This window comes from Mustela nivalis (assembly GCF_964662115.1).
Source record: "Mustela nivalis genome assembly, chromosome: 13".
Classification (NCBI taxonomy): Eukaryota; Metazoa; Chordata; class Mammalia; order Carnivora; family Mustelidae; genus Mustela; species Mustela nivalis.
In genome coordinates, this window is record NC_139032.1 from 66,837,344 (window position 1) to 66,909,432 (window position 72,089).

A 72,089-nucleotide genomic window follows, 5' to 3' on the forward strand; every position below is an offset into this window, starting at 1 on the left:
GAAGTAAGAGAGCAGGGTTGCAGTATTTTCCTCTGGTGTTTGGCTGGAATAGGGCAATTACTGCCATTACGTATTCTGTCTTGCTAAGCCACCCCTTTCCTATTCCTTTGGCTAAAGAGAGTAAATTTTCTTGTGCTTTTTTTGTTTGTTCCCATTGGTGTTTGGGAGTTTTAAGCTTATGTTGCACTCTGTCTGGGATTTATAAAAGGCAAAAAGAAAACTCAGGAAACTCACTGCACCTTTTATTTCCTTAGATCCCAGAGTCCCTAGTTTCTCTTTCCACTATGAGAAGAGCCTCCGCTCTTCTCCTGCTCAGGAATAGAAGGGTTTCCCTTTCTCAGGAGTCTGGAGTCTGTTCAGCCTAGCGACCTGAGAAGGGGGGGGGGCACATCCTGCCGGAAGGGCCCCTTGGGAGGGGTATAACTGGGGTCCTGGACTTTCTTGTATGAGTCATAGTTGTTGAGCCCCTCTGGAGGAGGCGGCTGCTTCTTCATCTGCTGCTCTTTCCGCCTCTGCTCCTGGCGAAGGAGCTCCTGCATCTCCAGCATCACCCTGGCGTTCCTCTCTGTCTTTCAGAGTCTTCTTTTTTTTTATTATTTTCAGCATAACAGTATTCATTATTTTTGCACCACACCCAGTGCTCCATGCAATCCGTGCCCTCTATATTACCCACCACCTGGTACCCCAACCTCCCAGGCCCCACCACTTCAAACTCCTCAGATTGTTTTTCAGAGTCCATAGTCTCTCATGATTCATCACCCCTTCCAATTTCCCTCAACTCCCTTCTCCTCTCCATCTCCCCTTGTCCTCCATGCTATTTGTTATGCTCCACAAATAAGTGAAACTATATGATAATTGACTCTCTCTGCTTGTCTTATTTCACTCAGCACATAATCTCTTCCAGTCCCATCCATGTTGATACAAAAGTTGGGTATTCATCCTTTCTGATGGATGCATAATACTCCATAGTGTATATGGAACACATCTTCCTTATCCATCGTCTGTTGAAGGGCATCTTGGTTCTTTCCACAGTTTGGCGACTATGGCCATTGCTGCTATAAATATTGGGGTACAGATGGCCCTTCTTTTCACTACATCTGTATCTTTGGGGTAAATACCCAGGAGTGCAATTGCAGAGTCATAGGGAAGCTCTATTTTTAATTTCTTGAGGAATCTCCACACTGTTTTCCAAAGTAGCTGCACCAACTTGCATTTCCACCAACAGTGGAAGAGGGTTCCCCTGTCTCCACATCCCCTCCAACACATGTTGTTTCATGTCTTGCTAATTTTGGCCATTCTAACTGGTGTAAGGTGGTATCTCAATGTGGTTTTAATTTGAATCTCCCTGATGGCTAGTGATGATGAACATTTTTCATGTGTCTAATAGCCATTTGTATGTCTTCATTGGAGAAGTGTCTGTTCATATCTTCTGCCCATTTTTTGATATGATTGTTTTTGTGTGTTGAGTTTGAGGAGTTCTTCATAGATCCTGGATATTAACCTTTTGTCTGTATGTCATTTGCAAATATCTTCTCCCATTCTGTGGGCTGCCTCTTCATTTTGTTGACTGTTTCCTTTGCTGTGCAGAAGCTTTTGATCTTGATGAAGTCCCGAAAGTTCATCTTTGCTTTTGTTTCCTTTGCCTTTGGAGACATATCTTGAAAGAAGTTGCTGTGGCTGATATCGAAGAGGTTACTGCCTATGTTCTCCTCTAGGATTCTGATGGATTCCTGTCTCACGCTGAGGTCTTTTATCCATTTCGAGTTTATCTTTGTGTACGCTGTAAGAGAATGGTCAAGTTTCATTCTTCTACATATAGCTGTCCAGTTTTCCCAGCACCATTTATTGAAGAGTCTGTCTTTTTTCCACTGTATATTTTTTCCTGTTTTGTCGAAGATTATTTGACCATAGAGTTGAGGGTCCATATCTGGACTCTCTACTCTGTTCCACTGGTCTATGTGTCTGTTTTTATGTCAGTACCATGCTGTCTTGGTGATCACAGCTTTGTAGTAAAGCTTGAAATCTGGTAACATGATGCTCCCAGTTTTATTTTTGTTTTTCAACATTTCCTTAGCGATTCGGGGTCTCTTCTGATTCCATACAAATTTTAGGATTATTTGCTCCAGCTCTTTGAAAAATACCAGTGGCATTTTTATCAGAATAGCATTAAAAGTATAGATTGCTTGACTTATGCTGAAAATAAAAAATAAATTTAAAAAAAGTATAGATTGCTCTAGGCAGTATAGACATTTTAACAATGTTTATTCTTCCGATCCAAGAGCATGGAATGTTCTGCCATCTTTTTGTGTCTTCTTCAATTTCTTTCATGAGTGTTCTATAGTTCCTCAAGTACAGTTCCTTTACCTATTTGGTTAGGTTTATTCCCAGGTATCTTACGGTTCTTGGTGCTATAGTAAATGGAATCGATTCTCTAATTTCCCTTTCTGTATTTTCATTGTTAGTGTATAAGAAAGCCACTTATTTCTGTACATTGACTTTGTATCCTGCCATGTTGCTGAATTGCTGTATGAGTTCTAGTAGTTTGGGGGTGGAGTCTTTGGGTTTTCCATATAAAGAATCATGTCATCTGTGAAGAGAGAGAGTTTGACTTCTTCATTACCAATTTGGATACCTTTTATTTCTCTTTGTTGTCTGATTGCTGTTGCTAAAACTTCTAATACTATGTTGAACTAGAGTGGTGAGAGTGGGCATCCTTGTCGTATTCCTGATCTCAACGGGAAGGCTGCAAGCTTTTTCCCATTGAGGATGATATTTGCTGTGGGTCTTTCATAGATAGATTTGATGAAGTTCAGGAATGTTCCCTCTATCCCTATACTTTGAAGCGTTTTAATTGGGAACGGATGCTGGATTTTGTCAAATGCCTTTTCTGCATCAATTGAGAGGACCATGTGGTTCTTCTCTCTTCTCTTATTAATTTGTTCTATCACATTGATTGATTTGTGAATGTTGAACCATCCTTGTAGCCCAGGGATGAATCCCACCTGGTCATGGTGGATAATCTTTTTAATGTGCTGTTGTATCCTGTTTGCTAGGATCTTGTTGAGAATCTTAGCATCCATATACATCAGTGATATTGGTCTGAAATTGTAGTTTTGATTTGTATTTCCCTGATAATTAGTGGTGTTGGGTACCTTTTCATGTTTCTGTTGGCCATCTGTACATCTTCTTTGGAAAAATATCTATTCAATTATTCTGCCCACTTTTTAGTTGAATCATTTGTAGGGTTTTTTAGTGTTCAGTTGTATAAATTCTTTATGTTTTTGGATATTAACACTTTATGAGATATATCATTTGCAAATATCTTCTCCTATTCAGTAGGCTGCCTTTTTGTTTTGTTAGTTTCCTCCACTGTGCAAAAACTTTTTAGTTTGATGTAGTCTCAATATTTTATTTTTGTTTCCTTTGGGTTAGCTATTACATTTTCAAAAATATACTCATCCCATCTCCTTGCTTCACAGATTATCTATTACAAATGATCTTGAGTCTCCTTAAAGTCACATCCATCTTGCTAATAAACATACTCTAGAGGTGGTAGTGTAATGTAAATGTGAATTAAGTTAAAATAATAAGATCTAGAATCATCATAGCATGGCCAGAGAGTCAGCTGAATTAGAGGAGGCAGTTGGGAAGCCATGGAAATAGTGTACTGGAGTTAGAGGAGGTAGTTGCAAAGGAATGTAGATAGTGTATTGGCCATTCAGATGAGGCTGGGAACCCATAGCTTTGGTTATGGCATGCCAGTGTTTTCCCACCACACCAAGGAAAAATGTACCACACTGACTTTTCCATTCTACAAAAAGAGCATCCTAAAAAGCTCTATGAGGGGAATGAGGCTTTACTCATTAAAAATAGGGAAAGAAGAAAATCTCTGATCCCAGTCTTTCTCCGTTGTCATTACTCTCAAAAGTCAAAGATAAATGGAGAATTACTGTTTCACTCTCTATTTACTTTTCATTTCCTATTTTCCATTTACAAATATTTTACCACAGTTATAATTGTCTTTAAAAATGACACAGGATAATTCAAAATACACAATTATTTTAGAAAGTAGGTTAAAAAGTCAGAACTACACTATGCTCTCAATTTTATATGCAGTACATGCAAATGAATATATTAAAATATTAATAGTTACTGCAACTGAAATTATGGATGTATTTTTCTTTCTTTGGGCTTTTCCAAGTTTTCCAGCTTTTCTGTGATAAGTATATATTCTTTATTTAATCAAAAAATTTTTAATTTATTAAAAAAATAGTTTCTTGCTTGATAGACTATACTATAATTAGGTCTTTAAGACAATATCCCTAAAGCTTTAAGAGCTGCAACTACCTTCCACACAATTTAAAGATACTCTTTAAATGTCTTCTGGGATTACAAGGTCCCTTAGAAGAAAAGAAAAAATGATTTAAATAGAGCCATGGATAGGTCCTTTGGACATTCTTAGGGCCCCAAGATTAGAGAACACATATTTATTGATACAAATTCAAGACAGAACATTTTAGTAGGGATGACAGCCTTACTTTTGGTCTGTTCCCTTGACACTAACCACAGTAATGTGAAACGGTGGTGTTCCTAACAGTGGGCCCCACAGCTCAAAAAGAAGAGAGCAAAAATTTCAGCCCGAGAAAGGGCAACCACAACGAATTTATCATCTGGACACAAAGAAAATGGTAAAATACTAGAAAAAGGAACTATAAATGGATGAATGTGCCTGTGTCTAAAACTATGTCCTTTTTTAGAAACTGAACTCTCAACAGGCAATGCTACCTACTTGTGTGGGGAGCAGGTAAGAATCCTACACTAAGAACTGAATAGAAAGCACTAAAGAGTTGTAAAGATTTGTTTCAGAAAGAGAAGGAGAACTGGAAATGATAAATCATAAATAATTTATGTTTTCTGTTTTTAAAATTTTTTCCTTCAAACTGATTTTAAACTTCCAGAAAATTTACAAAGTTGGTTCAAAGAGCTCCCTTATATATCTCACCTAACCTCGAATGTTAACATCTTACAGAACCATAGTACAAATATCAATAATAAGAAAGTAACATTGGTACATTATATTGACTATGGACTTTATTCAAATTTCACCAATTTTCCACTAATGTCTTTTCCTTTTTCAGGATCCTCCTCAGGATTCCACTTGTTATTATATACTTGTTATTTCTCCCTTATCTCTTCCATTCCAATTTATAACTGTTCCTCAATCTTTTTTTTTTTTACTACTTTGAAAAATTCCAAACAAAAAAATTAAAAAATGGGCTAAAAGAATTATTATATCAAGGAAGTATCTTGAGTACCTATGAGCATAATTTTAAACTATTCATTTCTCCTTAGGATGAAAAAGGGAAAATGTCAGCCTGAGAGACTGAATTAAATTAACACATTGTATTCTCATTCTGTGTCAAGGATTATTACATATCACAAATAATCTTCAAAACAATTCTATAAAGTAAGTACTATTATGCTAATATTACAGATGACGACACATCATGTTCAGGGAAGAAAGTGTCTTGCCCAAGATCGGTACAGTTATGAAGACCTAGAGCAGAGAGTGGACTGGGATCCTAAGTTCTCTGACTCCAAGCCAATTGTTCTTTCCTTCAAGACATGGTATTCTTTTACACAAATATATCTTGTCAGTGGTCTGGACAAAGGGATAAAGAGATTAGGGCACAGTAGACTTCCATAACACAATCTTAGAGATGGTCAAAGCCGGCAGGCTGAGTGAAGGTGAATCAATTCCAGGAGTGAGACTACCGCTCAGATAGAAGTTCCCACCGGATAAGAGCTAAACATTTTTGCTGTGTTTCCAGGAGGATAAAAAAAAAAAGAAAAAAACTGCATGTGGTTTCCACAGTGAAGGAAAACTAAGAAAAACCACAGGATAATTCTCAAAACCATGTAGAAAGAAGAGAAAAGGCCTTTGCTTTTTCTCTTTGCCTTTGTTCATTCCACCTTATCCATTTTCTTTTGAGGCACATCGGGCTTATTTATTCAGACAAGCACTGGGGATCTCCTGTGAGGGACGTTTCATATTGTGAAGAACAAAGATGCTTTATAAACAATAGGGGACACTATGTCTGGAAATAGAATTCAATACCTAGTACTAGGAATTTTCTCCTGAGGATGCTTTACAGGATAGCTGTCATATAGCCTGATATAAGAGGCCCACGGGGCAAAATATGAAATGCTGGATGTATTTATATACTTTATATACAAACTTCTGTTAATAGATACAGGTAGAAGACAGTAGAGGCACGTGACCCGTGAGTCTCAGAATTTTCTTCCCTTGCATAGGTGGTGCCCAATGGTGAAAAACAATCTAAGGACAGGGCCTTTGGGGAAGATGAATAAAGCTCAGAAAGCCAAGAAATTGAAACTTGACCTTTTTATGGACAAAGAAAAAGAAGCCAAAGTAACAGAAGTTCCTGCTATTTCCCCATGGTCTTGTGTTTCAGGCAGTTATCTCCTCTCTTTTTACTACATAATCCTATTGCTGCATCCTGGTTGCTAACCCTGGTTACACTCCAAATAATGGGCTCTGGCATCCCTTTGCAAAAAGTGGGCTGTGTCAGTATGTCTTCTCAGAGTGGATGTATTTGTAAGATTGACTGAAATCAGAATGTTAAAAGGCATTAATTATTGTATGTAATAAAGCACCAAACATCTCAAATCAATTTCCAGTCCACTGACTGTTCTTTCCCCTTCTTGGGTTTTAGAGAAAACTGAGGCTAACAAATAACTGGACCTTTTGGCTTCTTCAGTAATTTCCTAATCATTAGAAAGAATACAGAGATATCAATCTTTGCCCCAGGGTAGTTTCCTATTAAGAATTTCTTTTTTTTTTATTTCTATAATCAGAAATATAGTTTTATTAAAGAAAAATGTGAAAAATATGTAAAAGTTTAGAAAATTTTAACTACCTCAAAACCAAATCTGATAAAGAAAACCATAGTTAATATTTTTTTTAAGATTTTATTTATTTGTCAGAGAGAGAGGGAGAGAGAGCGAGCACAGGCAGACAGAATGGCAGGCAGAGGCAGAGGGAGAAGCAGGCTCCCTGCCGATCAAGGAGCCTGATGTGGGACTCGATCCCAGGACGCTGGGATCATGACCTGAGCCGAAGGCAGCTGCTTAACCAACTGAGCCACCCAGGCGTCCCCATAGTTAATATTTTGATGAGGTTTCTTTCAGCTACATGTATACAAAATGCACATATAGGATAATTTATATTGTGTGAGACTTGTTTTAATCTGACAATCTCGTATCATGAGCATTTTTCTTTGTCCTCAACTAATCTCCAAGACTGCAATTTTCTTTTTTTTTTAATTTTCTTTTTTTGTTTGTTTGAGAGAGGGAGAGAGTGTGAGCAGGGGGAGAAATAGAAGAGGAAAGAGTGGGACAGAAAGAATCTCTCCAGCAGACTTGTGCTGAGCTCGGAGTCTGACACAGGGTTCAACTCATAACCCTGATATCATGACCTGAGCAGAACCAAGAGTCAGACGCTCAACTGACTAAACCACCCAGGTGCCCAGCAAAACTGAACTTTTCAATGGTTTAACAAAAGAAGGTATGTTTTCTCACATATCATATAGTAAGTCCTTTTACCACATACCAGATTTCCAGAATCCTTTTTAAAACTTTTTTTTAAGATTTTATTTATTTATCTGAAAGAGAGAGTGAGAGAGAGAAAAAGATGATGAGCAGGGGGGGAAGAGCAGAGGGAGAAGCAGATTCCCCACTGAGCAGGAAACCAGATGTGGGACTTGATCTCAGGACCCTGGGGTAATGACCTGAGCCAAAGACAGACACTTAAAAAACTGAGCCACTCAAGCGCCCAATTTTTAGAATCCTTAAAAAGAAAAATTATGACTATCTGTTGGTTAGATATTTCAGAAAAATAATTATTAAATAGTGATGACGAGGATGATGATGATAAAAGTAATTGAGTGACTTTTAGGGAAATACAGAATTTCATCATTTAAAATCAAGTTGGTGCGTGTCTAAACTACTAAGTATTTAGAAAGAAAATTGAATTCTATCAAATGATTTTTTAATCTATCTGGATGATCATATAGGGTTTTTTATTTACCAATTTGTTTGCCATATTATACTGATCAATTTCTATAAACATATATTTTTATACTGATCAATTTCTAAATACTAATTTGAAATGCCTTGAATTTATGAAACTATTACACAGTTGGATTTTATTTTATATTTGTTTATGATTTTCATAGGTATATTTAAATGAAATTAAACCATAGTTTTATTCTGTCTTTGACACCTGGGGTATAAAAGTTATTTTAGCTGGATAAAATGACTTGAAAGCTGTTCCATAATTTTTTGGACATTAAACTCTTTATGTTGCACAGAAATTACTTGCTTCTGGGAAGTATAACCTCTTTCCTAAGTAATCTGTGTCTGGTGTCTATTTTGAAGATCAGTTTCTATCTTTATCCCAGCTGGATTTTTGATAAAACTACAGTATCTACTGTGCTAAGAGTCAAATAAATGAAAGTTTCTATGAGAGAGGTAGCACAGTTCTGTGAAACCTCTCAAAATAGGAATCCTACCCAAACTAATTCAGGAAGATTTCCTAGAAAAGGGTAATAATGGGGATGGGGACTTTCCAGTTTAAGATGAGAGCATCTACAAAAGAATAGAGAAGAATAAGAATGATGTTTAGGGTAATTGGTGAGGAGTTCAGTATGGCTATGATAGAGCATAGGAAGAATGGTCACTAGTTGCTCCAGAAGGTCTATATTACAACATTTAGGGGTGACAATCTGGTTGCAGGAGAGTCTTCTTGGAAGTACTGTATCAGACAAGTACAAAACAACTGGAGCACAGCTGAGTTTTCATATGGTATTAACCGTGTATATCATGGTAACTTATACATGGAAAGATCAATGTGAGATAGAAAAAACAAGGCAAGAGTGTTTATAATTCAACACACCTGAGGACCATGTAGTATTTTCAGAGGTAAAGAAGAGGATCTGTAATAGGTACTGTAGAGTTGTGATAGAAAGGCTGATTCTTGGGGCGCCTGGGTGGCTCAGTGGGTTAAAGCCTCTGCTGTCGGCTCAGGTCATGATCCCAGGGTTCTGGGATCGAGCCCCACATCAGGCTCTCTGCTCAGCAGGGAGCCTGCTTCCTCCTCTCTCACTCTCTGCCAGCCTCTCTGCCTACTTGTGATCTCACTCTCTGTCAAATAAATAAAATCTTTAAAAAAAAAAAAAAAGAAAGAAAGGCTGATTCTTGATCTAAACTGCCATTTATTAAATCCTGATTCTAGTTACAAGATGTTGGGGAAGATATTTAACTTCCATTTATCTGTTTGCTCCTCTGTAAAACAGGGATAATAACAGCATCTAATACTGCTATTATACAAATTACTTACCTCATAGGTTTTCAATGAATATTAAATGAGTTAATAGGATAAAGTGCTTTGACAGTGCCTTGCACAGAATTAGTTCTCAATAAATATTAGCTAGCTATTATTGGGTCAGCCATACGAACACTTATCAAAAGTCATAAAATCTTTGTTTCAGGAACTGTTATAAGCACAGTTTATATTCATTATCAAAAGGTTTCTTGCTACAAAATAAAAATAATATAGAAGACACCCAGGTGCCCAGGTAGGGGCACAGGGGTGACTCAGTTGGTTAAGTACCTGCCTTTGGCTCAGGTCATGATCCCAGGGTCCTGGGATCGAGCCCCACATCAGGCTGCCTGCTTCTCCCTCTTTCTCTGCCTGCTGCTCACCCTGCTTATGCTCTCTCTGTGTCAAATAAATAAAATATTTTTTAAAAAAGAAGAAAAAGACACAGAGATGCATTCCAACATAGCACATACAAAGATTAAGAGAAAAAATTACTTATCATTAAATACTAGTATTTTAGTATATTAATTTGCATGAAAACAATATAAAATCTGCATCAAGGATTTTGTTGAGAAAGAAAGAAGAGAATAATTACAGAATTTAGAAGAATACACGTGTTAGGAAATGTTAGGAATACAAGTGACTTATACTGACATAGGAGAAAGCCAGGTTCTAAAAAAAACTGTACTTATGTGGACCCAAGCCACTTAACCCCTGGACGCTCCTTGCATCAATCTCAAATAGTTCCAGATTAATTCTAGACTGGACCTTAAAAGAAGAATAGATATATGTCAACTTGAGACAAGAAAATATTCAGAGTCTGTCCATTAGGACCTCAAACTTTAGTGCTATCACCTTAAACACACTACATAAATTTTTATGAGTCAGTCAAGAAACTTAATAATTATAATCAATGATATAATTATACAAATATTATAATTACAGATACAGTGTTTTAACCATGTATTATAATAGACACATAAGATATTTTATGTAATTTAACACTCACAACAAATTGCCAAAATTATTTCTTTCCCACATCTTACCATGAACCAACTGAAAGTCACACACAAAGCTAAATGGCATGGTTAATTGTTCATGATGTATTATTTTAAAAATAGAACCAGCTTCCTTTTTAAAAGATTTTATTTCAGAATACTCATTAATATTTAGATTTATATGTACATTTAGAATGATGTTGTCCTTATTATTTTATTGGAGGCCTGACACTTCACAGCACAATTCTTGGGGTTATTGGTAGCTTTGCCTCTGCTACTGCATGGCCCTACAAAGTACTGAATCTCTCAGTGCTTCACTTTCATCATCAATAAAGTTAAAATTGTATCTATGCCTTTTCTGATACCCAGAGCTGAATGAAAAATCAAAATATTGCAGGTAAAAGTGATGTTTTAAACTAAATTATAATTTAAATTTCCTGAAGTCATAAACTTATCTGAACTCCACAGGTGACACAGGCACATGCAGATGGGAAATTACTCAGCAGTCACTGAATTCTTTCTGGTGGGACTTTCCAAATACCCAGAGCTCCAGCTTTTTCTGTTCGCTCTCTGCCTTATCATGTATGCGATAATCCTCCTGGGAAACAGTCTCCTCATTGTCATCAGCATACTGGATTCTCGCCTCCACACCCCCATGTACTTCTTCCTTGGGAACCTCTCATTCCTGGACATCTGCTATACATCATCATCCATTCCTCCAATGCTCATCATATTTAGGTCCAAGACAAAATCCATCTCCTTCATTGGCTGCACTCTGCAGATGGTTGCCTCCCTTGGGTTGGGCTCCACTGAGTGTGTCCTCTTGCTGTGATGGCCTATGACCAGTATGTGGCCATCTGCAACCCACTGAGGTACCCCATCATCATGAACAGAGTGCTTTATGTGCACATGGCTGCTTGGTCCTGGATCATAGGCTGTATGAATTCCTTAGTGCAAACAGCCCTGACAATGGTGTTGCCTTTCTGTGGAAATAACGTTATTGATCATCTTACCTGTGAGCTCCCTCGCCCTTCTTAAACTCATATGTTCAGATATTTCCATGAATGTGCTTATCATGACAGTGGCAAGTATTGTTTTACTGGTGATTCCTCTGCTGTTAATTTTCATCTCCTATATTTTTATCCTCTCTTCCATCCTAAGAATTAATTCTACTGAGGGGAGAAAGAAAGCTTTTTCTACCTGTTCAGCCCACCTGACTGTGGTTATCTTATTCTATATGTTTAGGACATGTGAACCCATCTGGAGAGACGTATTTTATGTAGTCCCAGATGAAGTTGCAGAGTTCAGTATAATGGAAGCGTTGTGTTTGTAAGGCCAAATGTGTAATTCTCATTCTTACAACAGAGAATTTCCATGTAAATCTTTTCATATAATATATTTGCAGCAGTCCTTCTAGTTATATGGAACTATGCCTTTTGATCTCATAGAGGTCATGATGAATGCTGTTTCTCTCTGTCTCTATGTATTGCCTTCTCTCTCTCATCTTTGCTCCCTTTTCCTTCTTTTAACCTTTCTTTCTTTGCTCTCTTCTTTATCTTCTTTCTCAGTCTCCTCCAGGTATAAATGTATATATTGTTTTAGTCTGCCCAGCATCCTTTCATCTTGTAAAAGAACACATCTTTTTATTTTAAGGAATCAGCTCTCTCCCACGCTCAGTCTATATTTGGCTGAAGTTGACCACACTCTCTGGATCAAATGATAAGCATGAAACAAAGACTGGGCAATGAAAAATGAACATCCCCTAGTTACAGTGATTTATTCAGGGTAGCATGTGACTTAAGCCATGCTAATAACACTTAATTGCCGAAATGTTGCCTGAGCATCAAAGAGTCACTCTTTTTTTCAACAGTTTCTAAGAAGTAGAACATATGTCCAGATCTTCTCCTGGCCATCTTTATCAATATATGGGGAGAGCCAGACTGAAAATGAAATCACGAAAGAGGAAGATAGAGCTGAGGGAAGAACTTAGGGTGTGCTTGATGTCATTATTAACTCCTGGTTCAAGGTGGGTCTAAAAACATTAATGTTTGGACTTTTCAGTTATGTGAGCCAATAAAGTTCCTTTAATAGATTGAATTCAGGGTCCCTGGCTGGCTCAGTGGGTTAAGCCTCAGCCTTTGGCTTAGGTCATCCCAGGAGCCCTGCATCGGCCTCTGCTCAGCAGGGAGCCTACTTCCCCCTCTTTCTCTGCCTGCCCCTCTGCCTATTTGTGATCTCTCTCTCTCTCTCTGTCAAATAAATTAATAAATAATCTTTTTTAAAAATATATTGAATTCATTTCCACTGTTTATAAACCTATAAATCCTTACTAAGGCATTCTCTTTTTCTTAGTTCCAGAGGTAGAATTTAGTGATTTGTCAGTTTCATATAACACCCACTGCTCATTACTTCAAGTGCCCTCCTTAATGCCCATCTCTCAGTTACCCCAGCCCCCCCACCTACCTCCACTCCAGGAACACTCAGTTTGTTTCCTATAGTTAAAAGTCTCTTGTGGTTTGCCTCCCTCTCTGTTTTCCTTTTATTTTATTTTTCCTTCTCTTCCCCTATGTTCATCTGTTTTGTTTCTTAAATTCCAAATATGAGTGAAAATATATGGTATTTGTCTTTCTCTGACTCACTTATTTCGCTTAGCATAATACTCCCTAGTTCCAGCCATGTCATTGCAAGTGGCAAGATCTTTCTTTTTGATGGCTAAGTGATATTCCATTGAATATATATCCCACCTCTTCTTTATCCAGTCATTTGTTGATGGACACCTAGTTTGGCTCTTGTGGATGTTGTTGCTATGAACATTGGGATGCAGATGCCTCTTTGAGCACTGTATTTGTATCTTTCAGGTAAATGCCTAGTGATGCAATTGCTGTGTCATAGGGTAACTCTCTTTTTTTAATTTTTTTTAATTTTTTTTAATTTATTTATTTGACAGAGAGAGATCACAAGTAGATAGAGAGGCAGGCAGAGAGAGAGGAAGGGAAGCAGGCTCCTTGCTGAGCAGAGAGCCCGATGAGGGGCTCGATCCCAGGACCCGGGGATCATGACCTGAGCCAAAGGCAGAGGCTTTAACCCACTGAGCCACCCAGGCGCCCCCAGGGTGATTCTATTTTTAACTTTTTTGAGGAACCTCCATACTGTTTTCCAGAGTGGCTGCACCAGTTTGCATTCGAACCAACAGAGTAAGAGGGTTCACCTTTCTCCATATCCTCGTCAACATCTGCTATTTCCTGAGTCATTAATTTTAGCCATTCTGACAAGTGCGAGGTGGTATCTCATTGTTATTTGATTTGTATTTCCCTGATGCTGGTGATGTTGAGTGTTTTCTCATGTGTCTGGTGGCCATTTGTGACAATATGGTACTGGCACAAAAACAGACACATGGATCAATGGAACAGAATAGAGAGCCCAGAAACAGACACTCAAATATATGGTCAACTCATCTTTGACAAAGCAGGGAAGAATATCCAATGGAAAAAAGACAGTCTCTTCAACTCCTAGACTCCTGGAATGAAACTGGACCACCTTCTTACACCACACACACACACACACACACACACACACACAACACACACACACAATCCCAAAATGGATGAAAGGCCTAAATGTGAGACAAGAGTCCATCAAAATCCTAGAAGAGAGGGGCTCCTGGGTAACTCGGTTAAGCACCAGCCTTTGGCTCAGGTCATGATCCCAGGGTCCTGGGATCAAGCCCCACATTGGGCTTTATGTTCAGCAGGGATTCTGCTTCTCCTTCTTCTTCTGCCTCTCGCCTTGCTTGTGTTCTCTCTCTCTCAAATAATAAATAAAATCTTTTTCTAAAAAATCCCTGAGGAGAACATAGGCAGCAACCTCTTCAACTTTGGCTGTACCAACTTCCTGCTAGATACATCTCCAAAGGCAAGAGAAACAAAAACAAAAATGAACTACTGGGACTTCGTTAAGATAAAATCTTACTCATCCTCTCCCTTTTCCTCTCCCTCACTAGCTCCGGGCTCTAACTTTTCCTCTGTATATCCCTTTTTCCTGATTCTTTAGAATACTGTTTGTGTCTCTCCCTCTCATTGTCATTTTGTGACTGTTTCCATCTCTTTCTCACTCTTGCTCTTTCATCTTCTGTCTCAAAAACTTGTCATTTTTAAGAATACTGTTGTTCCCGGGGCGCCTGGGTGGCTCAGTGGGTTAAAGCCTCTGCCTTCGGCTCAGGTCATAATCTCAGGGTCCTGGGATCAAGCCCCGCATTGGGCTCTCTGCTAGCAGGGAGCCTGCTTCCCCTCTGTCTCTGCCTGCTGCTCTGCCTACTTGTGATCTCCCTCTCTGTCAAATAAATAAATAAAATCTTTAAAAAAAAAAGAAAAGAAAAGAATACTGTTGTTCCCAAATTCACCAGCACTCAGGAGTCACTTCTTCCTTTAGTACAAATTATAAAAATATAATAATTACAATAATATAACCTTCATGCTGCATGAATACACACAATTTATCCCCCATTGCAAATATTGCTGAGGACTTTTTACATTTTCTTAGTTCTTGGTCAACTTTTCTCCAGACAGCTTTACTGTTCTTCTCTATCACTTTTCTGATTATCTTACAATTATTTTTCATTGTACTTAAGTTCTCTACAGCCCATCTCACACCCCAAAGAGTATATACAAAACACATACATTCAAGAGGTTGTCACATTTAACAGACTACTTAGCTTGAGAATAAAATAAAGTGATGCAGAAAAAAAACTCTACCTCATTACTGAATATCACTGCTCCTAGGATCTACTAGACATAATCCCTCATAAGGGCCTCTTGAAACCATGTCCCTGTTTAGCTCCTGGCTAGTCACCTTCTGCTTCCTCTACAACATTGGGCTTAACCCAATAAAAACATATGGGTAGACAACTAAAAGCACTCCTCCTTATGGTCCTTCTCAAAGGGGTGAGTCTACCCCCAAAACAGATGGGATCTTCTACTCTTATAATTACAGAAGAGAAGTTCAGGCACTTTTAAAAACAACGTGTCTTCAGGATGCCTGGATGGCTCAGTCCTCGGGGCACCTGGGTGGTTTAGTTGGCTAGACATCTAACTCTTGATTTTGGCTCAGGTCATGATCTCAGTGTTGAGATCAAGCCCCACACTGGTCTCCACACTCAGAATGGAGATTACTTGAGATTCTCTCTCCCCTTCTCCCTTTGCCCCTATCCCCACTTTTGCTCTCTAGATAAATTAATTAGTTTTTAAAATCTTAAAAAAAATGTATCCTCACTATCACACCAGTAAGTTAGAAATATTGGATCCCAGCACCTTGTAGATTTCATCTACTTCAAAAATAAAAAAACATGGGCACCTGGGTGGCTCAGTGGGTTAAGCCCCTGCCTTCGGCTCAGGCCATGATCTCAGGGTCCTGAGATCGAGTCCCGCATCGGGCTCTCTGCTCAGCAGGGAGCCTGCTTCCTCCTCTCTCTCTCTCTGCCTGCCTCTCTGCCTACTTGTGATCTCTCTCTCTCTGTCAAATAAATAAATAAATAATCTTTTTTAAAAAATAAAATAAAATAAAAAAATAAAAAAACATGTGGGATATCTGGGTGGCTCAGGTGGTTAAGCTTCTGCCTTGGGCTTAGGTCATGATCCCAGAGTCCTGGAATTGAGTCCCATATTGGGCTCCTTGCTCAGTGGGGAAGCTGTTTCCCCCTCTGCCTGCTGCTCCCCCTGCTTGTGCTCTTGCTCTCGCTCTCTCTCTGACAAATAAATAAATAAATGGAAACTTAAAAAAAAAAAAAAAAAGCAGGGGCGCCTGGGTGGCTCAGTGGGTTAAGCCTCTGCCTTCAGCAGAGGTCTTGGTCTCAGAGTCCTGGGATGGAGCCCCACATTGGGCTCTCTGCTTAGCGGGGAGCCTGCTTCCCCCTCTCTCTCTGCCTGCCTCTCTGTCTACTTATGATCTCTCTGTCAGATAAATAAATAAAATCTTGAAAAAAAAACAAGAATAAGAAACACATAATAATAAAAAGATACCTCTATCATCTAAATCCATCTAATGAAATAAAAGATTTTGTGATGAAAAAAAATTTCTTCAGGAAAACCTCTGAAATATATTATCAACTAAAACAAGCTATCTCCTCACTGTCACCAAAAATGATCTTGGTCTAAATTATTTGTAGAATTTCTCAATGCAATTACTAGATATCAATATCAAGTATTGTATCCACCTCCAAAGGAAATAAGATTCTAATCTATCAAATAATATTTAAAGGTCAGTTAACACAAGAGTCAAATCACATGGATTTACAAGCATCTAGCTCAACACTTAATGCTTGAATATCCTCTAGCACATCCATTATGAGTGGTTATCCATCCTTTCTTGCAGTGGTAACCCCACCACTTCCTGAGAGACTTTAATCAATAATTATTAGAAACATCTTCTTATATGAAGCCAAAACCGGTCTTTTATATTTTCCACTTTTTATTCTTAGTCATAAACTTTAGGAAAATATCACTTGAGTTTATTTTTAGAACTAGAATTAGTTTATATTTTAGAGTATGCAACTAGTTCTTAAAATTAATGGAGATAGTTCAACTCACTCATGCATTCAACAAACATCTGAATTATCTAGACTCTTCTAGATAAGGCAAAACAATATGAACATTAATGTCTGAGAAAGAATTTGAACACAGATCTGTTTTATTCTAAAGGCCACTTCATACCTTTTGCTCCCTTCTACTACCCTGTGATTATAGCTTGGACAATCTTTTCAATATTGGATATTACAATAATGTTCTAATTGGTTTCACAATCTCTGAATTTTTCCTAATTTAATGCAATCTGTCTACCTTCTAAATTAATCTTTCTAATTCAAGGTGTTCATCATCACTAACAATTCAAGAACTTAGTCTGGTTTTCTAACTAAAATGCAAACACACTGACATGATATTAATGTCCCTCCACAAAATGGTCACCACCTAAAATTCTAGTATTATCTCATAGAGCAAATTCATCCATTCTCATTGTTTCAAAGAACCACAAATAAAATGATGAATCCAAATCTACAGATACATCACACATTTTCTCTAGGGGATTTTACAGTGTTATCTCATCTAAGTGCAATAAATAAAACACATTTATTTCACTCATCATGTTATCTTACACCATATTGTCTTCCTGCCATTTTCCCATCACAAAATGTTTTTTCATGAGTACTTTCCTGCTCTTTTGATAATTTCCAAAATTCTCAAATTGAAAGCATGACATCAGCAAGATGGCAAAATAGAAGGTCCCCAGGTCTAGTCTCCACACAAAAGCACTGATTTGGTAACCATCCATAGAGTCAAGTATCTTTGTGCAAGGTTCAGGGCCCAGTTAAGAGGATGCAACATATCAGTGGAGCCTAAGACTGAGGAAAAGTTGTTTGAGAAAGTAGGACAATACCCCAGTAGCAGCACCATCAACTGTGGGCCTGCAAGACCCAGAAGCAGCCCTATCCATCCATGGACTTAGCTCTAGTACTACATGTTCTTGGACTTGCCACCAGCCCTCCTCTTAAGCAGAGCTGGTGGGAACCACACCCAAATGGTGTCCACTAACAGTCCCACCCCATCTACAGTCTGACTGTGGACCTGGAAGCAGCCCCTTGTTTTACACCAGTCCCATCCACCCAGGGACCCAGTATGAGCTACACATGAACAAAATCCTACTAATAAATCCACCCACCACAAACCCAACCACAGACATAGAAGTAGCCCTGTGACCCAGTTCCAGCCTCACTTGACAGAGATCCCAGAGGTAGTCCTATCTTCTCCAGCAGGAGGTCATTACCTGCCAAAATCAGTCTGTAAAGACTGGAAGAAGTTAATGGTCCTTCAAATGCACAGTCACCTGCAAAAGGCTACAAGGATAATGAAAAATAAAACAAAAATGAAACTTCCAAAAAAGAAAAACCAAAGAGGGAAGGAGAAAACTTTTGGAGATGGATAAGTTTATAGTATTAATAGTGATGATGGCTTTACAGGTGTATAGTTATCTCCAAACAGATCAAGTTTTACAAATTAAGTATCTAGAGTTTTTGGTATGTCAATCATACTTTAATAAAAGTAGTTAAAGAACTCTTAAAATGACCTGCAAATTTGCCCAAGATCTAGATCCTTTATAATTCTTCAGCCTCATCTTTCACCCTGTTTATCTCTCCCCACTGTTGGGTACCCTGTGTTTCAGGTGGATTTCTTTTAATTCTTAGAGCTATCACTTCTTCTCTTTCCTCTCTCTTTCTCCCTCTCTCTCTCTTTCTCACACACACACACACACTCACACATGCACATTTCTATGTTGATGAAGCTCTTTTTATCTTAAAATCTAAGTGTTTAGACTCCAGTCAATGTGCTCTGCCATAATCCATGCTTGTTTGTTTGTTTTCTTGTTTGTTTTGATAAAGAAAATAATGATAATATAATCCCACTGCTAGAAAGACTCACATCTTGATTGGAGTCCAAGCTAGGAATCAGTTTCCAAATTCACACTGATATACTACTTACCATGTTACACAGTTTGGTACCCTCACTAAAAGAAAAAATTGGGATGACATCATTTACTAATGTAATAACTAAAGAAATATAAGATACACTATCTTTGCAAAACTAGAAGTTAAAATCATTTTACTACTCTTTCCAGTGGCAAAACAGTCCCAGGAGATTCAAGAAATTTTTTTAAAGATTTTTTATTTATTTATTTGACAGAGAGAGATCACAAGTAGGCAGAGAGGCAGGCAGAGAGAGGAGAGGAGGAAACAGGCTCCCTGCTGAGCAGAGAGCCCGATGCGGGACTCGATCCCAGGACCCTGAGATCATGACCTGAGCCGAAGGCAGCGGCTTAACCCACTGAGCCACCCAGGCGCCCAGATTCAAGAAATTTAAATTGTGACATACTGGTAGGAATTTTTGACTTGAGATTACAAATATTTCTGACAAATTTTTTAAAAGTTATGCTCTATATAAAGAAACCATCAAATGTCTTATGATATACAAATAAATAAGTATATGGTGGCAAATACTCAAGTTTTGAAATTCTCTATCAATATGATTAGATAATTGGGTAACTCCTTAAGACATTTAAATGAAAATAAATAAGTGTGTCATTGAGGAAGAAGCTAGTTTATGCTTCCTTTTTTGAGGTAACAAGGCAGCATTGTGTGTGACTAATAGAAGGTTCAAATATCTAAATGTATAAAGGGAGGGTATGTGATTTGGTGAGTGCTGTGAAGTGTGTAAACCTGGTGATTCACAGACCTGTACCCCTGGGGATAAAAATATATGTTTATAAAAAATAAAAAATTTAAATGTATAAAGTAAATAAAATAAACAAAACAAAATACAGGATTTTTTTCACATCACCAAGAGATTATTCTTTATTAAACCAGTCTGTACGAGATTTCCTGAAATAGAAGTTTTTTTCCCAATAGTAAAAATGCATATCTTTTAAATTCACAGGAAACTTGTCAAGTTAAATGTGTGATGCAAAACAGACTCCAGTGGAGATAAGAGTGACATGAATTTTTTAAAGTGTCATTATAAATGTCCTTAAACTTTCAGGAAAAAAGGTTATCCTATTTAAAAAGAAAAACTTTTCAATATATTGTTTACAAGTCCAACAAGGGAATAATTAAAATAAATTTTAATGGTCCCTTTGAAACTTAGTTTCCTATACTGAACAGTTAACAGTGTTTCATTGTTATTCCTGGGGGATAGGAAGAAAGGAGAGGGGAGCAAGTTAAAGCATCAGTGATTAACCAAACTTAAATTCTAAGTAATGAGGAGAAAGTTATAAATAAACTTCTGTCACATGATATGTTTTATGCTGAAGTATTCCATCTGTTTTTAGCTACTTCTGAAGGAACTACTGGTTTCTGTGACACGTCATATTGAATAGACCACAGCAAAAGTATCTTCGTTATTCCTACAATACTTTTCTGTGGTCTCACATTCAATACCCACAAGGCAATGAAGATACTTTTGATTGCGCTATTCTTCTACATTCATGTAATAATCACCTATATATCTTGTAATGCTGTTCTTCAAACGAATAAATTATACAATTACTAACATTTCTCAGGACCTATTATAATACAGAACTGTAATGAGCACTAAGGATTTGAAGTTCAACCCAAAGAAGTTACACTATAACCTGAATGAAAGAAGCAACTCTTTTTCTGTGTTACTCACATTCTTACACAGATAAGGGATTTTAAAATGATTAAATTATGAGATATTATTGATTAGAGACTATCTAAATTAATAGTAATTACACCGTGAGAGTGACTGAGTTGATTACAGGATATCAGGCACAATGTACATTATTGGTTTTTTAAAGAAAAAATTAGGACTTCAGCCAAAATAATTACCATTACTGCAATTAGTGAGATAGAGCTATTGGATATAAATTTTATGCATCAAATCTAAAAGATTTAATTTTCAAAGGACTTTGAATGGTACAATAAGCTGATACCTCAGTGTTCAGGGCAGTGGTGAAAGAGATTATCGAACCAGACCAACAAGACTATACTTAAATGGCAAACAAAAAGAACATTCATCATATTACTCTTTGTTAAAAATGAAATTCTTGGGGTGCCTGAGTGGCTCAGTGGGTTAAACCTCTGCCTTCAACTTGGGTCATGACCCTGAGATCATGGGTCCTGGGAAAGAGCCCCACATCGGGCTCTCTGCTCAACAGGGAGCCTGGTTGCATCTCTCTCTCTGCCTGCCTCTCTGTCTACTTGTGATCTCTGTCAGATAAATAAATAAAAATCTTTTTAAAAAAATGAAATTCTGTCTTCATGGCAAATAGTCATTAATCAAAACAAAGGCCAGCTATAAAGAACTTCTCAAACTCAACACACAAAAAAAACAGATAATCATGTCAAAAAATGGGCAGAAGACATAGACACTTCTCCAATGAAGACATACAAATGGCTATCAGACACATGAAAAAATGTTCATCATCACTAGCCATCAGGGAGATTCAAATTAAAACCACATTGAGATATCATTTTTTTAACTTTTACCCTTTTCTTTTTTAATATTTTTTAACTAGTTTATCTAATATTCATATATACATATTATTTTTTAATATTTTTTCTTTATTCATTTTCTTTTTTAATTGTTTCTTTTTTTTTTCTGAACCTCTTTTTATCCCCTTTCTCTCCCACACAATTTGGGGTCTCTTCTGATTTCATTAAAGCGTATTTTCCTGTGGTCTTTGCCACACTTTTAGTATTTTACTAGCTCCTTCATATACTCTTATCTGGACAAAAAGACAAGGCAGAAAAATTCACCACAAAAAAAAAAGAACAAGAAGCAATACCAAATGCTAGGGACCTAATCAATACAGACATTGGTAATATGTCAGATCTAGAGTTCAGAATGATGATTCTCAAGGTTCTAGCCGGGCTCGAAACAGGCATGGAAGATATTAGAAAAACCCTCTTGGGAGATATAAAAGCCCTCTCTGGAAAAATAAAAGAAATAAATCTAACCAAGTTGAAATCAAACAAGCTTTAATGAGCTGCAATCAAAAATGGAGGCTCTCACTGCTAGGATGAATGAGGCAGAAGAAAGAATTAGTGATATAGAAGACCAAATGAGAGAGAATAAAGCAGCTGAGCAAAAGAGGGACAAACAGCTACTGGACCACTGGAACTAGAGAGATAAGTGACACCATAAGACGAAACAACATTAGAATAACTGGTATTCCAGAAGAAGAAGTAAGAGAGAGGGGAGCAGAAGGTATATTGGAGAGAAATATTAGAGAGAATTTCCCTAATATGGCAAATAGAACAAGCATCAAAATCCAGGAAGTGCAGAGAACCCCCCTCAAAATCAACAAGAATAGGTCCACACCCCGTCACCTAATAGTAAAATTTACAAGTCTTAGTGACAAAGAGAAAATCCTGAAAGCACCCCGGGAAAAGAAGTCTGTAACACACAACGGTAAAAATATTAGATTGGCAGCAGACTTATCCACAGAGACCTGGCAGGCCAGAAAGAACTGGAATGATATATTCAGAGCACTAAACAAGAAAAACATGAAGCCAAGAATACTACATCCAGCTAGGCTATCATTGAAAATAGAAGGAGAGATAAAAAGCTTCCAGGACAAACAAAAACTGAAAGAATTTGCAAACACCAAACCAGCTCTACAGGAAATATTGAAAGGGGTCCTCTAAGCAAAGAGAAACCCTAAAAGTAGTATATCAGAAAAAAACAGAGACCATATACAGTAACAGCCACCTTACACACAATACAATGGCACTAAATTCATGTCTCTCAATAGTTACCCTGAATGTAAATGGACTAAATGGCCCCAATCTTAAGACACAGGGTATCAGAATGGATAAAAAACAAAACCCATTAACATGCCGACAAGATACTCATTTTAGACCCGAAGACACCTCCAGATTTAAAGTGAGGGGGTGGAAAACAATTTACCATGCTAATGGACATCAGAAGAAAGCTGGGATGGCAATCCTTATATCAGATCAAACAGATTTTAAGCCAAAGACTATAATAAGAGATGAGGAAGGAAACTATATCATACTCAAAGGGTCTGTCCAACAAGAAGACCTAACAGTTTTAAATATCTATGCCCCTAATGTGGGAGCAGCCAACTATATAAACCAATTAATAACAAAATCAAAGAAACACATTTCCAATAATACAGTAATAGTAGAGGACTTGAACACTCCCCTCACTGAAATGGACAGATCATCCAAGCAAAAGATCAACAAGGAAATAAAGGCCTTAAATGACACACTGGACCAGATGGACATCACAGATATATTCAGAACATTTCATCCCAAAGCAACAGAATACACATTCTACTCTAGTGCACATGGAACATTCTCCAGAATAGATCACATCCTGGGTCATAAATCAGGTCTCAACCAGTATCAAAAGATTGGGATCATTCCCTGCATATTTTCAGACCACAATGCTCTGAAGCTAGAACTCAACCACAAGAGGAAATTTGAAAAGAACCCAAACACATGGAGACTAAACTGCATCCTTCTAAAGAATGAATGGGTCAACCAGGAAATTAAAGAAGAATTGAAAAAATTCATGGAAACAAATGATAATGAAAACACAACAGTTCAAAATCTGTGGGACACAACAAAGGCAGTCCTGACAGGAAAATAGATAGCAGTACAAGCCTTTCTCAAGAAACAAGAAAGGTCTCACGTACACAACCTAAACCTACACTTAAAGGAGGTGGAGAAAGAACAAGAAAGAAACCCTAAGCCCAGTAGGAGAAGAGAAATCATAAAGATCAAATCAGAAATCAATGAAATAGAAACCAAAAAAACAATAGAACAAACCAATGAAACTAGGAGCTGGTTCTTTGAAAGAATTAATAAGACTTATAAACCCCTGGCCCGACGTATCAAAAAGAAAAGAGAAAGGACCCAAATAAATAAAATTATGAATGAAAGAGGAGAGATCACAACCAACACCAAAGAAATACAGACAATTATAAGAACATACTATGAGCAACTTTACGCCAACAAATTTGACAATCTGGAAGAAATGGATGCATTCCTAGAGACATATAAACTACCACAACTGAACCAGGAAGAAATAGAAAGCCTGAACAGACCCATAACCAGTAAGGAGATTGAAACAGTCATTAAAAATCTCCAAACATTGCACTATTGGGTATTTACCCTAAAGATACAAATGTAGTGATCCAAAGGGGCACATGCACCCGAATGTTTATAGCAGCAATGTCCACAATAGCCAAACTATGGAAAGAACCTAGATGTCCATCAACAGATGAATGGATCAAGAAGATGTGGTATATATACACAATGGAATACTATGCAGCCATCAAAAGAAATGAAATCTTGCCATTTGCAACAACATGGATGGAACTAGAGCATATCATGCTTAGCGAAATAAGTCAAGCAGAGAAAGACAACTATCATATGATCTCCCTGATATGAGGAAGTGGTGATGCAACATGGAGGCTTAAGTGGGTACGAGAAGAATAAATGAAACAAGATGGGATTGGGAGGGAGACAAACCATAAGTGACTCTTAATCTCATAAAACAAACTGAGGGTTGCTGGGGGGAGGGGGTTTGGGAGAAGGAGGTGGGATTATGGACATTGGGGAGGGCATGTGCTTGGTGAGAGCTGTGAAGTGTGTAAACCTGGTGATTCACAGACCTGTACCCCTGGGGATAAAAATATATGTTTATAAAAAATAAAAAATTAAAAATAAAAAAAATAAAATAAAAAATAAAATAAATTAAAAAAAAAATCTCCAAACAAACAAAAGCCCAGGGCCAGACGGCTTCCCGGGGGAATTCTACCAAACATTTAAAGAAGAACTAATTCCTATTCTCCTGAAACTGTTCCAAAAAATAGAAATGGAAGGAAAACTTCCAAACTCATTTTATGAGGCCAGGATCACCTTGATCTGAAAACCAGACAAGGATCCCATCAAAAAAGAGAACTACAGACCGATATCCATGATGAATACAGATGTGAAAATTCTCACCAAAATACTAGCCAATAGGATTCAACAGTACATTAAAAGGATTATACACCATGACCAAGTGGGATTTATTCCAGGGCTGCAAGGTTGGTTCAACATCCGCAAATCAATCAATGTAATACAACACATTAATAAAAGAAAGAACAAGAACCATATGATATTCTCAATAGATGCTGAAAAAGCATTTGACAAAGTACAGCATCCTTTTCTGATCAAAACTCTTCAAAGTGTAGGGGTAGAGGGCCCATACCTCAATATTATCAAAGCCATCTATGAAAAACCCACCACAAATATCATTCTCAATGGAGAAAAACTGAAAGCTTTTCCGCTAAGGTCAGGAACACGGCAGGGATGTCCATTATCACCACTGCTATTCAACATAGTACTAGAAGTCCTAGGCTCAGCAATCAGACAACAAAAGGAAATTAAAGGCATCCAAATCGGCAAAGAAGAAGTCAAACTATCACTCTTCGCAGATGATATGATACTATATGTGGAAACCCCAAAAGACTCCACTCCAAAACTGCTAGAACTTGTACAGGAATTCAGTAAAGTGTCAGGATATAAAATCAATGCACAGAAATCAGTTGCATTTATCTACACCAACAGCAAGACAGAAAAAAGAGAAATTAAGGAGTCAATCCCATTTACAATTTCACCCAAAACTATAAGATACCTAGGAATAAACCTAACCAAAGAGGCTAAGAATCTATACGCAGAAAACTATAAGGTACGCATGAAAGAAATTGAGGAAGACACAAAGAAATGGAAAAATGTTCCATGCTCCTGGATTGGAAGAATAAATATTGTGAAAATGTCTATGCTACCTAAAGCAATCCACACATTTAATGCAATTCCTATCAAAATACCATCCATTTTTTTCAAAGAAATGGAACAAATAATTCTAAAATTTATATGGAACCAGAAAAGACCTCGAATAGCCAAAGGAATATTGAAAAAAAAAAACCAAAGTTGGTGGCATCACAATTCCAGACTTCAAGCTCTATTACAAAGCTGTCATCATCAAGACAGCATGGTACTGGCACAAAAACATACACATAGATCAATGGAACCGAATAGAGAGCCCAGAAATAGACCCTCAACTCTATGGTCAACTAATCTTCGACAAAGCAGGAAAGAATGTCCAATGGAAGAAAGACAGCCACTTCAACAAATGGTATTGGGAAAAACTGGACAGCCACATGCAAAAAATGAAATTGGACCATTTCCTTACACCACACACAAAAATAGACGCAAAATGGATGAAGGACCTCAATGTGAGAAAGGAATCCATCAAAATCCTTGAGGAGAACACAGGCAGCAACCTCTTGGACCTCAGCCACAGCAACATCTTCCCAGGAACATTGCCGAAGGCAAGAAAAGCAAGGGCAAAAATAAACTATTGGGATTTTATCAAGATCAAAATCTTTTGCACAGCAAAGGAAACAGTTGACAAAACCAAAAGACAACTGACAGAATGGGAGAAGATATTTATTTGCAAACAACATATCAGATAAAGGGCTAGTGTCCAAAATCTATAAAAACTTAGCAAACTCAACACCCAAAGAACAAATAATCCAATCAAGAAATGGGCAAAAAAAAAAAAAAGAAAAAGAAAGAAAGAAATGGGCAGAAGACATGAACAGACACTTCTGCAAAAAAGACATCCAGATGGCCAAGAGACACATGAAAAAGTGTCTGACATCACTCAGCATCAGGGAAATACAAATCAAAACCACAATGAGATATCACCTCACACCAGTCAGAATGGCTAAAAATAACAAGTCAAGAAATGACAGATGCTGGCAAGGATGCAGAGAAAAGGGAACCCTCCTACACTGTTGGTGGGAATGCAAGCTGGTGCAACCACTCTGGAAAACAGCATAGAGGTTCCTCAAAATGTTGAAAATAGAACAACCCTATGACCCAGCAATTGCACTACTGGGTATTTCCCCTAAAGATACAAACGTAGTGATCCGAAGGGGCACGTGCACCCAAATGTTTAGAGCAGCAAAGTCTACAATAGCCAAACTATGGAAAGAACCTAGATGTCCATCAACAGATGAGTGGATAAAGAAGATGTGGTATATATACACAATGGAATACTAGCAGCCATCAAAAGAAATGAAATCTTGCCATTTGTGACAACATGGATGGAACTAAAGGGTATCATGCTTAGCAAAATAAGTCAATCAGAGAAAGAAAACTATCATATGATCTTCCTGATATGAGGACGTGGAGAAGCAACATGGGGGGGGGGGGTTAAGGGGGTAGGAGAAGAATAAATGAAACAAGATGGGATTGGGAGGGAAACAAACCATAAGTGACTCAATCTCACAAAACAAACTGAGGGCTGCTGGGGGGAGGGGGTTTGGGAGAAGGGGGTGGGATTATGGACATTGGGGAGGGTATGTGCTTTGGTGAGTGCTGTGAAGTGTGTAAACCTGGTGATTCACAGACCTGTACCCCTGGGGATAAAAATATATGTTTATAAAAAGTAAAAATTTAATTTAAAAAAAAAGAGTAAGAAATAGGGGGTGTGGGAGGTTGGGTGAGCCTGGTGGTGGGTATTATGGAGGGCACATATTGCATGGAACACTGGGTGTGATACATAAACAATGAATTCTGGTACACTGAAAAGAAATGTTAAAAATTTTTAAAAAGAATAAGAAATAGAATATATAAGGCTTACAAAGGAAGAAATCAAGTTTCCACTTTCCCAGACATGTAATTATCTAACAGAAAATGAAGATAAGTTATAAACAAATTATTTGAATTAATAATGGTTGCTGAGTCTAAAGATCAATTTTTTAAATATTTTATTTCTTTATTTGACAGAGAGAGATCACAAGCAGGCAGAGGGGCAGGCAGAGCAAGAGGGAGAAGCAGGCTCCCCACTGAGCAGAGAGCCCAAAGTGGGACTCGATCCTAGGACCTTGGGATCATGACCTGAGCCAAAGGCAGAGGCTTTAACCCACTGAGCCACCAAGGTGCCCCTAAAGATCAATATTTTAAAAATCAGTTGTGTTCCTTGTACCAATCACAACTAGTTAAAAATATACATATTTTATATAGAGGAGTTGAATCACTACAGTGTATACCTGAAAATAACATAACATTGTATATAGATTATACTCAAATTTTTTTAAATAATTACAATTAAAACCACAATAGTGATATATATGTCAAATGCCTATGAATAAATCTAATAAAAATATCACAACTCATTTTTTATAATGTATGTTTTTATTAATTATTTTTATTAACATATAATGTGCTATTTGCCCCAGGGGTACAGGTCTGTGAATCGTCAGGCTAACACATTTCACAACACTCACCATAGCACATACCCTCCCCAATGTCCATAACCCACCCATCCTCTCCATATCCTCCTCCCCCCAGCAACAATCAGTTTGTTTTGTGATATTAAGAGTCTCTTATGGTTTCACAAGTACTTTTTGAAGAAACCTATAAATCTTTATAAAAAAAATAATTTCAGCTTTTGAGGTCATGATCTCAGGGTCATGAGATCAAGCCCCACATCAGGCTCTGCACTCAGTGGGTAGTCTACTTAAGATTCTCTTTCTCCCTCTCCCTTGGCCCCTCACCCTGCTCATTCTTTCTCTCTCTCTCTCTAATAAATCTTTTGAAAAATAGGAAGCCTAAATAAACAGGGAGCTGTGTATATATATTTTTCTTAATTTAATATATTTAATATATATATATTTTATAAATATATATATATATATATATATATTTTTAAGATTTTTCATTCATTTGACAGACAGAGATCACAAGCAGGCAGAGAGGCAGGCGGAGGGAGGTGGGGGAAGCAGGCTTCCCGCCAAACAGAGAGCCCAATGCGGGTCTCGATCCCAGGACCCCGGGACCCAAGCCAAAGGCAGAGGCTTCAACCCACTGAGCCACCAAAGTGCCCCACAGGGAGCTATATTTAACACACAGTTACGAAATTCAAAAAATTTACCCCCAACATTCTCTCTAAATTTAATGTAATTCTATCAAAACTCTAATGGAATGAGCTTCCTTCACCCCCTTGGATATTGTTAAGTTGATCCTAAAATTTACATAAAAGAATAAAAAAACAAGGGTCACCAAGAAAATATTGAAGAATAAGAGTAAGATGATGGTTGCCACTATATCACATCAAGACTGATTATAAAGTTGTAGGTATTTTGATAATGTAGTATCGGTGAAGACAGAAAGACAAACAAATCAATAGAATATAATAGAAAATCCAGAAATATCTCAGGCATATATAAGAATTTGATAACAGATATCATCACAGTGTTTGATAACTGATAAGGCATTGTAAATCACTACATAGCAAATGGAATATTTGATAAATCATACTTGGTTATTCATAATGACAAAAAAGATAACTATATAGATGTCTATCTTATACTATATTACATAAAAATTTGAAAAGGATTTAATAGCCAAATTCTAAAAAGCAAAACTTTAGAACATCTATAAAAAATTAGAAAAGAATACCTTTATGACATGCAGACAGTAAAAGTATTTATTAAACAAGCTAAAAAACAAAAAGAGAAAATGAGAGATTCAGCCTCCTCAAAATTAAATATTCTATATGACAGAAGACACCATTAAGCAAGCTTAAATATTAGTCATAAATGGGGAAATTTATCTGTAGTACACAAAAACAAAAATGAGAGTCCAGTATATGTTTCTAAAAAACACAGACATCCAATGAAAAAAATAGCAAGTTCTACAACACAGTTCTATAACCATATCAATAAAAATATGAAAGGATAACCGAATCATAAGTAATCAAAGAAATGAAATATTTATAAATGTGACACTACCCACCCAAAACTTAAATACTAAATTATGAAAATAATATGGAGCAACACAAAATCTAATTCATTGCAACTGGGAGTATGAATTAACGTTTTGAAGTGCAAACAAGCAAGACCAGTGGAGTTGATCCTTAATTCCACTTACAGGTTTATACACAAAGGATGAAGAAAAAGCTAGTCTGTGCCACCACCTAGTGGCCTCAGAATACAACAGAAAATATGATCCCTTCCACAATGCTTACAAAAGACTTTTTTTAATATCTTTTTTTTTAAGATTTTATTTAATTACTTATTTGACAGACAGAGATCACAGGTAGGCAGAGAGGCAGGCAGAGAGAGAAGAAAGCAGGCTCCCTACCAAGCAGAGAGCCCGATGCTGGGCTCGACTGGACCCTGGGATCATGACCTGAGCAGAAGGCAGAGGCTTTAACCCACTGAGCCACCCAGGCGCCCCTCTTTTTTTAACATCTTAATTTTATTTTATTTTTTCAGTGTTCCAAGTTTCATTGTTTATGCACCACACCCAGTGCTCCATGCAATATGTGCCCTCCTTAATACCTACCACCAGGCTCACCCATTCCTCCACACTCCCCTCCAAAACCCTCAGTTTGTTTCTCAGGGTCCACAGTCTCTCATACTTCATCTCTCCCTCTTGAAAGTACCTGCACAGGGATGCACCAACAACTTACAAACATGTAGAGTTTATACATGTAGTTACTGCCCCCACTACTCTGTTGGGCCAGGATTTGGCTCCACCTATTTAGTTCCTTCTATGGATTTGCTTGAACCTAACCTCATGACCAACCAAACAGAAACATCTTCAGACAGTGCTTCATATATCCACCCCATATAATTCCCAAAACCCTTCAAATAATATCTACTGTTACGTGAGGCTTAAAGAATGCTTCTCCAAACTAACTGGACTGGATTGTTAATAATTTAAAAATTGGCCAATACTAAATATTGACAAGAACATTGTGCAGGGAGCCTGAGTGGCTCAGTGGGTTAAGCTGCTGCCTTCGGCTCAGGTCATGATCTCAGGGTCCTGGGATCGAGTCCCGCATCGGGCTCTCTGCTCAGCAGGGAGCCTGCTTCCCTCTCTCTCTCTCTCTCTCTGCCTGCCTCTCCATCTACTTGTGATTTCTCTCTGTCAAATAAATAAATAAATAAATCTTTAAAAAAAAAAAGAACATTGTGCAAAAGGAGCTCTCATACACTTCTGTTAGAGTACAAATTTGGAAAATTAGTAAAGATTAATGTATATCCCCCCAAAAAAGAAACTATAAAACTTTTAAAAATTGTTAAAATAAAAACTAAACATTACCAAAAAAGATGAGTATATGTATAGACTATGACACAGAAATTCCTTTCTTATGTATACTTTCTAGCAGTGGTTCCTAACCCCATAGGATACCTATGAATAAAATTCAAGGGGACTTGTAACTTAGATGGGAAAAAAATATATATCTTTTTTTTCATTAACCTCTAAGTGAAATTTAGTAGTTCAGTTTTACATATAAGTTTACCAAACTTTCAAGCTACAGATAGTCTTCATTTTATTCAAGTTATTTAGCAAAAACCAGAGTGAAACCTACCCCATCCTTTTTTTTAATGATAGTTCATTGTGGTTTTTTTAAATTTATTTATTTTCAGCATAACAGTATCATTATTTTTTCACAACACCCAGTGCTCCATGCAATCCGTGCCCTCTATAATATCCGCCACCTGGTACCCCAACCTCCCACCGCCCCCCGCCACTTCAAACCCCTCAGATTGTTTTTCAGAGGCCTACCCCATCCTTTTGCTTTTATCTCAGAACCAGGTAAAGACAATACAAGAAAATATAACTTCTTGTTTTATTTCACTTATAACATAGATGTGTAAAAAAATGCATAGAATATGAAATAGAATGTATGTATTCCATGAAATAGAATGTTCTAATAATGAATCTTGGATCACCCATTAAACCCTAGACAAAAAAAATTTTTTACAACTTCCTGAAACCAGGATCTCAAAGAGATATTTGATCCCCCATGTTCATTTCAGCATTATTTTCTTTTAAAGGTTTTATTTATTTTATTTATTTGACAGAGAGAGAGAGATCACAAGCAGGCAGAGAAGCAGGAAGAGAGAGAGGGGGGTGGGAAGCAGACTCCCTGCTGAGCAGAAAGCTCAATGCAGGGCTTGATTCCAGGACCCTGAGATCATGACCGAGCCGAAGGCAGCGGCTTAACCCACTGAGCCACCCAGGCATCCCTGCAGCATTATTCACAATAGCCCAAGATGACAGAACAATCTAAATGTCAAAAGATGCATAAACAGTTAAAGAAAATGTGAGATAGATAGATAGATAGATGTGTATATATATATATATATATATATATATATATATACACACACATATATATGCGGTATATGTATATATACACAAATACATACACATGCACGATGTAATATTCATCAGTCTTAAATATGAAGGAAATATTGCTACATGTGGCAACATGGATAAATTTTGAGGACCTCATGCTAAGTGAAATAAACCGGTCATAAAGGAAAAATACCCTCTAATTCCATAATGAATCTAAAATAGTCAAACTCATCGAAGCAAGTGGAATGGTGGTTGCCAGAGGTTGAGGGGAGGAATAAATGGAGAGTTATTATCCCATAGGGTATAAAGTTTCAGATATTTACAAATAATAAGTTCTAGAAATCTGAGATACATTTTTCCTATAACTAACAATATGGTATTGTACACTTATAAATTTGTAAAGAAGGGTTAGATCTAATGAAGGTGTGGTATATATATATATAGTGTATACACACACACACACACACACACATTACACACACATTGGAATATTACTTGGCCATAAAAAATGAAGTCTTGCCATTGGCAATGACAGGGATGGAGATACAGAGTATTATGCTAAGAGAAATCAGTCAGAGTAAGACAAATACCTGGTGATTTCTCTTATATGTGGAATTTAAGAAACTAAACAGATGATCATGGGGGAAAAGAGAAGAATACCAAGAAACAGACTCTTAACTATAGAAAACAAACTGATGGTTACCAGAGGGAAGCTGGGTAAGGGAAATGGGGTGAAAGAGGTGATGGGGATTAAGGAAAACACTTGTGATAAGTACCAGGTATTGTATATAAGTGTTGAATCACTAAATTGTACACTTGAAATTAATATTACACTGTATGTTAATTAACTGGAATTCAAATTTAAAAGTTAAAGATTTAAAAATAAATAAACAAATAAATGCCTTCCTGAAATGGCCAACAGTATCCAGAAAATGAATGAGGGCAGTCAACACTTGTTAGAAGAAACAGCACCAGTTGAGTTTCCCTTTTAGTAGTTTTTTTTTTTTTTTTTTTAGTTTTAAGATAAGGGAAGGACAAAGTCCTTCTACAGGGTAACTAACATTCAGATAGAAAATGCAATCTCAACAACTTGAAGAAACAGAGAAGCGTTTGGGAAGATCACAATAGTCAAAAATTTAGAAGAAGAAAAAAAGACACAGAAAGAAAATAGCTAAAGAATGAAAACCCCAGATTTCTACATAAGCTCTGCCTAAATATTGACTGATCCCTAAAATACACATAAGTACAGCTAAGCTTAAAATATTTGAGTAGAGATTTCAGTGGCTGCCCACCTTAGAGAACACAAGTTTGATATTTTGTTTAAATTATATTTATTTATTTGGCACGGAGAGAGAGATCACAAGTAGGCAGAGCAGCAGGCAGGGAAGCGGGCTCCCTGCTGAACAGAGAGCACAGTGCGGGGCTCGACCCCAGGACCCTGAGATCATGACCTGAGCTGAAGGCAGACTTAACCCACTGGGCCAGTTTGAAATTTGAGCCCTGCCAAATTACTGCCCACTAAAACAAAACACGAATACTTGTGGCAAATTCAATATCCAGGGGTGCCTGGGTGGTTCTGTCACTTGAGCCTCTGCCTTCAGCTGAGGTTATGATCCCAGAGTCCTGGGAGTGAGTCCTAAATAGGTCTCTTTGCTCAGCGGGAGCCTGCTTCTCCCTCTGCTTGCTGCTCCCCCTGCTGATGTACTCTCGCTCTTGCTCTCTCTCACTCTAACAAATAAATAAATACAATCTTTTTAAAAAATCCAATATCCAAAAACAGTTGCAGAGAGTTATACTCTAACAAGCTCTGAAACTTTGCTATTCCCTCCATCAAGAAGTAGAGTCTTTTTCATTTTTTTTTTTTATGTATCCCCACAACATGGAGTGAATATATTTGGCATTGGACTTTAGCAAAGGTCCTGAATCTTAAAATATGAGTAGAATTGTGTTCTTCTAACTAAGGCCTATACAATTTTGGAGTGCTAGAAAAATAGAAGTGTAGATGGAGCTGAAACACTAAAACCTGGAAGTACACAGCAGGGTCAAGGGCCAGAAAGTTGTTAGGAAGTAGGTGAAGTCGGGGACAATGGGAAGCAATAGCAGGAGAGCACTGGACATTCCTTGAGTTGTGCCTCCCTTGTCCTCACAGGAAATAAAATGAAGGGAATCTGATCCCAGTCCTCAACATTGTCATTCATTCAAAATGCCAAAAAAGTGAAAAATTACTGAGAATCCAGCAAAAAACTGTTTCATTTCTACTTACATTTTTTTCCTATTTATCAGCTGAAGATACTAAGAAATTCATTAAAACTGCCTAATATGGGAAATATACACATTATATTGTTAATTATTTTAAAACTTAATAAATCAAGAAATGCAGCATGGTCTTATGCCTGTAAATATAGTACTTCAATAGATAATATGTCAAAATACTAGTATTTGTTCTATAATAATGAATGACTTTGATTTCTTCCTTGGATTTTCTGGACTTCTCAAATTTCTATACTGAGTATACATAATCTGTATAATCCGGGAAGTAATAATTTAGAGGAGAAAATTACTGTTTATTAAGTTAAGTATAATCAGTTCTTGAAACATCATCCCTAAAGTACCTAAAAGTTACTGCCTTCTATATTATTAAAAGAAATCACTTCTGGGATTACAATGTCTCTTAGAAGAAAACAAAGGAGGATTTAAATTGGTTACCAGAACCACTGGTGGGGCCCTTGAAAATAAATATTTAGGGCCCAAAGGTACGAAAGTATTTATGTGACTTATTAATTTTCGATTGCATATACATTTATAGCATGATGTTTCTCCCTCTTCTTCACCACTACTAATAGTTGTGTGTGTGATTATGGAATACTCAACCTAGGTTTTACTTAGCGTTAGTTCTAAAAAGAAGAGTAAGAAGCCAACTCATTGAGGAGGAGCAAGAAATTGTCACAAGAAGTTAGTGAAACACTGAGGAAAAAAACAGCAGAGTGTTTTCCTTGCTTTGAAAACTGAAATCCTAATTAGCCATGCTATCTATTATAGATAAAGATGAAAATCCTGAAGATTTAATGGAGAACATTAGGACAAAGGTGAGAAGAGGTATTTCCAGAAAGGAAAGGGTGAATGGGAACTGGGAATAATGAATAATTTATTTTAGAAGTGTTGAACAAGACGAAGCAAAAATTAAGGAATTATTGGGCGAAGAAAATATCATGAATATACGTGAACATCATTTTAGATGTCACTTTCCATTATCATGGAAAACGAAAGAATATCACTGTAGGCATTTAAATTAACTACCAAGTGCTACGCATTCAATCTATGCCAGTGACTTTTAAAGATGTTACATTAATCCTCAAAACAACTCTAAAAATAGGTATCATCACCCCATTTTAAATGACACATCATGCTGTGAGATAATGTTTTGCACAAGATTTATAGATCCATTAAGCCAAAGATGCAAGACTGAAGTTTAGGTCCTCCAAGCCAAGTACTTCCCAATAAGACAGAGTGCTGCTCTTTAGCAGCTGCTAACGGGACACAGGAGAAAGACGACTGGGACATAGTAGGTTTCCAGAGACAGAGGGCTATGCACTGTACTATACAGACCTACAGATGTTAGTGCGTAAAGAAGATGAGCTGGATGAATTGATCCTAGCAGTGAGCCCAGTTCACTGGAGCTCCCAGCAACAAAGTGTTCTTTGTTTCCACACAGAAATGAAAATGAGAAAACCCGGGGTTAATTCCCAACACCGTATAAGAAATGAAAAGAAGCCTTGCTATCAGCAGCTTTGGGGCTGCTACTTATTTGGACAAGCACTGGAGATCTAGCACCAGGGATGTCTGATACCATGAAGAATATGTTGTTTCATAAACAGGAGGGGAAACCGGCTGAAGCAGGAGCAGGACACAATGGTACATTTGGTTTCCTTCTGAGGGGAATGAGGCACAGCCTGTTTCAAGAGGTTCCTCAGGTTAAAATCAGGAAGTCTGGGTGAGTTACTGTGTTTTACAAACTTCTACTCCTTTCTCTTGGTAAATGTAGGAAGAAGGGTGAATCCTTCAGGATCCCATTACTCATGCAGTTTGCTTTCCTTCTACAGCTGATCCCTGAAGATGAGCCTCAATTTAAGGACAGACCCTTTGGAGACAGATTGACAAAAAACAGCCAGAAAAGAAACTGAAATTTCTCCTCTTTGGTAGAAATAATGAAGCCGAGGTAATAGTTCTCATTAATATCCCACACACTCGTCATGTTGGGTCTCTCCTCTGCCTTATCTTTCTACTATGTGATATATTTGGGTCCCACATAAACTACATCCTATCTACACAGCCCACCTGGACATTCTAACTGGTGACCTCTAGAAACTTATTCCAAGTATTGGAACAGTTTCAGTGTCTCTGCTCAGGGTCCATATATTTGTGAAGTGATTGCTTGAAATCAAAACACTGTCTTAAGTCAAGTCTGTGTAACAAATCAATGAAAATTTCTCTCAAACATCCATTAACTATTCTTACCCTTTCTTGGGTTTTAATGAAAACTGAGGACAGAATTCCTTCAATTTTTGCCACAGTTTCCTTAAAAGGACTACTTTAAAATACTTCTGATTTTTTATTAAGTTATTTTAATTCCGGTGTAGTTAACATAGTGTTCTATTAGTTTCGGAGGTGCAAAATAGTGAGTCAACAATTCTCGACATTACTCAGTGCCCATGATAGTAAGTTTACTCTTTTATTCCCATCACCTATGTCACCTGCCCCTCCACCTACCTCCCTTCTGATGACCTAGTTAAGAGTTTATATCTTGGTTTTTCCCTTTTATTTTCCTTTGCTCATTTGTTTCATTGCTTAAATTCCACATATGAGTAAGATCATATGGTATTTGTCTTTCTCTGACTTATTTCACTTAGCACTATACTCTATAGCTCTATCCACGTTGTTGCAAATGGCAAGATTTCATTCTTTTTTGACTGAATAATACTCCATTGTGTTCTTTATCCATTCATCTATCAATGAACACTTGGGCTGCTTCCACAATTTGGCTATTGTAAATAATGTTGCAGTAAACATAGGAGGGCATGTACCCCTTTGAATTAGCATTTTTTTATTTTCGGGGGTAAATACCCAGTAGTGTGAATACTGGATTATAGGATAGTTCTATTTTTAACTTCTTGAGGAAGCTCTTACTCTTCTGCAGTGGCTGCACCAGTTTGCCTTCCTACCAACAGGAAATGAGGATTTATTCTCCCATCCTTGCCAACACTTCCTATTCTTGTATTTTTTATTTTAGCCATTCTGACTAGTATGAGGTAATATCTCATTGTGCTTTAGATTTGCATTTTCCTGCTGGTCAGTGATGCTGAGCATCTTTGCATGTGTCTGCTGGTCATCTGGATGTCTTCTCTGGAGAAATGTATGTTCATGTCTTCTCATTTTTAAATTGGATTATTTTTTGGTGTTGAGTTGTATAGGTTCTTCATATATTTTGGATACTAACTCTTTACTGATATGCCATTTCCAAATATCTTTTCCCAAAGGGAAAGCTGATTGCTTCCCTCGCTGTGGAGAAGCTTTTAATTTTGATGTAGTCCCAAATGTTCATTTTTGGTTTTATTTCCCTTGCCTCAAGAGACATAACCAGAAAAGTATTGCTACAGCTAATGTCACAGAAATTACTGACTGTTCCCTATTCTAGAATTTTTATGGTTTCCTGTCTCACATTTAGATTTTTAATCTATTTTGAGGTTATTTTCATGTATGGTATAAAAAAAAAAAAAGTGGTCCAGTTTCTTTTGCATGGAGCTGTCCAGTTTTCCCAACTGGACTTTGGTTAAGATTATTCCATTTGTTGAATTTCCCATTGCATATTCTTTCATGCTTTGTCAAAGACTGATTAACCATATATTTGTGGGTGCACTTTTGGGTTTTCTATTCTGTTCTATTGATCTATGTCATACTGTCTTGATGACTACAGCTTGTAATAAAAATAAACAACCTGAAGTCTGGAAATATGATGCCTCCGGCTTTGCTTTTTTTTTTTTTTTTTTTTCAGTGTTGCTTTGGTTATTCAGGGTCTTTTGTATTCCATACAAATTTTAGGATTGCTTGTTCTAGCTCTTTGAAAAATGTTGTTGGTATTTTGATAAGGATTGCATTAAATGTGTAGATAGCTTTGCATAGTGTAGACTTTTTAACAATGTTTGTTCTTCCAATTCATGAGCATAGAAAGTCTTCCCATTTCTTTGTGTCATCTTCAATTTCTTTCATCAGTGTTTCACAGTTTTCAGAATACAGGTCCTTCATTTCTTTGGTTAAGTTTATTCCTAGGTACTTTGTTATTTTTTGGTGGAATTATAAATAGGATTGTTTTCTTAATATCTCTTTCTGGTACTTCATTATTAGTGTATAGAAATGCAACAGATTCATGTATATTGATTTTGTATCCTGTGACTTTATTGAATTCGTTTATCAATTCTAGTAGTTTTTGGTAAAGTCTTTAGGGTTTTCTGTATATGTATCATGTCATCTGCAAAAAGTGAAAGTTTCATTCCCCTCTACCAATTTGGATGCCTTTTATTTTTTGTTGTCTAATAGCCTTGACTAGGACTTCCAATACTGTGTTGAATAGAAGTGATGAGAGTGGACATTCTTGTCTTGTTCCTGACCTTGGGGGGAAAGTTCTCAATATTTCCCCATTAAGGATGATGTTAGCTGTGGGATTTTCATCAGTAGCCTTTATTATGTTGAGATATGTTCCCTCTGCACCTACTTAGTTCAGGGTTTTTATCATGAATGGATCTTTACTTTGTTAAATGCTTTTCCTATATCTGCTGAAATGATCATGTGGTTTTTGTCCTTTCTTGTATTGATGTGATGACATTGATTGTTTTGTGAATATTGAAACACCCTTGCATCCTGGAAATAAATTCCACTTGATTGTGGTGAATGATTTTTTAAATGTATTCTTGGATTCAGTTTGCTAGTATATTGTTGAAGATATTTAAAATACTTCTGACTTTCACAGTCATAAAATATATATTCTCCATGTCTTGAAAATTTGGACAATGAGGGAAAATTGGGGGAAATGAAGAAAAATAAAAAATATTAATAATGCTTCCAAATGCATTTCAGAGAAAACTAGTTAATATTTTGCTGTGGCTCTTTTTCAGCCACATATATACAAATTGTAATCATTTATATCGCTATGAAACTTCCCTTTTTTTTTTTAACCCATTTATTTGACAGACAGAGATCACAAGTAGGCAGAGAGGCAGGCAGAGAGAGAGAGGGGAGGAAGCAGGCTCCCCGCCGAACAGAGAGCCCGACGCAGGGCTCGATCCCAGAACCCCAGGACCATGACCTGAGCCGAAGGCAGAGGCCTTAACCCACTGAGCCACCCAGGCACCCCGAAACTTCCCATTTCAATGTAACATTATACCATGAGTATTTTCCTTTCCCTTTACTCCTCTCCAAAATTACAATTTTTATTGGCTGTATAACACATGAAGGTATGTCATCTCACAAATATAGAATGACCCACGATCAACACAAACCAGATTTCAGCAACCTAAAAGAAAAAAAAAATTGCTGCAACTGTTCAAATACTGATCAAACTTGAAACATGGAAGGACGTGCAAAAAATATCAATAAATAAATATTATTTATTTCTCTTACTATTTCTACTTGGTAGATTATTCAGGAAAAAAAAGTTAAATAATAGTAATAGTGCTGGGCACCTGGGTGGCTCAGTGGGTTAAGCCTCTGCCTTCAGCTCAGGTCATGATCTCAGGCTCCTGGGATGGAGCCCCACATCTGGCACTCTGCTCAGCAGGGAGCCTTCTTCCCCGCCCCCCTGCCCCTGCCTGCCCCTCGGCCTACTTGTGATCTCTCTGTCAAATAAATAAATAAAATCTTTAAAAAATAATACTAATAATAGCGCTAATATCAATCTTTGATGATGTTTACAAATACACTCCAGAGTTTCGTCATTTTGAATTATGTGGCCCAATGATTTGATAGAGATGATCTTTACTATATTAATTATGTATCATCCCATATCTAGATTTCTAAGGGATTTTACTATAAATGAGTATATTTTATCAAATGCTTTCTGGCATCTTATAAGATGAGCATGTGTTTTGGTTTTTTGTCTATTTGTTTAGTGTATGATATTGATAGACTTTCAAATATTAATTTGGACTTTCATTAATTCACAAAATAAATTATAGCACTTTAGTATACAGTTTGGATGTATTTTATGATTCTTATACATATGCATGAGTAATATTGATCACAGTTTTCTTCTATCCTTGACAATTTGAAATAAATAACAGGCTATTTTAGCTTAATAAAATGGCTTTATAAAACTTTCTATATTTTTTCCACATTGAAACATGTCATATAGCACAGACACTGTTTCTTGAAAAAAGAAACAATTTTTAACAATTTTAAACAATATTTTAAGTTTAGGATAAGCTTAAAATAACTCTCATAAACATTCTACATCCAGCTCCATTTTGAAAAATAAGTTTTCATGATGGGATCTCTATTATCTACATATGTAAAGCAGGGCTTGAGCGGTATAGATGAATAAACAAAGGATTCTATGAGAGACATGAAGTACAGAGTGCTGTGAGGGACAGAAAGTGTTTATAAGGGACATCCTCCTCACAAGAGGGGTTGAGATTGTTTTCCTAGAAAATGTGGTGTCTAAGTTAGGAGAGGTCCTTCTAGCTTAAGAAAGCAACATGTACAAATACATATGGAAAAAGGGTGCTTGGGTGGCTCCGTCGGTTAAGCATCTGCCTTCAGCTCAGGTCATGATCCCAGGGTCCTAGGATTGAGTCCCTAGTTGGGATTCCTGCTCAGTGGGGAGCCTGCTTCTCCCTCTTCCTCTACCCCCCACCCTGCTCATGCTATCCCTCATGTGCTCTCTCTCAAATAAATCAACTCTTTAAATTTAAAAAAAATGCATAAGGAAGAGTATAGTGTTATGGAGAGACTCAAAGAAATAGCATGGCCTCTGCAGGACATTTAGGGTGTTAGTGGTACCTCCAAACTTCTACAGTAGAAGAATCAAGGGGTAACAATGTGGTTAGTTGAGGAGCTGGAGGACTTTTCTTAAAATTGTTTTACACAGGAAGCACACTGTTTTACATGGATTATATTTTCCTATTAAGATGTTTTTTGTGCTGTTGCTGATGAAGATCATGAGGAAACAAAACCTCCCTTGATACTACCAAAGGAGAAGAAATGGCAAAAGTGAAAGCAAAGGTAACTGAAGTTGAATAGGCCCACATGACAGGCTGCTTTGGTGTTTCTGGTAAACTTATTGTTTCAATTTTCTCTTGTTTTGACCTAAATTCTGAGAAGTGGCTTCCCTCATCTGGGATTATTTTAGAACAGAGAAAGTCACACCTCCTTCATCTTTGTGTGTATATGTCTGTATTACATGTGTACTTATTTAATACTACTTTGTTATATGATTATATATTATATATATATGCCATGGTGGAACCATCTACTGATGTAGGTGCCTAACGGATTTTACCTAAGTTGATTCCAATGACAACTTGACAAATAATTACTGCTTTTTCCAAGTCAGCTATGAGCTGAGACTCTGAAAAAATAAACAGTTTACTAAAGTTATATCCAGGTTAAATGACAGGTGCTTGATCTACATAATCTTTTAAATGGAGACCAGTTTCATCAGGAAACACCTTTAATTTAAAATTCTCCATTAATAATGGCATCCCCAATATCTACATTTGAAAGCAGTTTGCCTTAAATTTTATTTGGCACTTCCCAGTAGGACTCTTGGAGTATTAATAGCCTTGACACTGTTTCTGTTAGGCCTCAGATGTGTTGGATTTCTCCAAAGCCTTACTACCATCCATCGTCAATAAAATAAATACCATATCCCTCCTCCTTTGATTCCTAGGACTGTTTCAAGATGAATCAAATACAATATTGGAAGAGAAGGTATACTAAAAATCTACATTATAAACTTAAATTTCCCTGATCTTGTCCTTTCCTAAACACTGAAAGTGAAATGGAACACATGAAGATGGGGAATTACTCGCCTGTGACTGAATTCATTCTGGTGGGACTTTCCAAATACCCAGAGCTCCAGTTTTTTCTTTTCATGCTCTGCCTCATCATGTATGTGATAATTCTGCTGGGAAACAGCCTCCTCATTACCATCAGCACACTGGATTCTCGCCTCCACACCCCCATGTACTTCTTCCTTGGGAACCTCTCATTCCTGGACATCTGTTATACATCATCATTCATTCCTCCAATGCTCATCATATTTAGGTCTGAGACAAAATCCATCTCCTTTATTGGCTGTGCTCTCCAGATGGTTATCTCCCTTGGGTTGGGCTGCACTGAGTGTGTCCTCTTGGCTGTGATGGCCTATGATCGGTATGTGGCCATCTGCAACCCACTGAGGTACCCCATCATCATGAACAAAGTACTTTATGTGCATATGGCTGCATGGTCATGGATCATAGGCCATCTGACCTCCCTATTGCAAACAGTCATGACAATGATAATGCCGTTCTGTGGGAATAATGTCATCGACCATCTTACCTGTGAGTTACTGGCCGTTCTCAAACTCATCTGCTCAGATATCACCACCAATGTGATAATCATGACAATGATAAGTATTGTTATATTGGTGATTCCCCTATTGTTAATTTTCATCTCCTATGTTTTTATCCTCTCTTCCATCCTGAGAATTAATTCTGCCGAGGGGAGAAAGAAAGCTTTTTCTACCTGTTCAGCCCACCTCGCTGTGGTTATCTTATTCTATGGTTCAGCCCTTTTTACATACATGAAGCCCAAGTCAAAGGACACGAACACTTCTGATGAGATTATTGGGCTATTTTATGGAGTGGTAGCCCCAATGTTAAACCCCATTATCTATAGTTTGAGGAATAAAGAAGTGAAAGAAGCCATGATAAAAGTTTTGAAGAGACACCAGCATTTATTGAAATCATAAAATGCTTAAAGACATGTGATATCCTAAATGGTGAAATGGACCTTGTCTTTCTTTTTAAATTCAATTAATTAACATAAAGGGGTGCCTGGGTAGCTCAGTGGGTTAAAGCCTCTGCCTTCGGCTCAGGTCATGATCCCAGGGTCCTGGGATTGAGCCCTGCATCAGGCTCTCTGCTCAGCAGGGAGCCTGCTTCCTCCTCTCTCTCTGCCTGCCTCTCTGCCTATTTGTGATCTCTGTTAAATTTAAAAAACCCAAAAACCATATAATGTATTATTGGTTTCAGAGGTAGAGGTCAGTGATTTATCAGTCTTATATAATACCCAGTTCTCATTACATCACATGCCTTCATTAATGTCCATCATGCACTTACCTCGTCCCCTCACCCCTCTAACCTCAGTAACCCTCAATTTGTTTCCCCTGATTAAGATTTTTTTATAGTTTGTCTCACTCACTTTGTCTTGTTTCATTTTCTCCTATTTTCCCTTATGATCCTGTTTTGTTTCTTAAATACCATATGATAATTGTCTTTCTCTGACTGATATTCACTTAGTATTATTCCCTCTAGCTCCATCCACGTCATTGCAAATGGCAAGATTTCATTTTTTTTAAGATTTTATTTATTTATTTGACAGAGAGAAATTACAAGTACACTGAGAGGCAGGCAGAGAGAGAGAGAAGGAAGCAGGCTCCCTGCTGAGCAGAGAGCCCGATGCGGGACTCGATCCCAGGACCCTGAGATCATGACCTGAGCCGAAGGCAGCGGCTTAACCCACTGAGCCACCCAGGCGCCCCAAGATTTCATTTTTGATGGCTAAGTAGTGTGTGTGTGTGTGTGTGTGTGTGTGTGTGTGTGTGTGTGTGTGTATCTTCATTACCATTCATCTGTTGATGGACTTCAGGGCTCTTTCCATAGTTCGGCTATTGTGGACATTGCTGCTATAAATACTGGAGTGCAGGATCCCTTCAGGTCACTACATTTACTTTGGGGTAAATATCTAGCAGTGCAATTGCTGGGTTGTAGGGTAACTCTATTTTTAATTTTTTGAGGAACATCCACACTCTTTTCCAGAGTAGCTGCACCAGTTTGATTCTCACCAACAATGTAAGAGGGTTCCCCTTTATCCATATCTTCGTCGACATCTTTTGTTTCCTGACTTATTAATTTTATCCATCCTGACTGGTATGAGGTGGTATTTCACTGTGGTTCTGAACTCTATTTTCCTGATGCCAAAAGATGTTGAGCATTTTTTCATGTGTCTGTTGGCCGTTTGTATGTCTTCTTTGGAGAAATGTCTGTTCATGGCTTCTGCCCACTTCTTGAATGGATTCTTTATTCCTTAGGTGTTGAGTTTGTTAAGTTCTTAACAGATTTTAGATACTAGCCCTTTATTTAATATGTCATTTGCAAATATTTTCTCCCATTCTGTCAGTTGTCTTTTTTGGTTTCATTGACTATTTCCTTTACTGTGCAAAAGGTTTTTACCTTGATGAAGTCCTAATAGTTTATTTTTGCCTTTGCTTCCCTTGCTTTTGGAGACATGTTGAGAAAGAAGTTGCTACAGCCAAGGTCACAGAGGTTGCTACCTGTATCTTCTAGGGTTTTGATGGATTCTTGTCACACATTTAGGTCTTTAAGGCATTTTGAGTCTATTTTTGTGTGTGGTGTAAGCAAACAAAATGAAATAGGATTTTTACATTTGCCAAGCTGATCCTTAAATTCATGGAAGAGTAGAGAGCTAATAATAGCCAAAACTATGGTGTAGAAAAAGAAAAGCAGACTCACTATACCAGACATCAAGAATGATCATAAAGATAGTGTGGTACTGGTTCAGGTAAAAACAAGTCTATCAAAGGAACAAAGCAAAGAATCCAGAAATGCATTGAACTATGTATGGAAATTAATATATAACACAAATGAAGTGGTATTTTATATAAATTAGCATTATTAATCAGGATAAAATGGATGAACTATTAAACAAACCATGACTGGATATTGAACGTATTATACTGAAAAAATATTAAAACTCTACCCCACACTGTGCCCAAAATAAATTTGAGACAAATTTAAATATCTAAATTTAAAAAAACAAAATCCAAAACTATAAAACATCCAGAGAAAAATAAACCATATGCTCTATAGAGTTGAAATACAACTGATTGTTCCACTTTTAAAATTATGTGTTACATCCCCTTATTTCTTGGTATAATTATTCTAGATGAGCTAAAGTCTTCTAGCAGTAACTCTAAAGCCTTTTGTGGAGGTGCTGAAAGAAAATAAATGTAGGAAGAATTAAAATACTAAAACCTACTTTTACTGAAAAAGAATAGACAGTGAAGGATGCTGTTTCCACTCCTCCAACATTGTCATTACCTTCAAAAAGCCAAAAAGAAAAAAAAAAGTGGAAAATTGCCAAGAATTGAACAGGAAACAATTTCATTTCTACTTGTTTCATGTGCTCCCCCTCCCTTGTGTACTTATGTAAAAAGCTATGATATTCATTAAAAATGTCTAATAAAATAACATTTATTTATACATATTTATTTTAAATAGCAAGTTACAAAACAGGAAATGCATTGTGCTCTAAAGTTTTTAGTATATGTAGTACTTGCATAAAAGCAATCAAAATACCAAGTTACATCTGAAATTGTGGGTGACTTTCATTTTATCCATTAGGCTTTTCTTTATTTCCCAAATTTTCCACAATAAATAGGTATCATTTCTATAATCAGGGGAAAAAATGAACTCAAAGAAAGAAAACTGCTTTTGAATAAGTAACATACAATTTAGGTTTTTGGACATTATCTCAAATGTATCTTAAAGCTATTATCTTCAGCAAGGTTTAAGAGTTCAACTCTAAATCACTTCTGGGATTAGAGAGTCTCTTAGAAGAAAACAAAGGAGTATTTAAATTGGCTACCAGAGCCACTGGTGTGCCCTCTGGAATGTTTAGGGCCTAGAGGTTAGAGTACTTATGTGACAGCTTGACTTACTATTGATACAAATTTATAACATGAATCTCTATGGAGAATGAAAGCTTGGTTTTTGATCTGCCCCCTTACCACTACTAGAAGTCAACTGGAACTGTGGGATATTTGCCTGTGGGTTCTAGTAATATGACTATAGCTCTTGGAGAAGATAGTTAAGATTCTAGCGAATCTAAGTAGGAATAGCAGCAGTAACTTCTGTAGGCAGAAAAAGTTAGTGAATCACTGGAGAAAAGAAATGCTGAACAGAGGGATCCATGCCTGTGTCTAAAATGGCTTCTTTTTTTGAAGACTGTAGTCCCAATAAACTATGCTATCTATTGTGAATGGAGAATTTGAGGATCCTACGCTGATGCATAAATGAGGCAGACTTGAGCAGAGTTGGGAAGAGTCTTTTTCAGAAAGGAGAGAAGATAAGGCAGTTAGGAATTCTGAATCATTTATTTTACTTGAAAAGTTTTTAATAAAACAGTGAAAATCTGGGGAAAGAGGTATTGGTGGGCGAAGGAAATATCTTGGATAGTTATGAACATCACTTTAAATTAGTTGTTTTTCTTTACCATGGAAAATAATAAATAAATAATAAAGCCTGGGAGTTTATATTAAACTAATACATATTGTGCACTCCCACTGTACCAAGATCTTCCAACCACGTCATGTTAATTCTCACAATGATTCTACAAAATAAATACTGTCACCTCATTTTTACATCATGTTCATGTTAAGTGTGTTGCTTAGGATTTGTACAACTATTCAGCCACAGAGCCAAGACTGAACTCTAGGTCCCCTGACTCTAAGACAACTGTTCTTTTGATTCAAATACAACTTACTTGCATTAAGAACAAAAGTGTAAGAGGACTTGGAGCACAGTAGCCCTAGAAATTAGTATATAGCATATTCTAATCAATCCCAGAATTGACTCTACAGGTCAGACAGAAGCTTCTATAAGATAAGAACTTAAAGCTTCAGCTGTGCTACAAGCAACAAAGAATTGCATTTCGTAACCACACAGCAATGTTAGTAAAAACAAAAACAAAACAGAACAAAAAACTCAGGATAATTCTCAAGATCATACTGAAAAAGGAGAAGAGGACCTATTTCTAACTCATCCAGTATTGCTTATTATCCACACCTTTTGAAGCTAATTGGACAAGCATTTAGGATCTCCTGCCAGAGACGTTGTATTATATAGAACAAGAGTACTTTATAAACAGTTGGAAAAACTGGATATAGAATGCAATACTCAGTGCTAAAAATTTATTCTGAAGGAAATCTTCCATAGTGAGTGTGCTACACTCTGCTTCGAAAAGTTCCCTGGGTTAAAAACCGGAAGCATGGGTGAGTACCTGTGCTTTACAAACTACTACCCCTCTTCTGTTGGTAAACACGGGGAGAGGAGTGAATGCTTTGTAATCCACAGTCCTCAAGCAGAGTTTCCTTTCTTTTCATAGTTGAAGCCCAAAGGTGAAAGGACGGATCTAATGACCACGCATTTGGAAAGAGATGAACAAAACCTGGAGAACAAGAAACTGAATGCTACCCTTTATGGCAGAAAGAAAAAGCATAGGTAACAGAAATGCCTGATGTTTTCCCTCGCTCCTTCCTACCTACCAGGTATCTCTCTTTGTCTAGTGTACCACTAAGCTTGGTCACATTCTAAATGGTGAGTTCTAGAATCCTTTTGCAACACTTGAGTCAATATGTCTGCTGATGGTGGATGTATGTGTGAGACTGACTGAACTTGGAACATTAGTGACATTACATTAGTCTATGTAATATAAAGCAACATAAATCCCCTTCTCAATTTCCTGTCCATATCTTATTTCCTACTTGAGTTTTAAAGAAACTGCGGCAGAACCTCTGGATATCTTAGCCACTATCTCCTTCTAAGAAAAATTTGAAAATGTTATTTCTGATATTTATAACCATAAAATATAGGTTAAGTAAGAATTATTTGGAAAATATAAAGAACAGAGAGAAAATTATTAGTGCCCCAAATCCCATATTCCAGAAGAAACTACAATTAAAATTTTGGAGTAGTTTCTATACAACTATGTGTATATATGTGTGTGACCATTTATATTAGTTGTAACCATTTATAATATTTATATTAAGAACTTGTTTTTATTCATGTAATATCATGAGCCCTGTCCCTTATCTTTAATTCTTATCCAAGACTACAATTTGTACTGTTGATAATACATATGACATTATGTCTTCTCATGCATATACCATAACCATAACATGCCAGAATGTCAACATCCTAGAGGAAAAAAATGATGGCACCTATTAAAGCATGACTGAACTTGAAATATGATATTACATGCAATGTCATTTATTTTGTTTTTCTATTCTATTGTTGGATGGTTTAGGGGTAAATGTTAAGTAATAATAATAATACATCTTCAAATGACTTTTAGGGAAATAGTTTCAGCATCTCACCCTTTGAAATTATGTTGACCAACAGTTTGAGAGAGAATCTTTGCCATCTTAGTGATTTTTCCTCCTAGACTTAGACTACTAAGGGGTTTTATCAAGAATGAATTTTATGTTCTATTGTTGCTTATAGTTAGATGACTATTTTATTTTTATTACCTGTTTATTATATTAAACTGATAGATTTCCCAAGCATTAACTTAGAATTTCATGTATTAATAAAAATAAATGATATAGCTTTAGCTAAATGGTAAAATGATATCATTTTAGCTTGATATACTTATTATTCTTTGCAAATGTATTTATAAATGGGATTGATCATAGTTTTACTCTGACAGTTCTGGGTTGAATCTCTTTGTTCATCTCTTTCCAAATGCGTGGTCATTAGATCCGTCCTTTCACCTTTGGGCTTCAACTATGAAAAGAAAGGAAACTCTGCTTGAGGACTGTGGATTACGAAGCATTCACTCCTCTCCCCGTGTTTACCAACAGGCAATTTTAGTTTGATAAAATAATCTGCAAAGTGTTCCATAATTTTTTCACACTGGAACATGTTATAGAGCACATAAATTGTTTCTCTTTTTTAAGATTTATTTTATTTATTGAGAGAGAGAGAGAGAGAGAGCATGAGAGGGGAGAGATCAGAGGGAGGAGACTCCCCACTGAGCAGGGAGCCCAATGTGGGACTCGATCCCAGGACTCTAGGCTCATGACCTGAGCCGAAGGCAGTTGCTTAACCAACAGAGCCACCCAGGCACTCCAAATTATTTGTTTCTTAAAAGCATAAAAAAAAATTATGATAAGCATTCTGCATCTGGTGTCAATTTTGAAAGTCTAGTACTCACAGTGAGACTCCTATACACATCACAGTATTTGTGGCATAGTATGTGTTGAATAAATGAGTAAATGAAGAAAACCAGCAGAATGGAAAGCATAGGGATCTGTGACATCACACAGTAGGGACATCCTACTTAGATCAGGAGGTAAGAAATCTTTCCTAGAAAAGATAATATCTAAGTTGGGAAAAGCCCTTTCAGCTTAAAAACACAGCATTTACAAATGCATGAAGAAGAAAGAGTGTAGTATTTTCCAGGAAGTAGAAGAAATTCAGCATGGCCATTTCAGAGCTTTGAAGGTATCAGGAGTGACTTCGGTATTTCTACATAGAGGAATTTTAGGAGTGGCAGTGTGGTTGAAGGAGGGACTAGAGAACTGTGCATGAAGTCATCTTTATAGTAAGCATGTTGCTTCTCCTTAGGTTGTACTTCTCTGTTAGGAAGTCATTTATGGTGAGGCTACTGAAGATTACTGGGAAGCAAACCTACTGAATAATCCTTCCTCGACACCATCAGAGGGGAGAAATAGCCAAAGTGGGAGAAGAGAGCTGAGGGGATTAAACTAGGCTTCTTGTGATGGGTTGTTTTTACTTTCTCTTATTCACCTTGGATTGGATAATATCCTCCCTCATCTAGGACCTTTTCTGAACAGAAAGACAGCCATTCCTCCTTCATACCTTTCCCCTCAACAACTTTACCCTAGGATACAAGTTTTAAGTTGAATGTGTTTTCTATAATAGTAAAAACGGGCTCCTTTCCTCCTTCTCCTCCTTTACAACTAATGTCTTCAAACAAATTAAACCTTCAGCTTTAACTGGTTCCTTTGTGGAAATAAATCCATGTGCTAATGTGACCAGAAACAGGAATGAAGGTGCATGAAGAAATAAGTATTTGCTATGATCCAGCCTTTTAGAGTTCACTATCAAATTATGCACATCACAAATAAAACTGAGGGCACAGGGCAGCAAGAGGGAGCCGCGTGGGCTGGGGTTCCCATGCCTGAGGTCCTGAGGGGCCAAGGGACCTGGGGCCAAGAACACAGTGAAGGTGTGCGCTGGGAGGAGTGCAAGGTCAGGAAGAGAAGTGCAGGAGGGGAGAGAAGATCTGGACCTCCGCTTTATTAATAATAAACATTTACTATTTGTATAATGTTTAAAAAAAGAAAACAAATTGGGGCACCTGGGTGGCTCAGTCATTAAGTGTTTGTCTTCAGCTCAGGTCATGATTCCAGGGTCCTGGGATCGAGCCCCACATCAGTCTCCCTTCTCAGTGGGAAGCCTACTTCTCCCTCTGCCACTCTCCCTGCTTGTGTTCCCTCTGTCTGTTTCTCTGTCAAATAAATAAATAAAATATTTTTTAAAAATTACAGAAATTAGGGGCGCCTGGGTGGCTCAGTGGATTAAGCCTCTGCCGTCGGCTCAGGTCATGATCTCAGGTCCTGGGATCGAGCCCCCCATCGGGCTCTCTGCTCAGAGAGCCTGCTCCCCACCCCCACTCTCTGCCTACTTGTGATCTCTCTCTCTCTCTATCTCTATCTCTTTGTCAAATAAATAAATAAATAATTTCTAAAAAACAAATTAGGAAGAAAAGTAAGTGACTTATAGGAGGACAGATTCCAGGCCCTGATTCCTAGACTCCTTAAAATTCTGGATCAGATTATTTCTTAGATCAAGAAATGTTCATATTCTATTAATTATAGCCCCCCAATTCAATGGCTTTCCTAAAATTAAAAAAAAAAAAAAACTAAAGCGATTTTCTTCCTTCTGAGCCAAATAGACTTAAAAGTTACAATTCTATGAACATATAAGTACTTAATATTGTTATATTCTATTACATATTTTATTATAGTGCATTCCATTATATATGTATACTGTATTTTTTGAGAGAGAGAGCACATGAGCAGGGGAGAGAGGGAGAGAGAGAACCTCAAGCTCCTGGGTGTGGAGCGGGGCCCAAGCTCACCACCCTAAGATCATGACTTGAGCCAAAATCAAAAGCCAGATGCTTAAGCAACTGAGCCACCCAGCCAACCCTATATTGCATATAATTTTAGATGACATGTTATAACTACCTACTATGCATGTTACTTTTAGATGTTATCGAATTTAATTCTCACAACAAACTACCAAAGAGTTATAGCTTCCCTGCCCCTCCCCCTAATTTTATTAGCTGAGACTAGCAGCTGAGCCTCAAAAAAGTTAAGTAACTTAAAATAGTCATACTGAGGATAACTGTCATGGTACCAAAGATATATATTTCAAATTACATCCAGTTTTATTAGGATGCAGTTACATTTCAAAATATTTATTAATAGATTCTTAGGTAGCTACATTTGGAAGCAGTTTTTGCCTAAGTTTTATTAATTAGAGGCCTGAAACTTTCTAACACAATTCTCAGCTTTCACTGCTATGTGAGCCTCAGTAGTGTTGATCTCTCAGTTCCTGTTTCATCATTAATAAAATTAATGTAATATCCCTATCTTTGCTGATTCCAGAGGCTAAGAATAAAACAAAGTAATAGAAGTAAAAGTAATTTGATAAATCAATTTATTTCCTGAGTCCTATCCTTTTCTCAAGTGTTAAGGTAACATGGACACAGGAAGATGGGGAATTACTCAGCGGTCACTGAATTCTTTCTGGTGGGACTTTCCAAATACCCAGAGCTCCAGCTTTTTCTGTTCGTTCTCTGCCTCATCATGTATGCGATAATCCTCCTGGGAAACAGTCTCCTCATTGTCATCAGCACACTGGATTCTCGCCTCCACACCCCCATGTACTTCTTCCTTGGGAACCTCTCATTCCTGGACATCTGTTATACATCATTATCCATTCCTCCAATGCTCATCATATTTAGGTCCAAGACAAAATCCATCTCCTTCATTGGCTGTGCTCTGCAGATGGTTGCCTCCCTTGGGTTGGGCTCCACTGAGTGTGTCCTCCTGGCTGTGATGGCCTATGACCGGTATGTGGCCATCTGCAACCCACTGAGGTACCCCATCATCATGAACAGAGTGCTTTATGTGCACATGGCTGCTTGGTCCTGGATCATAGGCTGTATGAATTCCTTAGTGCAAACAGCCCTGACAATGGTGTTGCCTTTCTGTGGAAATAACATTATTGATCATCTTACCTGTGAGATCCTAGCCCTTCTTAAACTCATATGTTCAGATATTTCCATGAATGTGCTTATCATGACAGTGGCAAGTATTGTTTTACTGGTGATTCCTCTGCTGTTAATTTTCATTTCCTATATTTTTATCCTCTCTTCCATCCTGAGAATTAATTCTACTGAGGGGAGAAAGAAAGCTTTTTCTACCTGTTCAGCCCACCTGACTGTGGTTATCTTATTCTATGGTTCAGCTCTTTTTATGTACATGAAGCCCAAGTCAAAGGACACAAAAGCATCTGATGAAATCATTGGACTGTCTTATGGAGTGGTAACCCCAATGTTGAACCCCATCATCTACAGCTTGAGGAATAAGGAGGTGAAAGAGGCTGTGAAGAAAGTCCTGAGCAGATACTTGCATCTATGGAAAATATAAAAGGTATTAAAGCAAGTGATATCCTCAGTGTGAGACCAGATCAGATCTCTTATGTTCACAGATGAAGTTACTGAAGCTAGTGTTAAGAGAGCTTATCTGCTCATAAGTCTAAATACAGGACTTAAACTCTTTTCAAGACAGAATTCTCAAGTAAGCCTTCTGAATAGTCTCGTCTGCAGTTTCTAGTTGTATGCAGCTTTGCCATGAGGTCCCATGCAGAGCACAAGGCTTTTCCTCAAGATAAAGCTCTTCTCTCTCTCTCTCTCTCTTCCTTGTTTTTCTCTCTTCTCTTCCCCACTTCCTCCTCCTTCTTTTCCTTTCCCCTTCTCCATCTACTTTGTTTCTCCATCTTCCTTCTGTTTTCCTGGTCTCCTTTCTCAGTCAGTTTGAACTGAACATCTATTATTTTGTTTTCTAGTATCCCTTATTCTGGTATAAGAACGTACTTTTTCCTCTGACATTCAAAAGTGCCACCCTCTGAGTCCATGTGTACTGGACGGGGCTGGCCCTACCCCCTGGAAATAGTGGTACAGCTTGAAACAAAAGCAAATCCCTCAAGTTACAGTGATTCATTCATTCAGCATAGCAGGTGAGTTCTGCCAGGCTAATCAAACACAATCCAAGAATGCTGTCTCTGGCTAAGAAAAGAGGCATTCTTCCTCCTACAGTTGCTAAACAGGGTGAAATGTGAGCCTGGGTCAATCTCTGTCAAAAAGAGCAGAAAGCCTATCTGAGAGGCAAAGAAGTGTTGAGAGAAGGAGTATGTGTGTGATCCTATTTTAAGACCTTGATCCAGTTGTGCCTAACATCAGTTCACAATTATTTAATTTAATTTAATTTTTTTTCAGTGTTCCAAAATTCATTGTTTATGCACCACACCCAGTGCTCCATGCAATACATGCCCTCCATAATACCCACCACAGGCTCACCCAACCCCTTACTCCCCTCCCCCTCCAAAACCCTCAGTTTGTTTCTCAGAGTCTACAGTTTCTCATGGTTTGTCTCCCCCTCTGATTTCCCCAATTATTCTTTTTAGCAATATGTCAATAAAATGCCTTTATTAAAAAATACTAATTTTGAGTTGGATTTAGCATTTCTTTGTACTCCCTCTTTCCAGTCATATTTTTGAGGAAAATACATGAGGATATATGTTCCCTAAGTGGTCCCAAGTTCTCCAGCCTTCAGAGGCTCTCCTTCCTTTAACAACTAAATAATCTAATTTCTATTCCGTGTGGCTATAGGCATTCTCGTCACCTACCCAATAATTTCTGAGGAGTGTTTACATTTTCCTGGTTTGTGGTCTTCATTTTATGTCAGACTACTCTAAATTTCCTTATCATTCCTCTCTGGTAATCATGAGTACTTCTGTGTTGTTTAAGCTCTCAACAATACATTTTGACCACAAAGAATCTACATAAATCTCCTGAATATCCACATTCAAAAGACCACTACATTTAACACCTTTATTTTGAAAATAACATAAAGGGATTATGTATTAATTATGTATTAAATATTAACTGTTCTTGGTATCTATTAGCCATCCCCTTTCTTACAGGCCTCAGCCCATTTTCCTCTTTAGCTCCTGTCTGCTACAAGACTGAGTTTCTGTTCGTTTCCTCCTCCACAAGGATCAGCACTTCTCTCAACAAAAATGAATGGATACATAACTCAAAACACTCTTCAGCATGGTCTTTCTCAGAACAGAGAGTGAGCTTATCCCAAAAGCAGAATGCAGCTTCTACTCTTAGAGCTACAGGAAAGAACTTCAGGAAATCTCTGAAAAACAGTGCTTCCTCACGACCAATGATTTAGAAATACTGAAGCCCAATATACAAGCACCTTGAGTGATATGTTCTGTTTGTGAAAATACATTAATACACTTTCAATAAAAAATCAAAGAAAGAAAGAATCCAACCACTGCCTGCTGTCTATTATTAGTATTACAAGTATTACAACCTAGAATCTACATGGTTCGTTCTTAAACAAAGAAACAGAATCCAACAATCTAAAGTACTTTTAACATCCCCTACTCGGGTTTCTTAAAACGTATAGTACCACAGCAATCTAATAAAAGTTCCATTTGCATTACAGCCCACAGCTTCTCTGGGGTATCTCCTTTCCACCATTTTCTAAAACCCAGTCTTCCTGCTGTTTTCTACCTGTCTTCCCCACCACCCCATCTCACCCTTCCTTGACCACAATAGCCTCTTTCAAGTAAAATAAGAGTGTGTCCTCCAAGGGTAAGGGACTTGGAGAAAGATGAGTTTTGAAAGAAGTAAGAAACAGGGGTGTAAGTTATGTGCAAACACTTGTTAAAATTCCCAAGCTAAGAATTTTTGTCCCCTTATTTTCATCATGTTTCACAAATGCCACTTTTTTACCACTTCATCAGTTCTTCCAGGAAGAAACGGTTTCTTCCCCTTTTCCTTCCATTCTTCCATAGATTTTTAAGTGCACTTCTATTACACTTCTTATTATAGTGTATTTTATTTACTCGATATGGCGTCGTTAAAAATAAATGAACAAAAAACATAGGGCTTTTATAAATTCTTAATTCTCCAATTTATTAAGATTATAAATTTAATCTTTCAGATTCAGTGGCTACCTATGTGGGAAAGGGATCAAACTGAGAATCTATTTACCGGGTCGGGGCACGAGGGAACTTTTCTAAGGTTATGTTTATGTTCTATGTCTTGATATGAATTTTAATAATAAGCATGCATATTTCAAAACTATGAATATCACATTAAGATTCATGATTTTAATGTATATAAATTTTAAATTAAAAGAGAACTGTAAACACATATAGGTTAAACTCTATATGATACATGTGCTGAAGTATTTAAGGAAAGGGGTAATGATGTCTACAGTTTATTCTGAAATGTACCCCAAATGACATTAACTTAATGGGGGAATAGAAAGGTGAACAGACACTTACATATAAACAAATTTAATAAAATGTTGGTGGTAAAATCTAGTTAGTAAATGTATGATGTTCAAGAAAAGCTATTTCAGTTTTGCTTTATCTTTGAAATTTTTCATAATTCAGTGATGGACAAAATTTATACAAATCCTGTTAGAATACAGCTCTTGAACACATGTTCCAATGAGTGAGGCAAGGGTAGAAACTGGATAAATTCTCTTAAAATTAATTGATGAAAAAGTACTACTATTTTAAAAAGGCAAAACTTTTTAATAAGTTATTTATAGCTATTACAAGAGCGAAATTAAAAATAAATTTTAATGGTCCCTGTGAAATTTAATTTTCTACACTGAACTCTTGTCAGGGTTTCAGTTGCTATTCCTGGGGGATGGAAACAAGGAGAGGAGAAAGAAAGGGAAGAAAAGAAGTCTATCAGAAGATTTACCAGATCTACCCGATCTACCAGAAGATTTACTGCCCAAAGGCAGTAAGGAGATTTTTGGCATGATGTGATTTTGCCGTATTCCTTCAGGTGTTTTTGGCTTTTTCTGAGGGGACTACTAATTCCTCAAGAATGTCAGATTGCACACACCTTACAAAAGAAATTTAGTTCTTTCTGTACCATTTATTCTGCAATTACACCTTTTTAATATGATTAAGGCCATAAAGTTTTAAATGCCATTCCTATATATTCACATAATAATCACATATATATCTTGTAACATCACTATTTGTAAAATGACCAGAGTACATAATCACTCACATTTCCCAGGGCATTTTTTTTTTAAATGGAACTTGACTCAGAATTAAGAAGTTGAAGTTCATTCAAACGATGACAAACTATTTCTTCTTTTCTATTCTGCTCATATTCATACCAGATGTGAGACAAACACTGTTTATAAATGTGAGGCACTATATGTTAAAGACAACACACACTAATAGTGATTGTAATATAATAATGATTCTGGTGATGACTGAATATAAATGTTAATGTGTATGCTGTAATGCATAAGATTATTTAAAAATAGAAAATGAGACATTATCAATGTAATACACACTATTGGTACTGGTGATAAAAGGACTATTGAAAATATAACACTTCTCAACAAATGGTTTAAATTTCATAGCATTTTGAAAGATAGTGTAAGTGCACAAGTCAGTGACTGAACAAATGAAAGAAACTATTGAAGCAAACCAGTCAAAACAATTATAAGAATTAGGTATCATACTCATCTTGGTTCAGAATGAAATTATGTTTTCATAAAGAAATAAATGCCTGTAAATTTAGGTATCTTTGGGTTTAATGGCCTTAATTTTTCATACAGTAGATTAAAATTCAGGAACATAAGTCAAAAACATTAAAAACTTCCAGTGAAAGAGAGAAATGCCAAAATAATTATATAAAGGCACAAGGTAAAATAGATTTTAAGGAAGTACTTGTGCTCTATATTTCTTAGGTTTATACTAGCCTAGGAAATTTTACATTTTAAAACTATTTGTCTTACTATAATGGTGAAATCATTAGAAGTCCTAAGAATGATTGTGCAAATGTATGTAGTCTGTGCAAAACTACGTTATGTTTCAGTAGGTATGACATTAGTATTTGCCTTAAATTTCTTCCTAAGATGTCAAATTAGGAAATCCAAAATGTACTTTTTTCTTTTTACAGTATAAAAAAGAAAAAGATAACCCCTAGAATAAGGTCCTCTGTATAGATACTGCAGAATATATCTTCCTCTCTGTTCTTTCATGTGTATTATATAGATGAGATTTTATAGTAAGGTTCACCAGGTGCACTTAAATTTCAAAATCCAAAACTTATGAAAAGTTGTTTTGAATTCATATTTTCAAAATCTATATTTATAAGAAAGGAAATAACTTTTTTCATTTATTTATTTATTTATTTATTTATTTTTTATATGACAGAGAAGGAAATCACTTTTTAAAAATAATATGCAATAAATGTATAAGCATGTGTGTCTGTGTGTGTCACTCTGCAAACAGTAAAGAATGTTTTTAAATACAATAAAATATGTTTATAAAACTGATGATACATAAGAAAAAGAAGCAAGTCTCGGGGCACCTGGGTAACTCAGTGGGTTAAGCTTAAGCAGCTGCATTGGGTTTGGGATAATCTCAGGATCCTGGGATCGAGCCCCACATCGGGCTCTCTGCTCAGCAGGGAGCCTGCTTCCCCTCTCTCTCTGCCTGCCTCTCTGCCTGCTTGTGATCTATGTCTGTCAAATAGACAAATAAAACCTTTAAAAAAAGAAAAACTAAAAAAAAAAGTGTAATATATATATGTATGTACATATATATAATGGAATATTATTCATCCATAAAAAAGAACAAAATCTTGCTATTTGCAATGACATGAATGGAGCTAAGAGTATAACGCTAAATGGAATAAGTCAATCGGTTCAAGACAAATACCATATGATTTCATTCATATGTAAAATTTAAAGCAAAAAAAAAAAAAGCAAAGGGAAAAAAAGGAGAGAGACAGACAAACCAAGGAACAGATTCTACTATAGGGAACAAACTGATGGTTACCAGAGGGGAGGGAAGGCAGGTAGAGGGATGGGTGAAATAGGTGATGGGGATTAAGGAGTGCACTTGTTGTGATGAGCACCAGGTGTTGTATGTAAGTGTTGAATCACTATATTATACACATAAAACTCACTGTATGTTAACTAAGTATGGAGGAGAAGAGAGGGGAGGGAAGGGGGGGTGGAGGGTTGGAGAGGAAATGAAATGAAATAAATGAAATGAAATGAAATGAAATGAACCAAACCAATATTGAAAAGAGAAACCCCGAAAATGTCTTTTAAATGTGAAAATGTTGAAACGTACTTTTAAATAATCTATAGGTCGGGGCGCCTGGGTGGCTCAATTGGTTAAGTGGCTGCCTTTGGCTCAGGTCATGATCCCAGGCCTGGGATTGAGCCCCGCCTTGGAAGGGAACCTGCTTTTCCCTCTCCCCCACTGCAAGTGCTTCTCTCTCTCTCTCTATCTCAAAAAAATAAACAAATAAAATCTTTAAAACAAACAAATGAAACAAGTTTTCTCTCCCCAAATACTATTATATCATATAAAGAAAAAATTGATAGGTCAAAAAAATCATGACTAAAACATCAATGTATTTATAACTTTATGATAAGGAATGATTATCAAAACTGGAAGAATGAAGGGATTTACAGTCTTAAATATATGTACTGGAAAATTTAAAAGATTGAAAATTAATACACTATGAATTCAGTTCAAAGAGTTATAAAAAGAGGAAATGGAAAATTCTGAAGATAGGTGAAGTTTGAATCAGTAGTTTAAAATTTTACCAGTCCCTAACAATTTCCCTGATTAATTCTAATACATTTTCCAAGAATAGGTAACCCCTACCATAAACAAATTGTTTCATAAAATACAAAAAAGGGGCTGGAAGGTCCTCTAACTCTTTCTATAAGCTTGATAAAACATTGAAACAAAAACTGAGCAAGGACAGGGTAAGAAAGAAAAAATTATGAGCTAATCTCCTGTATAAACATAAACAGAAAAATTATAAATAAAATAGTATCAAACAGAATCTAACAATCTACAAAATAATAATGCTGAACATCCAGGTAGGGTTTGTCTCAGGAATGCAAGGATGTCTTAACATTAGAAAGTATTTTTTTTAAGATTTTATTTATTTATTTGACAGAGATCACAAGTAGGCAGAGAGGTAGGCAGAGAGAGAGGAAGGGAAGCAGGCTGCCCAACAAGCAGAGAGCCCGATGCGGGGCTCAATCCCAGGACCCTGAGATCTTGATCTGCTTGAAGGCAGAGGCCCAACCCACTGAGCCACCCAGGTGCCCCAACATTAGAAAGTATTTTAATGTAATTCATCACAATAGCAATTAAAGGATAAATACAAACAATTATTTTAGTAAATGCAGGAAAAGCTTTTGATCAAATTCAAAAGCATTCATACATTTTTTTTTTAGAAAACTTAGCAAACAAGAAACAGAAGAAAACGTTTTTAACTTGATGAAGAGTATTTATCAAAAACTTATAACTAATAAGTTCCTTTTCCCTTTAAATTTCAAATTCAACATCATACAAAACTCCTATGCAGCACAGTACAGAGAGAGGGAAAGAAAAGAGGAAGTGGGAAGGGAGAAGAATGGAGGAAGGAAAGGAGGGAAAGGGAGGAGAAAGAGAGGAAAGAACTAAAAGAAAGAGAAAAATAAGAAAGAAGTAAAGAAGAAAGGAAAATAGGAAAGAAAGAAATAAGAAAGCGAAAAAGGAAGAGGAATGTGGGAGGAAAAAATCTTCAACCCTTCAACCCTTCTTCCATATATAACTCCATTACATATGGAGTTCTCATATATAGGAACTCCACATATATGAGAGGTGCAGACAGAAAAATAAATTAGGTTTATATGCTATTCTGAGCTAGGGAATGGGATGGAGGTCTGGAGCTTCAAAGGGGAAAAGAGCATTAAGAAGGGCAGATGTTTGGTCATTAGATGTTTGTCCTGCCATACAGATAAGCCATTAAGACAAAATTTATTTCTGGTAATAATTCTTGTTCTGGGAAAGATTCCCAATTTAGATTCTTCTACATAGTTAAGAGAGGGACAAAAGTTTCTCTTAAACCCTCACACTCACAAATGCCTTCACTTCAAAATTGTCCGCATTGGGGAGACTGAACCCCCTCAGGAGGAAGGAAAGGAGAAAAGGTGTAAAGATTGTAAAAGGAGAAACAAAATTGTCATTATTGTCTGAAAATAAGGTTTACAAAGTTAGTGAGAAAAAAATATTTAAAAAAAAAAACCTTAAAATTTATACTGAGGCTATAACAAGGCTGATAAATACATGGTCAACTTATAAAATTCAAAAGTATATTTTACAGCAGTTACAACTGTTTAGAAAATGCACTTTAAAAACCACTTCACAATACCAACAAAAATTGCTCATGAATAAATTTATAGAAGCTGTAAAAGTATTTATGAATTAAAGTATAAATCTTCACTAAAGCACATAGAAGAACAACACTTTCCACAAACTGGGGAGTTATATTTTGTTCATGTTATGAAATTCAAAAATAAATATGTTAATTCATCCCTAATTTCTCTATAAGTTTAGTGTAAATGTCAATCAAAATGAAATTGGAATTTATAAAAAATGTCTAAAGTTTACCTTCAAATTCAAATTGAATAGTAAAGACCAAGAGTAGCCAAAACAATGTTAAAACAAGAATGATACGGGCGCCTGGTTAGCTCAGTGGGTTAAAGCCTCTGCCTTTGGCTCAGGTCATGATTCCAGGGTCCTGGGATCCAGCCCTGCATCAGGTTCTCTGCTCAGCAGGAAGCCTGCTTCCTCCTCTTTCTCTCTCTATGTACTTGTGATCTCTGTCATATAAATAAATAAAATCTTTTAAAAAAAGAATGATATATTTACTGTATCAAATGTCAAGATGAATGATAAAGCTACCATAATTCAGATAGCATAGTATTGGTTCAGGAAAAGATAAATATATCAGTGAAATAGGGTAAATAATTCAGAAATAGCCCAGGCATATGTGAAAGCTTATATGCTAAATAAATGATACTTGAAAAAAGTTGATATTGCAAATCAGTAGGGAACAACCTGTACCTAACAGTGTTACCAAAATCAATTTGAGACTGATCAAATGCCAAAAGCAAAGCTGTATGTCTAGAGGAAAATATAAGATATAGGACATCTTTGGTCTATGATCTCTTTAAATACAGGATAGGAATAATGATCTTAGATGCGGAAAAAAAAGGCAGAAAACAAAGGACAAATACTTCAAAATTAGAATCTATATGGCAAAATGCATCATTAAAAGATTTAAATAAAAGCACAAATGGAAGACTATATCAGTAACAAATGCAACGAAAAGAGGATCAGCATCCAGAATATTAAAAAAAATTACTATAACATTAATAAGAAAAAAATGAACAACATAACAGATAATGGGGCAAAAGGTATAAACAGGGACCTAAAGGAAAAGGAAAGCAGCATAGCCTATAAAATTATGAAAAGATGCTCAATTCAGAGGTGCCTGTGTGGTTCAGTTGGTTACATGGTTGACTTTTGATTTTAATTTTTTTTTTATAAACATATATTTTTATCCCCAGGGGTACAGGTCTGTGAATCACCAGGTTTACACACTTCACAGCACTCACCAAAGCACTGACTTTTGATTTTAGCTCAGGTCATGATCTCAGGGTTGTGAGATTGAGCCCCACATAGGCTCTGAGCTCAGCACAAAGTCTGCTTGAGATTCTGTCTCTCTCCCTCTACCTCTCTCCCAACTCATACTCATTCTCTCTCTCTGTAAATTAAAAAAAAAAAAAAATCTTTTAAAAAAATGCTCAATTACATGAATCAGAAAAATATAAAGTAAATCAATGAGATATTTCCCTGCCAAAAGACAAGCAAATATTAAACTTCTAAAAAAATTATCAAGACTGTGAAGAGGAAATCCCATTCACTGCCATTGGGAGTATAAATCCATATTATAAAAAGTGTGAAGCAAACTCATTAATTCCACTTACAGGTATATTCCCAAGGAGATATTTACAGTTACTCACTGAAGCATAATTTATAAAATAAACATCCTCCAACATCTAAATATCAATATGGGAAAGAATAACTACATTATAGTATTAGTTTCCTATAACACAGGATTATAGGAGAGCAATTAAAATGACCAGCTCTAAATTAATCATTTTGTTAACCTTTAGCAGCTTTTTTTAAAAAAAGATTTTATTTATTTATTTGACAGAGATCACAAGTAGGCAGGGAGGCAGAAAGAGAGAGAGGAGGAAGCAGGCTCCCCGCAGAGCAGAGAGCCCAATGTGGGGCTCGATCCCAGGACCCTGGGATCATGACTTGAGCTGAAGGCAGTGGCTTTAACCCACTGAGCCACCCAGGCACCCCTAGCAGCTTTTTTGAGCTTCTTTTTGCTGCTTTTATTTTAATCTGTAAAATGGAAATAAATACCAATGTCCCAAACTTAAATGAAAGAGTAATAAAGAATTCAGTAGAAAGCATAACATACATGACAGCTCCTACGTGCTATCAGACTCATCAGAACCTGATGTTCTCTAATCTGGGAAACAGGTTTCACTGACGTTCTCTGAAAAAGGGACAGGACTGGGATATATGACTAGATATTTTTAAATAAATATTTACTAAAACCTGTTAAGAAATGAGAAGAGCAGCTAAATAGGAGTGAGGATTAAACAACCAAATGAGGCCCTAGCTCCCATTTGAGTCTCATAAAGGAGACTCTAGTGACATGAATCTACCAACATGTCTCAATCTAAAATAGTTACAGGCTCAGTACCATTATTTAATTAAAAAGCACTATGAAATAAAAATTATACTGAGGCAGAGTGTAAAGTTACAATTTTCACTATTTTCAGTTTTTATTTTGTGCTGTGTGGGAACTTCGGATGACTCCAAGCGAGTAGGAAAACTGGAAACTGTATTTTCTTCTTTAAGATTTTATTTATTTATTTATTTGTTTGTTTATTTGTTTATTTATTTGACAGAAACGCAGCTAGAAGAGGGAACATGGGCAGGGGGAACGAGAGAGAGCGAGAAGCAGGCTTCCCACTAAGAAGGGAGCCCGATGCAGGGCTTGATCCCAGGACTCTGGGATCATGACCTGAGCTTAAGGCAGATGCTTAATGACTGAGCCACCCAGGCACCCCAAGGAAACTGTTTTTTAATATCCAGTGTCTTTATATAAAAAGAAAATCATCTTGAATAGTAAGCCTTTTTCTAGGAGCACTATTAAGCTATCTCAAGCAGTCAACTTAGTATGTTTTGCAGAGGCAGTGTCAACCTGAATAGTGCTGACTTCCCATAAACAAAGGTGTCTGTCAAACCTTATAAGAGATAAAGGGACATTGAAACTTAGATCATAAAGTGACCTTGGGAAAATCCTAAGCCATATCCTGAAGAACCTAACAAGAGACAGAAGAGAAAACGGGCCCCCAGTGTTAGGACACAGCCTGCACGACCCATGCATTAATGCTCTGGCCCTTATTACAATGTGAGAGTAAATGAAACATAAAAAATTACAATGATTCAGCAAAAACAATCAATGGTCGTCAAGCAAAGCCAAAACAGATCAAAAAATAAATTAATTACTCAGCTAGTAAGTATCTATGACAACTTTTGGAGGTGAAGAGAAATACATCAGAGAGCACTAGATAATGGATGTTCACGTGGAAGAGGAACTTGGTGAAAAAGGACCTGCCACAAACTAAGCCCCACAAGTGCCTGAAGCTTAAAAGTGTTTCAACTTACACAGAGGAAAGAAACCAGCCATATTTCTCAATAAAAATCCAAAACATACAGCAAAAGGTCCATAAATACTTCCTCATAACATTTCTCCCCAACTACAGTAGTGAGGCATAAGGACTACCTAAAGCAAGAGACTTGCAAAGCCTATTTTAGAAAATAATTGCATTTATTAATATGAGGTTTTAAAATATCATTGGTACTAGAATTCACTTTCAAATGCAAAACATTAAGTCCATTAACATATTTAAAAAGGGATATAATGGATATAAAGCTCACATTTATGTGTTTCAACAATAAAAACAATTTATCTGGGGGCGCCTGGGTGGCTCAGTGGGCTAAAGCCTCTGCCTTCGGCTCAGATCATAATCCCGGGGTTCTGGGATCGAGCCCCACATCGGGCCCTCTGCTCAGCGGACACCTGCTTCCTCCTCTCGCTCTCTCTGCCTGCCTCTCTGCCTACTTGTGATCTGTCAAATAAATAAATAAAGAAAATCTTTAAAAAAAAAAATTTACTTGGGGCACCTGGGTGGCTCAGTGGGTTGAAGCCTCTGCCTTCGCCTCAGGTCCTCAACCTAGATTCCGGGGATCAAGCCCCACATCGGGCTCTCTGCTTGGCCGGGAGCCTCCTTCCCCCTCTCTCTCTGCCTGCCTCTTTGACCACTCGTGATCTCTCTCTCTGTCAAATAAATAAATAAAATCTTTTAAAAAGAAAAAAAATTACTTTATCAATAGAAACATTAAATACATTCATACTATATTTAATATCGAGCTGCTTACAAATCTTTGCTCCTACTTATTCTAAGAAGATTAGTAGCAAAGAGGCTGATACAGAAATATCAAGACATATTGACAAGTACAAGAAGAGGCATCCAGTCTTTTTCTTCCCCACAGCATCTAACCCAATACTCAACACAAGATGTACTTAATAATATTACTGATATAAGTGGGCTACTTGTTAAGGAACATTTTGAAAATTTAATTCATACATTATTACCACTTATTTATACTAATAATAAAGCAATTATAAAAGTTATGATGGTAATTCAACTTTACTAAAGCTTTTCTCTCTAATACATAATCCCATATGGAAAAACAAAGAAATGTGAACTGACTCCACTCTATATCTTGAGTTGCGGAACTCAAAAATTCTAACAAAAATAGCTTAATTTGAGATTTTAATGATGTAAAAGTAGTCTTTACCACCATCTAGTGGCCTCAGTATATAACAGTATGAAGAAAAGTACTTACCAGGAATGTCACCAGAAATACAAGCATCTAGTTTACATGTAGAGCTGCGGCCCTCCTTCCTACTCATTTGGGACAGCATTGGTTCCACCTCTCTTGCTTCCTTCTGCAGATCTGCATGAGCTGGACCTCTGGACAAAACCATGCAGGAACACCATCAAGGGATTGTTGCCTTTGCTACCTTATGTAATTTCTTCTACCCTCAACTGATACCTATTTGTTACATTAGATGCAAAACCGCATCTTTATACTCATAGAACCAAACTGGCAATAATTAAAATCTGATAAGAAAAACCTCGTACACTGTAGTTGAGGGTATAAATTTAAAAGACAGTTTGGCACTGTTCAGTAAATCTAAATATGTGCATATCTTATGGTCCAGCAATTTCACTCCTAGGTATATAAACAAGAGCAGTGGTTCATAACCTCCAGTACACAGATCCCCAACCAGTCTAGGTATAGAATTCAGAGGGCCTCAAAACTTGGATGAAAAAAAAAAAAAGTTACATCTTTAATGTCATTAATTTCTAACTAAAAATAAGCATTTCCTCTGAATATGAATGTAAGCAACAAATCACAGTATTTTTTGTACAAATCACATTATCAGCAAGACTAGAAACTATGTAGCCAATAAAAATCGTAGATATTGTCAAGTTCTCTTGACAGATCAAAATTTCTTATATGCTTATCACTAATTCAAAATTATATCTCATATCTACTGATAGATCTTGCTATTTAGTGCCCTACTAAAGAACTATGTCTACTTCTTTTTGAAGATTTGCTTTTATGTTTTCCAGCTATTTTGAGATCTAACTGACATATAAAATTATATAAGTCTGTTTCCTTTGTATCTCTTTCTTTTGAAATTTGTAATTTATTTTCTTTATAAACGTATTCATTTGTTATACATTTAAAAACATCCAGGGGCATGTGGGTGGCTCAGTGGGTTAAGCCTCTGCCTTCAGATCAGGTCATGATAGAAGGGTCCTGGGATGGAGCCTCACAATGCTGAGCAGGGAGCCTGCTTCTTCCTCCTCCTCTGCCTGCTTGTGATCTCTCTCTCTGTCAAATAAAGAAGCAAAATCTTTTAAAAAACAAAAAACAAACAAACAAACAAAAATCCAGAAGGGACACCTGGGTGGTTCAGTCAACTAAGCATTCACCTTTGGCTCATGGTCCTGGGGTCCTGGGACTGAGCCTAGCATCAGGCTTCCTGCTCTGCAGAGGGCCTCTCCCTCTCTCACTGTCTGCCACTCTCCCTCTCTTTCTCTATCTCTCTGAGTCAATCAAATAAATAAAATCTTAAAAAAATAATAATTAATAAAAAAACATCTGAAGACTATAGACCCACAAGATTTCCAAAGGGTTTTAAGACACTAAAAAGGTTTAGAATGCTTGCCTGGAAAGAATACTTCCATTGGATGGAACCAGGAGATATCTACAAAGAAAAGCAGCTTTGTCCATCTAGTCAGATGGACAAATAAATTAAGGAATGGAATAGTAAAGAGCACAGAAGTGAAATACTACAACTATATCAACAAGGATAATTTTCAAAAGTCTAAAGTTAAAGCCAAGAGTTATGTAACAAAATTTTTAAAAATCTGATTCCACTTAAAAAAATGTCTAAAATAGACAAACCAAAACAATATCTTTGGTAGTGTTATTTACAAATAAAAATTTTAAAGATATCAATGTAATGATTAACACAAAATTAGAGATCATGGTTAATTCAGGGAGATGACAGAGGGTGTTAAAGAGAAAATGTTACCAGGAAGGAAATGTATTGAGCTTCTAAGTTGCTGGAAATATTTTATTCCCTAAGCTTGGTGACAGAGGCACAAATGCTCATTTTATTATTTTCCTTAAAATGTAGATACACTGTGGCTCCTGGGGCTCAGTGGGTTAAAGCCTCTGCCTTCAGCTCAGGTCATGATCCCAGGGTCCTGGGATTGAGCCCCCACATAGGGCTCTCTGCTCAGCGGGAAGCCTGTTTCCTCCTCTCTCTGCCTGCCTCTCTGCCTACTTATAATCTCTGTCTGTCATATAAATAAATAAATAAATAAATAAATAAATAAATATTTAAAATGTAGACACATTAAAGCTACATTAAATAAACTTTTGTACTGGGGTGCCTGGGTGGCTCAGTAGGTTGAGTGGTCAAGTCTTGATTTCAGCTCAGGTCATGATCTCAGGGTTGTGAGATCGTGGTTAGTGGAGTGTCTTCTTAGGATTCTCTCTCCCTCTCCCTCTGCTCTTCCCCTGGATCACACACACACTAGCTCTCTCTCAAATGAATAAATAAATCTATAAATACATACATACATACATACATACATACATACCTCAACAAATTCCAAAAAATCAAATTCATACCAGAATTTTATCTGACCATAACGCTATGGAAGTTAAATAACGTACTACTAAACAATGAATGGGTCAACCAAGAAATCAAAGAAGAAATTAAAATTACATAGAAACAAATGAAAATGAAAACACAACAGTCCAAAATGTTTGGGATGCAGCAGAAGTGGTTCTAAAGTGGAAGTTTATAGCAATACAGGCTTAACTCAAGAAGCAAGAGAAATCTCAAGTAAAGTACCTAACCTGACACCTAAGGAAGGTAGAAAAAGAAAAATGAACAAACCCAAAACCTAGCAAAAGGAAGGAAATAATAAAGATTAGAGCAGAAATAAATGATATAGAAGGAGGAAAAAAAAAACCAAAAAACTATAGAACAGATTGAAGAAATCAAAAGCTATTTCTTTGAAAAGGTTAACAAAATTGATAAATCTCTAGCCAGATTCATAGAGAGAGAGAGAGAGAGACAAAGAGAGAGAGGAGACCCAAATACAAAAAAATCACTAATGAAAGAGGAGAAATGGCAATCACCCCAACACTACAGAAATATGAACAATTCTAAGAGAATATTATGGAAACCTATATGCCAACAGATTAGACAATGTAGATGAAATGGACAAATTCCTAGAAATATATAATCTACCAAAAATAAAGTGGGAAGAAATAGAAAATTTGAACAGACCAATTACCAGCAATGAAATTGAATCAGCAATCAAAATACTCCCAAAAAATAAAAATCCAGGACCAGATGGCTTCACAGATGAATTCTATCACATATTTAAAGAAGAATTAATGCCTATTCTTCTCAAACTACTCCAAAATATAGAAGAGAAAGGAAAACTTAGGAATTCATTCTATGAGGTTAGTATCACCCAAAAGTAGATAAAACACCACAAAAAAGACTATTTCAGGAAAATATTTCTCATGAATATAGATGAAAAAAATCCTCAAGAAATTATTAGCAAACTGAATGCAACAATACATTAAAACAACCATACACCATGATCAAGTGGGATTTATTCCAAGGATGCAAAGGTTGTTCAATATTTGCAAAACAATCAATGTGATATGTCATGTTAATAATAGAATAAAAATCACATAATCATTTCAACAGACATAAAAAAGGCATTTGACAAAGTACAACATCAACAAAGTAGGTTTAGAGGGAATATATCTCAACACAATAATCGCCGCTAATGAAAAACTCACAGTTAACATCATCCTTAACAGGGGAAAACTGAGAGCTTTTCCTCTATGGTCAGGAATAAGACAAGAGTATCCACTCTCACCCCTTGATTCAACATAGAAAGAGAAAGTCCTAGCCACAACAATTGGACAACTAAAACAAAATACAAATAAACAAACAAACAAAAAAGGCATCCAAACTGGTAAGAAAAAAGTAAAACTCTCATGATTTGCAGAGGACAGGATACTATATATAGAAAACACTGAAGACTCCACCAAAAAAAAAAAAAAAAAACCACATAAAAAACAAACTAGAACTAATAAATTAATACAATAAAGCAACTGGACACAAAACCAGTGTATAGAAATCTGTTGCACTCTTATACACTAATAATAAAGCCGCAGAAAGTGAAATTAAGAAAACATGCCCATTTATAAGTGTACCAAAAACTATAACCAAAGATTATAAAATATCTAGGAATAAACATAACTAAAGAGATGAAACACTTGTACTCTAGAAACTACAAAACACTGATGAAACAAATTCAAGACAATACAAAGAAATGGAAAGACATTCCATGCTCAAAGGCTGGAAGAATAAATATTGTTAAAATATCTATGTTACACAAAGCAATCTACATATTTAATGCAATCTCTATCAAAATACCAACAGCATTTTTTACAGAACTAGAACAAACAATCCTAAAATTTGTATGGAATCACAAAGGGCCTAGATAGTGAAAGAAATCTTGAAAACCAAAAACAAAACTGGAGGTATCACAATTGAAGATTTCAAACTGTATTACAAAATAGCAGTAATTAAAACATAATGGTATTGGCAAAAAAACAGATACATAGATCAATGAAATAGAATACAAAATGCAGAAATAAACCCACAATTATATGGTCAAGTAATCTTCAACAAAGGAGGAAAGAATATACAGTGGGAAAAAGAGTCTCTTCAACAAATGGTGTTGGGAAAACTGGACAGTCACATGAGAAAAATGAAGCTGGCCCACTTTCTTTCACCATACATAAAAATAAACTCAATGGATTAAATATTTAAATGTGAGAAATGGACCATAAAAACCCTTGAAGAGAGCACAGGCAGTAATTCTCCAACATCAGCCATAGCAACATTTCTCTAGATAGTCCCCTGAGGCAAGGGACATTGACACAAAAATAAACTGTTGAGACTATATCAAAATAAAAAGCTTTCAGCAAAAGAAACTATCAGCAAAACCAAAAGACAACCTACTGAATGGGAGAAGTTATTTGCAAATAACATATCTAATAAAGGATTAGTATCCAAAATATATAAAGAACTTACACAACTCAACACCCAAAAGATAATTACTCCATTTAAAAACTGGGCAGACACATGCACCCAAATGTTCAAAGCAGCAATGTCCACAATAGCCAAACTATGGAAAGAACCTAGACATCAATCACCAGATGAATGGATAAAGAAGATGTGGTATATCTATATGTACCACGGAATACTATACAGCCATCAAAAATGAAATCTTGCCATTTGTAATGACATGGATGGAACTAGAGGGTATTATGCTAAGCAAAATAAGCCAATCAGAGAAAGACAATTATCATATTATCTCACTGATATGAGGAATTTGAGAAACAGGACAGGGATCATACTGGAAGGGAGGGAAACATGATGAAACAGGGAGAGAAGGATAAGAGACTCTTAATCTCAGAAAACAAACTGATGGCTGCTGTGTAGGGGGAGAGATGGTGTGGCTGGGTGATGGACATTGGGGAGGGTATGTGCTATGGTGAGTGCTGTGAATTGTGTAAGACTGATGAATCACAGACCTCTACCCCTAAAACAAATAATACATTATATGTTAGTTAAAACAACAAAACAGAAACAAAAAACAAACCACTCTCCTACGGCAGAAAAGGGACAATTAAAAAAAATGGACAGGAGACATGAATACACATTTCTCCAAAGAAGACATACAGAATGGCAACACACATATGAAAAAATGTTCAACATCACTCATCAGGTGGGAAATACAAATCTAAAATATAATGATATATCAATGATATATCACATCACACCTGTTAGAGTGGCAAAAATAAAAAACACAAGGAACAACAAGTGTGAGAAAGGGTGTGGAAAAATAGGAACCCTGTTGACTGGTGGTAGGAATGCAAACTGGTGGAGCCAATGTAGAAAATAGTAAGGAGACTCCTCAAAAAATTAAAAATAGAACTATCCTACTTCCAGTAATACACTACTGGGTATTTTGCCCCCAAAATAGAAAGACACTAATTGAAAGAGATACATGCACCATGTTTATGGAAGCATTATTTGAAATAGTGAAACTGTGGAAGCAACCCAACTGTCCATTGATAGATGAATGGATAAAGACGCTGTGGTATATATACACAAGGGAATACAATTTAGCCATAAAAAGAATGGAACCTTGCCATTTGCAATGATGTGGATGGAGCTGGAGAGGATAATGGGTTTTTTTATTTGTTTGTTTGTTTTAAGATTTTTTTCACTTGAGAGAGAGAGAATGAGAGGCGAGAAGGTCAGAGGGAGAAGCAGACTCCCTTTGGAGCTGGGAACCCAATGCAGGACTCAATCCTGGGACTCGGAGATCATGACCCGAGCCAAAGGCATTCGTCCAACCAACTAAGCAACCCAGGTGCCCCTTGAGGGATAATGTTAAGTAAAATAAGTCAGTCAGAGAAAGACAAATACCATATGATCTCACTCATATAAGGAATTTAAGAAACAAAACAAATGAGCAAAGGAAAAAAGAGAGAGAAAGAGACAATACAAGAAACAGACTTTAACTATAGAGAACAAACTGATGGTTACCAGAAGAGGGGTGGTAGGTGAAATAGGTGATGGGGATTAAAGAGTACTTATGATGAAATAACATAAAATAAATATATTTAAAGAAAAAATATTCCAAGTGAAATAAGTCAGCAGAGAGAGAAGTATCATATGGTTTCACTTACTTATAGAGCATAAGGAATAGCACAGAGGACATTGGGAGTAGGAGAGGAAAAGTGAGTTGGGGAAAATCAGAGGGGGAGATGAATCATGAGAGACTGTGGACTCTGAGAAACAAACT

General features: G+C 36.7%; 2 protein-coding genes across 2 annotated transcripts; both read left to right on the forward strand.

Annotated features, from left to right (window-relative positions):
• Positions 1–10,882: 10,882 nt before the first annotated feature.
• LOC309846327 (olfactory receptor 13D1-like) lies at positions 10,883–43,145 on the forward strand (the record flags this gene model as incomplete). The annotated part of the gene is given in 4 exon segments (XM_082695195.1): positions 10,883–11,219; positions 11,222–11,424; positions 11,426–11,730; positions 42,188–43,145. Coding segments are annotated over 4 exon segments (1,803 nt in total).
• An 8,859-nt stretch (positions 43,146–52,004) lies between these two features.
• On the forward strand, positions 52,005–52,943 carry LOC309846962 (olfactory receptor 13D1; the record flags this gene model as incomplete). The annotated part of the gene is made up of 1 exon (XM_082696612.1): positions 52,005–52,943. One exon carries the CDS (start codon positions 52,005–52,007, stop codon positions 52,941–52,943), a length of 939 nt encoding a protein of 312 aa, XP_082552738.1.
• Positions 52,944–72,089: the final 19,146 nt, after the last annotated feature.